Below are 57,378 nucleotides of genomic sequence, written 5' to 3'. Positions count from 1 at the left end.
TTAAGCTTAGGATATTTATGCACTGAGGTGATTTTTGGGCTAAGGACGAGTGATGAAATCCCGACCTTATCTTTTTTAATGGGTCCAGCCCTTAGAATATTTTATGCTGATGCCTTATACTATATGCAACAATCAAGAGTTTTTTTTTAATGTTTTATGACATGACATTAAATTTCATTGAATATGTGATCAAGCAAATTATTTATTTTTTTTTAAATTTTATGAGTTGAATTTGAAATTTGAATTCTGAAATTTAAAATTTAAAATTTAAAATTTTAGGTTTTTCCTCTTTTTTTTCTTTTCAATTTTTAATTTGCAACAAGGGTTAATGAGATATAATAACAATAAAATTTTGATTCTAAAAATTTAAACACAGAAAATTCAAAACAGAAATCAGCAGGGTTTTATATTAATCTAATGTCAATCAGATCGTTCAGATTATCGAATAATCTGTCTTGCACCAGCTGACCAAATTTGGGTCCAATCAGACGGCTAATATTTATGATATCAGAGGTTGATGCAGACTATGCTGGGAATAAAAAAAATAGTAGTAAAGATTAAATTTTTTTTTTTGAAAGAAAAATACTAACTACTAAGGTAAAAATTAAATCTAAAATTATACTAATAACTCAGCCGTTTTTCGGCAATAGCGCCAAAAAACTTGGTGCGTTTGAAAAATTGTTCTCCCAAGTGCAGGAGAATCGCACAAGTAGTATAACTCGGAAGTTCGAGGTCGATTCCTCATGGAACGATCTATGGATTATTAGTGTAATTTTTAAATATAATTTTTATTTGATTTTCAAAAATTAAAAGCAAAGAATAATAGATCAATAAATAAAGTTCAATGATATAGAGAAGGCTAGGGATCCGGAATTTTCCTTGACAATATTACTTTCAATAAATAAACTCGGCGATTCTTGATTAAGGATTAATATGATAGAGTAATTCTAATCATGGAGTATACAATCTGAGAGCATGAATTCAACATCCAAGTATTTATCGTGCCGGTTACGTCTACGACAAATCAAGCATCAAAACAATCCATGCATCAATATATATAAACCATACAAGATCTATCTCATAGATACTAATGCAAGAATCAAAAACATACCAATGGATATTAAACGATTAGAATACAAGTTTAGAGTATACTTGATGAAAGCAACATGACAAAGGTTCATCCATCACCCTTTGCCAAAAGAAATTAGCCTCCCATTACAAGCATTAACATCTCTCTCTTTTTTTTTCTTTTCTTTTTTTTCGGAAAACAGGGGATGCCCTGTTTCCTTCTTTCTCTTTTTCCTTCAACCCCGCAGCCGCCTCCTCTGTTCCCTTCCTTCAACCGCAGCAGCCCCCGCCTCCTCTGTTCTTCCTCTTCTTCTCCCCAAATGAGCCTCTACCCTCCTCCCAGCCGAGAGAGATCCTTATATAGTTCGTGAGAGCCCTATTGCTCGCCGGAAAATGGGCGCGGATGGCTGTGGAGGAGCTGATTGCGGATGCTGGAAACCCTGGGCGGTGATCGCGGGAGCTGGAGCTTGGACGATCGGGATAAATGGGGCTGAGAGGTAATCGCGGCTGGATCCGGTGCTGAGAATGGACGCGATGGAGGATCGCCACAGACGCTGGGATCATGAACATGGGAGAATCACGCTGAGAGCTGGACGCGTGAATGGAGGAGGCGGACGCTGGGGCTGCGCGTGAGGATCACTGGAGACGCTTCATGAGAGGCTCGCACGGGATCTGGAGGCTTGATACGGGTGCTCCGCGGATGCTTGGGAGGTGATCGCGGTCAAGACGGGATTGCTGGGAGAAGAGGACCGAACGCCGTGGATGAAGCGGACGCTGGGACTGGGAGGTTGAGAATGCGGTCAAGACGGGAAGGGAGCTGATCACTGGTGCGGATGGAATCAGGATGCTAGGATTGGGTGCGGGAGATCAGATCACAGATCCTGGCTCACGGATGGCTGGAAGCTTGAGTTGCATTGCGGAATTTGGGGAGTCGCTTGGGTGCGCGAAAGAAAAGTCATAGACTCTGTTCTGCAGTTGGGAGGATGCATCCTTTTTAGATAAATTTATATAAAATAATGTTAAAAATTATAATAAGTGCTAAGGATAAAATATTAATCATGCAAATGTTAACATCTATTATTTATCATTATTTTGCTAGCATTAGGCTAAGTTAATTGGTACTTAGATCGCACTTTTGTGCTCTCATCAATAAGCCCATAAATAACACAAATAAGCCCTAAAATGCAAATAAGCCCAAAAATAAAAATAAAATAAATATGCAAATAAAATGATGGCCTAGCTGATGTCCCCATCAACTCCTCCCGAGTGGAAAAATAATGGACCAAATCCGGGTCTGACTCAATCCGGGGGCTCAGGATCATCTGGATGAAGGGCTCTGATGTCCCCATCAATCGGGTTGACCCGTGACCTGATCTAAGCTGACCTGGTCCATTTAGACCCGATCCAACCCGATTTAAATGACTCATGGGGCCAGATCGTGTTCTAAAATTGGATTTGTTTTATTTTTTGGGTCAGGTCTAGTTTTACAAATTTCTGACCCGACTCGACCCAACCTATTTGATTTTTGAAGCAATGTTGGGTTTCTATCCTACGACTTGACAAGACCTGACCCAAACCCAATAGAATGTTGGATCCGCAAGGGTAGTTAAGGATCTCTAACTCTCTATTCCTCTAATTTCTTATGTTTGAGAACGAGGAGAATAAAAGAGTCTGTCTTTTGTGTACTGTCGAATGACATGAATTTTACATTATGGCTTACGTTGGTTGCATTAAATGGGAACATTGTTCTCCTAAGAAGGAAGTTCCAGCTAATAAAAGGCAAAATAGAGTATAATTTTTCCAAGTGAAAGATGAATCATATTTATGATAAATCCTTTGCAGCTGTTGAACTTTGTCATGTTTCATTATCAAAACTATATTCCTCATCTTGGCTCATGCATGCTTTTCTAATAGTATGTTTATAAAAAATAGTAATAGATACATTCTAACAAATTCAAGAGATATCACTACTGAATAAAAAGGATTAGCATAATGCAATTCTTTTTACACAAAAAAATATATTGCATGTATGAACAGAAATTTTTTTTTTTAAGCTAACAAGGTTGAGCCTATCATTATTAGGTTAGTTTGTAATGGCATCAATCCTGTATGCTTGGCACTTTCACTTGTGCGGTCCTGCATAACCTACTTTATATAGTTTTCACTCATTGCAAAAAAAACTAAATACAAAGAATGATGAGTATATGGATTCAAAGCGGACCTGACTTGGATCCGATCCGAATCCGAATTTTTTGGGTTGGGACCAGGTTATACATGGACCTGAATTGACCTGAATTATCCGTAGGGTCAAAAATTTTAGCCATGAATCCGACCCGATCTTCTATTAGGTTGGGTCTAGGTTTACCATTAGGACCCGAATAAAAAACTAGGTTGGGTTAGGATCACTTATGACCCAGTCCGACCAAACACATTTGCACTTTACTTAAAAGGAATATAGGTGATATTTATAAGAGCGTGAGATTATCTATCAAAGACGTATACGTGGGGTAGCTGGCCAGAGCCAACTAGTATTTTCTATAGTCTTCGACCTCGGTTGCAGTCTTTCTTGATTACTCGATAGGCTCCTTGATGAGACCCGTCACTGATATTAGGGGTGTCAATTCTGCTTATATTACTTATCATATTTGGCTGGATAAGAACTTTAGGATTTTTGAGGGATGGCGACAAAACCTCAGGCAGTGGTGGATAGGGTGCTTCTCCATGTATATGAGTTCTCTCAAGTGCGGACATTCGGAGGACCTAGGTTTGCGAGGGACATCTGGGCTTCCCATTCACTCTTGGAGCATCTCGAACGATATTCATCTCCTGGGAGGCCTCATCCCCTAGCGTTCTTAATGTGAACTTTGATAGTAGTGTATCTGATGATGAGAGAAGAGGAGGGGCTGGGTTTATGATCAGAGATGCCGATTTCATATTAGTTGCAGCTGGAGGTAGTCAACTCTATGATACTTATGTTCGTGGAGCCAAGCTCAGAACCACTTGGGAGAGTATTACTATGTGTAGCTCACCTTGGGGATGGATCGAGTTCAGTCGAAAGGAGATTCGACGATTATAATCGGGTGGATCCAGAACCATACCAGGGTTGGCGATGATCACTCGCTGTTACTGAGAAACTGCATGGCCTCCCAGATCATCTATGTTTATCGTGAGATGAATGAAGCTGCTAATTAGGTTGCTTCATATATTGCATAGAAGTTCGATGCCTGAATATATTATAGCTAGGAGTCTTTACAACCTTCTCTTTATTTTCTTTTATTTTTTTTTTGGATGCATCCACGTTATCACTGTTTGTTGTATCGAGATAAAAAAAATAATAATAAGGGCGGTGGGGGTGGGGCGGCGGGGAACCGGCGCATAGCGGTATAGGTGATATTTTTATTAGCGTGAAATCATCAATTGCATCAGGCAATGGATAATATATTAACGCCTCATCCCCTGCCATGACTTCCGCTTTGCGCCTCTCGCCCCTTCTCTCCTCTCTCTTCCTCCGTTTCTCTACCAAATTCCCTTCGATACCAGCAACGCCCATCTCGCTCCCGACCCCAATCGAGGTCTTTCTGTCTCTCATTTCTTTTCAATTCTTTGCAATCTCTCTATCTCCTACTCCGATCTAAGATATCGGCACTGGATATGCAGAGATTTAATCGTTTCCGGTCGTTTTCTCGTTCGATGGCCACCGCGTCGGAACCCAAGGAGTCCCCTTCGAACAACCCAGGCCTCCAATCGGAGCCGGAAGAGGCCACCAAGGGATACTTCTTGCAGCAAACCGTAAGCCCATTTCAGCTTCTGTGCAGATACTCGTCGTTCGAAATTTTCCTCTTTGGTGATAAGTCTTGTAAATTTTAATCGTTTTTGGATAGAATAAAGGACACGGTTGTTTCAAGGTTTCGGAATTTGGATTTTGGAATTTTATATGTTTATTTATTCAACCGTTCTTTCTAACGACAGTGTCATTTGGTGTTGATTTTGGTTTTGCAGATGTTTCGAGTTAAAGATCCAAAAGTTAGTCTTGACTTCTACTCTCGCGTGCTGGGAATGTCGTAAGTTCTTTTTATTTGTTCCGATTTTCTTATGGTCAATGATTTGAAATGTGATATGAAGAGAGCAAGAGTAGCGGGGGGGAGATTCTCGTATTTAGTTTTATGGGCAATCAGTGTATTGTTTGATGGCTTTAGTAACACTAGCCTGCTTACTGTTCTAACAAGCTGGACGGAATCCAGTCTTTCAGTTAAAAAAGCTCCTTGTCTAAAGACAAGAAGCCATGGACGACAGTAAGCCATATCAGCCTCCTGCAGCCTATGTTGGACCAGCGGTAGATTGGTCTATAGTGATTCTGAAGCTGTTGAAGAGTTGTTTTATTAGTATGTGAATGATTTACAGGGGTAATGGTTTTGGTTCATCCATTATTTGATGTATTAGCTGGTCGACCATGACTAGCACTGATGTTATGAACCACTTATAGTTGGAGGACCGCACGATGATATCCTTCCTGTCTGACTTTTGAAATGTGTTGAGTACAATTTGTTGCGACTCTTAGGGATGTCTAGATTGTCGATGTTTTGCAGATGTATATTTGTTGTGAGAAGGAAATGCTTTGTCATAACAAAGGAGGTGTACATACAGGGGCATAAAATGAAAATGCTGAGATGCTCATAATCATTGTGATGTTGTGAGAGTATTTAAATGACTGATAAAAGGCCCTACTTCCCTTTGAAACATTTAAATCATCTTTTGGGGCTTTAAATGGATAAGAGACAAAAGTGTGTTGAATCATGAGAGAGAGACACTAATGGTAAAATCAGCTAGATAGTTGGAATTTTTTAAGTGGTTAAATTGTTTTTAAAAAAGGTCATGATAAAAAGAAATGAAGAAAATCAAAATTATAAAATCATAGTTCACATTGGATGCATGAAAAATTTGATAAGCACAAACATGAGAAAAACCACTTCTCCATATGATGTAATGCATGAGCAGAACGATGCTAACACATTTTAGGTTGTAGAAGAGGATAAGTTCATTGATATTGCTAAGCTTAACTTATACTAAAATATTGAAATAAATTTACTGAAGTCCTAAATGGAGTTAATTAATCACAGATCATTGTTATTTCTTCCATCGTTACCTCCATTCTTTATATCTTTTTTTTATTTATTAGCATGTGTATCAGCGATTAATTGATTTACATATCCATCTAAATGCTGAGACAGATTACATCTTCTTTTTATTTTTTATTGATATTAGCATCACTCCTCAAAATAAGAAGAATATGAGATGATAGATTGTAGGGCTATGCCAGGATTTCCTTGGGGCTGCTTTCAGTCCATCTTGACTGAGACCAAAGCTAAATTATATTTGCATCTTGAGACTAGAGTTAGAACTGATCTGTTCACTGAATGTCTTGGCTTAGGTTAGGGTGAATGATGGATTTTGTTTGAGGCTTGTTCTATTGGATCTGAGCTTTGATTTACACCAAATTATCGATCATTAACTCATAGCTGAGTGAATCTGGTCAACATTACTGTCATCACCACTCCAAACCCAAACAACCTTCTAAAGGTGAAGTGCAGAAAAGTCTCACGCCAGGCAAAGAGTGCCGTTCAAAGCTGTTCTATATAATGCTGAAAGCCAGTGGGACTTGGATCCGATTGTTGGTGGCCACTCATTGCGGATTTTGATAGGTGGTGGTCCCACTATTCTTCTCAAAAGAATATGATGATGAATTTGGGATATGTTTCTTTTTTCTTTTTTGGCATCACAGTTCAGTACCATTTCTCAGTAGTTAAAAGCAATATGCATTTCACAACATCTAGGATTTCTAGTGCTGTTTTCTATTGTCATCTATGCTTTATTATTTTGTTACTACCATTAATTTATATGCAATAATAATCTAGAGACAAACATCAGGTTATTAAAGAGGTTGGATTTCCCAGAAATGAAGTTCAGCTTGTACTTTCTGGGTTATGAGGTAAAATTGTTTACTTATTATTTGCTGGAAAGAAATATATGATTGATAATCCACCAGATACTCACTTCCCTTCTCTGTGCAGAATCCTGCATCAGCCCCAGCTGATCCGATTGAACGAACTGTGTGGACATTTGGTCAGAAGGCTACACTTGAGCTTACACAGTGAGAAAGATATCTGCCTCTAATCCTCTGACATTTAGATTATCAGAAAAAAATGTCTGTTGTTTGCTTGCCTTCTTTATTGGATATTGTTCTTATGCATGCATATATCAAAATGCATCATCTTTCCTGCTAACCTCTTCTTTGTTGAATTTTTAGCAACTGGGGCACAGAGAATGATGCTGACTTTAAAGGTTATCATAATGGAAATTCAGAACCTCGTGGCTTTGGTATGCAATTTTAAGAACTGGATGTAAATTTTAAATGTGATGTCAATGCCTTGAAGCATGGGCACTAAACATGCTCCCTAGTTGCTGAAAATAAGTTGGATGGAAACTAAGATGCCTGATGCTATAAATTATGTTTGATTGTTATTTACATGTTTACAATTCTTTTGCTGCAAATAGGGCATATAGGCATCACAGTTGATGACACATACAAGGCATGCGAGCGATTTGAACGTCTAGGAGTGGAGTTTGTGAAGAAACCTGATGATGGTGAGTCTTTCTTTGCACAAAAAAATTAGAGGTTCTATTACTTTGCCTATTAATATTACAAGTTTATCTGCATAAATTGTGGATAGAAACATTCATTGAATTGCGGTGGCAGTAAATGAATTCATTACAGATATTCAATGACATGAGTGATAAGATTGGTTTCTGGAGCTGAGGGTTGGAGCATATGTATATTGATAAATAACTAACATCCAACATGATAGATCAAGAAAGAGAGAGTTGATTTTATTCTTTATTTACTAGTATTAATTAGAGGAACTGATTCTAATTATAATGTTGAGGCTTAGCAATTTGGATTTAATATCACAATTATCATGTGTCTGCTGATTAGGTTATTGCTTAGATTATTCTAGCTATCTTGGGTGGGTCTGATGCAGTTGGCATTATCTGATGACATCTGACAGGGACCATGACATTACTTGCCAGAGTAGCTCCTTTTTTTTTTCTTTTTTTTAAATCCAAAGACAGGAAGAGATTGGTCATTTGATCTTGAAAAGGTAGCCATTTCATGATCATCTTGCCATTTACTTGATGGGATGCTGGCTGAGATTTCTCTGGACTAAGCCTTCTGAGCCTTCTGATGGTTATTGTACCTTGAACTGGAAATCTAAACTAGTTTTCTTAGGGCTAAACCTTGCTCATTATAACCACAGCCCCCAATCCTGCATTCTAGTATTGTTGAGTAAACAAGTTGTCTCCTTTTTATTGGCTAGACATTAACTTAAGTGAGTGTTCTAGTCGTTTTGTGTTGCAAACCACAGAATTCTCGTATCATTTTGAGTTGTCCATCTAACCATAATTGTTGTAATAATCAGCAAATGTGTCCCAACTTCAGAGACTTGCGAATCTTCTGCTATTTATGAGAACCTGCCTTGTTCATGTCAGCCTTCCTAAAATCATATCTACCATCTGTGTTTTTCTAATCTTCTTCTCTGTTCTACTAATACCCCAAGAAAAATTCGTGCTCCTCTTGTTTTCATGCCCTGCTACCAATTTATTCAATTCTTGATCATGTTATCCCTAGTTATTTGCAATTCTTATGCCTTATCATATGATATAATTCTAATATGTATCCTTCTTATCTATGTGATGCTAATTGGATGTGCCTGGACAGTCATTTTGCCTAATATTGTATTTGAGAAAGCAGTATTTGCATTTTATGTATCTTACTATATTTTCCTTTAGTCTCTGGTGTATATATTTGTTGCATAATTTCCATGTGGTGCCCCTTAAAAGATTAGTACCTTTTGGACTGTAGCCTCATATTTATTTCTCAGATACATTCCGTATTCACCATTCTTTGTTTAACAGAGCTTTAGATCATTGCATCGTTATCTTTTATCCATACACCATTCTAGTTTCATCAATGAATAATTATTATCTAAATCACCTATCAAATGTTAGCTTTAAACTTGTATCTGCTACTGTTCATATTGAACCTCTGCATGCTTTAGTTTTATCTTTCATTTCATTACATGATTGAATAGGTGTCATAGCTATTTACATTCTCCCCCTTCAAAGCACTAATAATTTCATCTCACTCTAAACATGAGCTAATTCTTTCTTTTCCGTGGCAAAAAAAAAAAATTTATGTTAGTCAAGAATTGCTAGCATCGCTTTCTCAAGCACCAACTTATTTAATTACCAGTGTCAGCTACTGTTTCTTTGTTTCACTTAAGCTGTTCGTTCTGCGTACAATTATGTGTCAGCATGTTATCTTGTTCCTAGCATAACCATGTTACTAATCCGACTAATTGTATATAAGTTAGACTAAGTTAGAATACACACTTTATGTAAAATTTTGACAAAGAATATACTAATCTCAAAATCAACAATGGGTCATCTAAATTAAAGATCCAAATAGTTGAAGATGATCTATACTATAAAAAATATCTAGAAACTAAAATTCATATATTTTAATGGTTTCTAATCTATGCATCAAATAGGAACAAAAATAAATAGTATGAATTGTACTGGTGTTCTAAAATATATGAAAAGGCTCATAAAGTGAAATTCCGTTTCATTGATCATGATCTATACCTTTTAAAATACAGAGTTTTAAAATAACTAAATTTTGATGATTAGTTCATGGTAATACAAAGTATCATGCTGTTAAAACCATTCAATTTGCATCCACTTGATGCTTAGGTCAGAGACCACCGGAATACATAAATTTGGTTTCTAGGAATTTCTTGCAGTGTAGATCATCTTTAGGTGTTTGAATTTCAATTTTGATGGTTTATTATTGTTTTTTAATCGATAAATCTTTTTTTGAAGATTTAACAAAAACTGTCTAGTCCGACTCTATGTATGTGCTTATATACTCAATTTTCAACATTATTAGAAACTAATGGTATATGATCTATGCATTCATATGTTTCACATGCAGGAAAAATGAAAGGTATTGCCTTCATTAAAGACCCTGATGGTTACTGGGTTGAAATTTTTGACCTAAAAACAATTGGGAATGTGGCTGCTGCTGGGTCCTGAGAAAGAGCTTATGCAAGTAACCTTTACTTTTTATAATTCTTGGCATAGGACGATAATTAATAATAAATGAACAGTATCTTCTGATGTAAGCAGCAGCAAGTATCTTGACATATGCTATGAGCTACTGCTACGATTGGCACATTTATATCCATATTGCAATGTTACATGTTTGTGGTGCACCAAACAGACAAATCCATGATGTGAATGCCTATTCACAGTCCTAATAATCAGAGTTATCAAGTTAAGATTACTACTTTAGAAATAGATATATAGAGATAGAGTTGATGGAATAATTACTGCTGGCACTCAGTTGGGGTTAGGCTCTCGGAGATCTGTAGCAACAGTAAATCCCTTTGTTTTGTCCATTATTCCAATATGGCGTTCTCTGAAGTGGGTTGAGATCGGTCAACTGTTGGTGAAACTGCAAGAGGTCTGTTCAACAATCTTAGTTGGCCTTGCTCATCAGCCTTAGAGAATGTCAGAGGAAGATTTTTGTGATTTTTGAAATTTTAAAAAGAAATCATAATTCTGCTTTCTTTATGGTCATTTAGGTCATGAACGCTTGGACTTGGATATATTTACCTTTGCCTCTGACAATTTTCTCTTTATTTTCCTTTGTTCCTTCATGGGATAATGATGAGTTGCATGGCATTGCTATAAATGAAAAGCCTCATGCCATTAAATGTTTAGAGTGACAAATATTTGTGTTATCTTGCTATGACCTTAATGACAGACTGATAACATTCTGAATTAAAATCTGATAAGTCAGGCAAAGAATGATAAATTGCTGTTGTTTGGAACTAGAAGCGGCACCGGTAATCAATGGCAGAAATAGGAGCAGTAGCATGGTTTAGAAGTGGTCTGGTCCCAATTCCATCATATTGTGCTCCTTGCTTCTGAGTTCCTATACTCAATGCCATCATATTTGGTCCAACCCTAGGGCAAAAATTGTCAGATTTTATTTCATGGCTGATAAATTTCAACCAAAAGGAAAATGAGAATGCAGAAAGATCAGGGAAAATATTAGATATCATGTCACCATCAATAATGAATTTATTTGTTGTAATTTGACATATAACAACTACCTCGTACACTTTAACTCAGTACCTGTGAGTTTTCAGATAAACATTTAATAACGCTTTCATGTTAATTTTAAGCACAAAGTACGGGCATAAAGGTCCTGCAGTTCATCTGAAACAGAGTAAAAAAGGTGATAAAAATTTCAACTTGCTTTTTGTTTAACAAGGGCATAATTCCAAATTAATCTGAGTCAAATGTTTCATTCTAAACAGAGTTTAACATTAAACAAGAAACCAGAGAGAGAGAGAGAGAGAGAGAGAGAGAGAGAGAGAAGGAGAGAGATTGGACAAACAGACAGACTAGTAGAAACAAGAGCTGGCACGGTATACATATTCAAGCTTGAATAGAGGATATTGTAGTTACATATTACTTGATTAACACTCGTTCACAGACAGAGTCCATATCAAAGTTGTATCATGTCTTAAAGTTGATCAGTCATCAGACCATGTGATGGCATAGTCCCCTACTTGTGACTTAGGTACGTCCAATGCCTTCCACACTGCTGGAGAAGCATCAACAATATTGTTAGGACATGGTGGTTGGAAGTCGTGGTCGGCATCGCAGCCATTAACAGAATCACACTCATCAACCACTTTGGCTAGGACGGACTTCCCGTTAGCTTCGATTCTAATGTTTTTCAGGCAACGGCTTCCTCCATTGTACCAACCGGTGGATAACGCTACTACCATTTCATCATCGCTATGGTAGCTGTTATCGCACTCGGATGGGCCTCCACCATCGCCACCCTTGGCAAAACTGTTGATGGTCATGGTTGCGTGTGTGCTGCCTGTGATCGGAGGGGAGCAATGGTACTGAGGGTACATCTCTCCGGCCTTGCAGCAATCGGAGTCGTTCTCGGTGTTGCAGTGGCCGCTCTTGCCTCGCAAGTATCCGCTTGCATGGCAGGCTCCGATCGTTCGGTGCGAGGTTGCGAGACAAAAGCCTGGGACTGCTACTAGCAATAGCAACATGACAGTAGCCGGCAATCTCACTCTGGCCATCTTGATCTCTACTTGCTTCGAATACTTAGATTTTGCTTTGGTATGCTCCTGGAGTTCAGAATGGGTATGTATTTATAGTTTGGTTGTATGCTGAAGTTTTTGTATGGAATGAGAGCATACGTTTGTCATCAGCCGCTGGAAACTGTAACCACACGGCGGCCATTCATCCTGCTCGACTGCATCCTCACGGCACTTCTTTCTATTTGTTTTATTGGAGTGATGATAAAAACGCCACGCTTTTAAATATATTATTTTGGGCAGAAGCCAGCCTATTTGGGTAGTGAGTTAAGATTTGATCTGGTCCAACTTGAATAGGCTCTTTGTGAGAGCTAGATATTATTTGCAAATGATTTGTTACCCTCCCTTATGTAGGAGGTTTAATGTGTGAGTCCTCATGTTGCATCTTTGGGATTGTGGAAGACTAAGGACTCTGCCGAGCTAGGGACGCGAGCCATAGAGGAGCTTGAATGTGCGGCCGGAAGATAAAGATAATGCTACTCAACTTGGAATACTTGACATAAATTTTAGGCTAAATAAAAAAATACATTCCTGCATTTTATATGGAATTGTAAATATTCTTCTTTTATTTCCTAAAACTGCAATGTTTTCCTTCCTCCATATGGAAGGTTGTCATATTTTCTCTTCCTTAAAAAAAAAAAAAAGTCCATCTTAGACAACTACTCCATATCACCTCACAAGTAGACACCTCCACATTGGAAGCCAACTATGTACACTAGACAAAATAAACCAAAAACCTCGCCTCCGGCAAGGCGAGTCACAACTCGACTATTTCAGCAAGCAACTCCATGAGCGTTGTGGCCGGCCTTGGACCGGTCCCAATAAGTGACGCGAGGGTGGCCGAGGAGCTCCGCTATTGGCCACGGCTCTCGAGACTCCTTTTGGAGGTAGCACCAGATGAACCCTCGAAACTCCTCCCATGCCTTCCCCTCACCGACCATGAGCAATTGCTACCATCGAGCACTCTCCTCTATTTGAGAAGAAGAAAAGAGAGAGAGAGCGCCTCATGGTTATCTCTGTTATCTTGTTTTCTCTCTCCTCTCTTTCTCTTTGTTCTTATTTCTCTCTTTCTTCCTCTTTTCTCTCTCTATCTTGGTATTTTCTCTCTAGCTTGATCCAAAAAAAATTGGTTAAAGGGATGTAGAGGGTAGTCCTGGGTTACTACATGATGGCAAGCCTTTTAGTGGACCAGTAGAGGGCTCTGAGTTGTCAGATTCCTTAGATAATTTTTTTATGTTGATTTAGTTCTGTAGGAGAACAATCTTCTAGCCAAAAAAATGTTGAGCAGGGTTCTACACACCTCGGTTCGTAGACCATGGTGTGGGCAGATGATTAGTCTGTCTGTATTGTAGCAAAGAGGTAAGAATCTTTGTACACTCGCTTGTATGTTTATAGATATTTTGTGTGTGTGTGTATATATATATATATGATATGCTAATGATTAAGATAACAAAGATGCCAGAATTTTTTTATGATGGTTTCTAGATTAAATCATGTTTTGACCATGTATGCTTGTGATTGATAATATGATGGATGCATATATAAGTATAACTTATATTTATATAATTAGACTAATAGATCTGGTGCTCTAGACTAACCATGTACTATTGATTGCTTTGTCATTTTTGAAAAATATGACACTTATCGGTTGCCCCGTCACAGGCTGAAATTGTGATACTTATTGGTTGCTTTGTCACAAGCTGAAAATGTGGTGTTTATCGATTGTTTCGTCGCAAGCTGGAAATGTGATACTTATTGGTTGCCCCGTCACGGGCGGAAAAAGTGATCGTGGTTAGTCTAAAGCGGAAAGTAAAAGAATTAATGTGTGAATGTGAACTTGAACTTTAGGCTGATCTCATTATCGTTGATTGTCCTGTCATAGGCTGGAAAATGTGACTATCGATTGCTCCATCATGGGTGGAAAACATGACACCTATGGATTGCCCCATCACGGACGAAAAACGCAATCGAAATTTGGCCCAAAGTTGAAAAATAAATGATCCTCGATCCAGATCGGATTAAAAAGGAATAAAATGAAAAGATGCTTGAAAACACTAATGAAAATTTGCAAGACATACCGTATGATTTATCACTCTTGAGTAGTTGGATTTCTATTGATATTTGATGTACATATGTATACTATTTATTTTAGCATTTCTGTTAGTCGGTTTGTGATTTCATGATGCGTGTGATGATTTTTTGCTATTTTTAAACTTATATTATTGTGTTGGTGTGGATATATAGAGATTCTTACTGGGACATAAAGCTCACATCACCTCTTTTCTTTCCTTTGAGAGTTGCAAGACACATAATTTTGGATGGATTGGGCATGGAGTTCGAGCATAAAAGTTATGAGTTAGTTTATTTTCTGATATCGATAAACATTTAAAGATCTTGTAACTGAACCAGTTTGATTATTTAGATTTGACGAATTTATTTATTTGGATTAATTGATTAATTGTGGAGTCATTTGATTTTTGTTCATCTTAGGGCTTGCATGATGTCTAAGGCGTTGCTTTATGGCTCATGCAGCCAAAATGAGGAGGAAGACAAAGGCATCCCTAGACGAAGTTGAGGTCCAATGAGCAGAGAAGATGGCGACTTCTCTCTCTTCATCTTGCTTGGGTAGAAGGGATGGATTGATGAGCAAAATGGATGGAGAGGAAAGAAGATGGAGAGAACCTTGGGGACAACAGGATGATGGGTGGAGGTGAAAGAAGACGGAGAGGCAAATTTGGATGAGAGGATGGAGGAGTACTCCAGGAAGTTGGTGTGGGATAAAAATCGAAAGGAAATCGAAATTGGCATGAAAGGATAGGTCGCATATGAACTAACAAATATTTTCCATCTACTTTGCCCGTCATTAAGCTCATCGAATCTCAAAGGTGAGTAAGCTAATTAGATAGTGGAGCACGCAAACGAAGTCATGCGAAGGATACAACCTACATCCTACAACAAGTTGCATTTGTTTGATTGTAATATTAATAATTTTTTTTATGCTGCTTATCCTCACTTCCTCGGTTACTCCTCAAAGACCACTAAAGGTCTGTTCTTTGGCAGGTAAATATCATAAAGAAATGGGTTTTTTGCATGAATATCCTCCCAAATATCGAATTTTGCATAAATACCCTTCCAAAATTCATATTTGCAAGTATACCCTTGTAAAACACTTGGTTTGTCATTCTACCCTTTTTTTATTTTTGTTTTTGCATATATACCCATGCTATCTAACGACGTTAAAAAATTAAAGGTTTCAAATTAAAATGACTAAAATACCCTTAATGGGTAGACATGCAAATAGATCACGATTCCGATGGCAGAAAAAAAAGATAGGAATAATAGCATAATTTTAAAATTTTATTTTATTTTTAATTAATATAAATATGATTTTTCTTAACTCCGTTAGAACAAGCGTTATATTATGGGCATTTGTACAATAACAGAGTTTTACGAAGGTATACATGCAAATATAAATTTTGGAAGGGTATTCATACAAAAATCCTAAAAAAATTGATCAACTTTTTCATTGATCAACTTATCCATATTCTCATGCTTCCTTAGGTAGGTAAATTATTTTTTTAAGGGTAGCATTTACCTATAAAATGGGAATAAAGTCTTACCCATCCAAAAAGTGGGTAAGTCATTTTTTCCATCAGCTAAAAAAATATATTTTCTAATTTATTTCTAAAATACCCCTATTCTTATAATAATAATAATAATATAAATAAGATTATAATATATAATTATATTATGGATTATCACATATTACATTATAATATATCATAACATATTATCATAATATAATATATAATATTGCATATTATATTTTTAATATAATATAATATAATATAATATATCATAATATATAATCTATATTATATTACATTTATACTATGATATATTACATTATATACATATAATGTATTACATTATATTAGCATAATATAATATAATATAATATTTATATAATAAATGGTATTATGTGAAATATGGATTGATCTAAGTGACTTACCTAAAAAAGTAGTAACGCGAAAGAACACGGGTATTAGATTCTAGAGCCATATTTCAGTGCATAAAAGAATATGGGTAAATTATTTTCTATTTAAAGGTTGCTAAAAAATACTTATCCTGAAAAATATAGATTTTTGAATAAATTTTTTACCCTCCAAAGAATGGGCCCTAAAGCTGTTACAGTTCGTGCTCCCATGATTGCTGTGACAATATTTTGCTCCTTTCACCCTCTCTATTCCCTCTTCTCTAACCCTATTATTTACCAGATCTCCTTCATCCCTCCTCCGCTTCTTCAATCTAGTTCAACATCTTCTTCGACGCTAGTTCTCCTAAAACCATCCTTATCCTTGACCGCTCCTTGCAATGGGTGAAGCCAAGATCGCCAAGAATGACAAGAAGAGAAAAAAGAACAACCCTATGGCAACGACAACTATGTCTTCTTCTTCCTTCTCTTTTCTACATATTAAACTAACCCAAATCTCGACTTATTTGCTCTAATTGAACAATCTCATGTGTGAAAGACCTTCATTTCTACGAAAGATCTAACTCAATTGTTACCCTCTAGGTGCTGTCTTCTTCTTCCTTTTCTTCTCTGTATGTTAAACTAACCTAGATCTCGACCCTCTTGCCATGATTGAATAGTCTCGTGCCCTCTTGAAACATTTTCACATAAATGACCTAACCCGATCTCCTATCCTCTCGGTGTTATAGTTTTCTCTCTTCTTACGTCTCATATCTTCATAATTATTGTAGCCCAAATTATTGTAGCCTGAATGCGATAATTTTTTCCTTGCTTGATGTCCTAAAATCCAACTCATCATACCCAAGTTATTGGAGATTGGGCATGATAATATTTGTCTCTCCATCGTCTTTACAAAATTCCCAAACCGAGAACATATCAGGGTGCAGATTGAGGAACCACAAATACCAAACAAACGGTCCAGATTTCTCCATTTTTTTAAAACGCACTCTCCACCCTCTCTCTTGCCGCCCGAGTCGCCTTCCGCGGCCAGCAAGCGGGAACGCGTCTACTCTCAGAAATTTTCATCACCAGAATAAATAACTCGATCGAGTGGTGGGACGACGGCGCTGATCGTGCCGGCGCGACGCCCAGACCGGCATTGAAATGCCAATTAGATTCAGAGACAAAACGCTCCGTCGACCTTCGCAATACCATCTCAATCTCCCTTCCAGTCCCCAACTCAAGGAATTCGAGAAGGCGAGATCTCTCTCCGCCCCCTTCTAGGGTTCTGATCAATGGCCTCCACCAACCACCACCGGTCGTCGCTGCGTTCCGAGCGTCAGATCCCCACGGCCAGGGGCAGCGTTGCGAACGCCTCGATCCGCACCAAGCCCGCCTCGACCAAGCGTTCCGTCGCTGCCGGGAGCCTCCGAGCCTCCATCGATGATCAGAATGCTGGTTCTCTCTTGGAATCCCTCTCTTACTTTCAAATGCTTTCTGGACTTTAGTTTCTCTGTCTTATCGAGTTCTTTGGTTAACTTTGATGGTCCTATCCGCCTCATGCTTGTGGAAAAAGTTAACTTTTTTATGGTAGTAGGTATAACCTGCTATGAATCTTCGGCCAAGATGGAATCTTGGCTTCGCCGGTGATTGGGGAGGGACTCTGAGTACGTGATCGTTCATATATTTTTCTTCTTTGTATGCTTTGTAGTTCTAATTTGATGTTCTATGTGGGGGCCGGGTGCTATAAATTGTAATAAAGAACAGGAGCTTAGGAGCTATCTCTGGCCAATGGTGCGGGCAGAAGAAGGTTTAGATAGGCTGTAGAAGCAACAAGTGGGTCGATTTGTGGTGAGCTTTTCTGATTCCTAAGCAGCTTTATGACGTCTAAGGCTGTGAATCAGAAAAAACAGAAGTTCAGGAAAGAGGAAGAAGAGGAAGAAGGATAGAAAGGAAAAGAAACAGAAAAGAAGAGTGCTGAGAAATAAAGAGAAAAGGCAAAAATGTAGGGGTTTAAGAAGAGGAAGAGAAGGAAAAAGAATACGGATAAGAAGAATGTCAAGCATAAAGAAAGGTGCTTAATAGAACACGGTTAGAGAAGATTCATGAAGCAAGTGTTATTATGTGCTGTGAGATGCTAACAGCAATGCAATTGATGAAGAGATCTAATGTATTAACAACACTCAAGCTGCAAGTTATTGCTCAATCATGCAATAAAAAAGTCCAAGCATCAAGCAACCAAAACATAAGTAAGACTTTTGACACTGAGAATCCAGGAAAAGAAAACATCGAATGATTTGAACGAAGCAAATTTTTACTAAAGAGGATATACATTCACAGAAAGCACGGACCAGAGCCACAGCACTGTAGGCAGCAAGTAAATGGATGATGCATTAGGCAAAGAAATCCTAAAAATGGGGAGTTGAGTCGAGATGGAAGTATGGTATGTGTAGAGGTGCAAACAACCTGAGCCGACCAAGCACAAGGCTGCTCAGAATTGGCTAATTATATGAAAGGTTTGCTCGAACACGAGTCAACCTTGAGCCAATCTGGTCAATGTCTGTTCAAGCTTGTCTTTTGTTAATTGAGCAAGCTCGAATGAGCTTGTGAGCAGTCCAAGCTCAAACTTCTATTCATTTTGCAATGTTTAGGCATGGCTAGTTTATGAGTTAAGCTTTATATGATGTTTGAGCTTTGGCTTTTCCTATTGAATGAGCTTGATTGTACTGAGCCCGAGCTGTTCATTTGCAACCCTAGACATGTATAGACCAACTACAGAACAAACTCACGAGGGACATGAATCCAGCAAGACCATTTTCTCTGAAAAAGTAATGCTCAAATCTATTTATAGGAAAACAAAAGTTCCGAAAAGAGACACCCAGACCAAAGTGGGGAGCAAAATGAAAAGGATCTCGCAAACAGCTGATAAGGATTTTCAAGGGTCAAACAACTGAAAACAATAGCAAGTTAGGCGGTGCTAGATGGACAGCATCTAAAGAACTAGTAAGGAAATGTGGCTCTCTCAAAACTAATGCCCCCCTTACAGGCAAATGCAAATAAAAAGAACTTGAAAGATTGACTACATGAAAATGGTCTGTTGATGATACAACTTCCTTAAGTTACCACTCTACCGAGTGTATGACCTTATAGAAAAAGTTCTTTCATGAAAAGCAAGAAGAGATACTTAAAACTAGACTTGGCAACTAAAAAAAGTAGGATAGAATCAGAATATATATAGTTAAATCAGGTTAACAGAAGATTGGCCTTAGTATTCAAAAATGATATTCATTGTTCATGAAATATGAAATTAAAGATATAAAGAACCAAGATTACTTGAGGGAAATGCAAGGAATATGCTCAAGTGATGAAGTTGAAGGAATAGTGGAGGTAGATCATTCAATGTTTGTCATTGTGCTCGATTTGGAAACCTGTGGCTGCAGATAGGGCTCTGCCAAGGCCAAGTTATAGGAGGAAATTCATAGATTGATCTAATGCTACCTTGGGTCGGATATGGAGGCAGAGAACAAGGAAAGCCCCTTAAAGGTTGGGAGAGACTATTTTTGGTTGCACTCTTGTTTCTTACAAACATTTGCAAAAAGGCTTGCAATGTACCACATCAACAACTTGAAGTAGAAAACAAAAAATAAAGTATTATGGAAGGTAAATGCACCAAAAGAACACTTCAAGCTTATATCTAAATTTTATCAGATATGCTAGTCTATATTGCTGCATATTTTTTTTTCTATCATAACAATTCATTGATAAATTACAATATATTGTTGTGGTTGATTCAAAAATGATTTTTACCCTCTAAAATAGATATGATCTATGTTATTTTAGTTCCTAGTGTATTTTTTCTTTTTTCTGAGTGGATTGCTGATATAGTTAAGTATAAGGTGAGATTCTATTGCTTGATATGCTATTATTTACAGCATCTAGCTTAAGTACCTTATAAATATTTTGGAGGTTTACTTTTGATGTATGAAGCAGGCACAAAAGGGATGTTACCACTAGAGTTAGGTGCCAAATATTCTAGGTTGGTCATATAAGTCAAGAGTCTGTTCTATGACTATCTATCTTAACATAAAAGACATCATAGTGCACGAGACTCCCACTACTACAGGGTCTAGCAAGGGGTGGATGCATGCAGCCTTACCCCCACCTGTGAAGAAGCTATTCCATATTCCGAACCCGCGACACTCAGGTTACAATGGAACAAACATACCATTGTGCCAAGGCTCACCCTCTTCATCTATCCTAGTACATACATCTTAAATCATATTTGGACTGAAGTTCAATGAATTTGATCTTTTATGGTCCAGTTGATGGATGAGCTATATATATCTGAAAAAACTTGATTTTTTTTAAAAATAAGTCATTTAAGATATTGTACATCATGATTAACTAAGTGGATTCTCAATATAGATCTCCTCGCATACTTATGCACTATTATAGGAACTTGTTTATCTATATATACACACACACACTTCTAACTCTAGGATTCGCAGGGTATAACTGATAGTATTGTTCTTATGGCTAAGGGATGGTTAGGCCATCCAAGTAAACAGTCTATACTCTGTCATGATCTGCACATCTTAGAGCATGTGCTTGCATGCCTTCTGACTACAAAACTGTCTTGTTGGTCAATGTTTGTACTTTTAGCAATTTTTTGTTCCATAACTCCAAAAATAACTGCTTTTTAGGTTTTTGGCATTTCGGATGATTTATATTCTAATCACTAGTCTGAATCATCAATCTAGAAGCCCTCCATGAATTTTAAATGAGGGAATGATCATACTCATCAAACCTAGCAATGTAAAAGCAGTCAATTATATATGTCCATATGTACAGATATTTGAGTTTTATTGTTAGTTGACCATGAAAAATACTCATCCACCTAGTAAAATTACATTAGACAACTTTTTGCTCATACACACACAATCAATATCTATTAGCACCTTGCTTTTCCTGGTGACCTCTTTTTTATCCCTTAGTTCATCCAAAAAGCTGATGATCTGCTTTTCAAATCTCAGATAGTGGAAGAGTGCGGGTGGCTGTTAGACTTCGGCCTAAGAATGCTGAGGATTTTCCTTTTGATGCAGACTTCACTGATTGTGTCGAATTGCAGCCTGAGGTTTTCACTTTCCAGCCAATTATATTCTTGAATTTTTTGCTACTTTTATCTTTAAAAAAAATAAAGAAGTCAATGTCTTTGATTACAAATATTTATTCATTCATCTGATACAACTCAAATAACTGAGATTATTGTATTTTTTATATTAATTATTTGCATTGGTTACTTGCAGCTGAACAGGCTGAAGTTGAGAAAAAATAATTGGAGCTCTGAGTCCTATAAATTTGATGAGGTTTTCACGGAAAGTGCTTCTCAAAGGCGTGTTTATGAAGCTGTTGCAAAACCTGTAGTGGAAGTAAGTGATGAAATCTATCATAATACTTCTCTTTGCATCATACAACACATACACACACATAAAATAACAATAATTGATGCAGTGGATTTATTTGACACTAATACCTGATCATGAGATGTATTGTGGATTTTTCTGGGTTAATGAGAACCATCTGAACTTGCCATTCTATGATTTTTCACCCATTTCATTGACTCAGTACCCATGTTCTATAAATTTATTAAGTCAATCTAAGCTGCTTCTTCCTCCCTTCCCTCTCCTTCTTCTTCTCTCCCTCTCCCTCTCATCTTTCTTTATTTGTTAGGAGTTACATAAAGGAGTGAACATATGTATTTGATGTGGTTTTTCTTACATATGCACTAACATACGACCAAGTAAGTGCAGTCCACTATCTACAATTTTTTGGGCTGATTTGAAGCAATGATCCAAGAGTCCTCATCAAGCCCTAAAATCATGACATCGTGTGTCTCTTTCTTTCCTCTTTATATATTTCATACCTCTTAACCAAACTGATTATATGTTTTGCACACTTGAAGAGGAAGATGGACATTTTCTCTCCTTCTTTCTGTTACCTACTTGACCTCTCTTTTCCTCTTCCTCCCATTCATATCACCTCTTTCTACCTCATTCTTTTCCAGGTTTCTCCTTCAATCTCATTCTGTCTTGTCTGTGGATAAACCAGATATGAGGCTTCTCCAATGCTTGTGTGTCCTTTCTCCATCACTTGATATTGAGAAGTAAGAGTTCGTAGAGGCATCTGCATCATATCCTATGTAATGTAAATGTTGTGTCCTGTTTGATTTTTGTGGAACCTTTACCTCTTTGTTTGGTTTTCAGACATCTTGTGCCCCTTGATTAGCTCTGAACCACATTTCAACCTGTAACAACTTAGGACCTCGACCACAAAGCTACCTGGAAGGTATTATTTGGATTTTTTGGCCCTATATAAGTACCCAAGTTCTCCCCAATGCCCAACCAATGTGGGGGACAAAACATATGCTTTACACACTCTCTTGGTTTAAGACGTGTTATCCTTACCGGGCTAAGGATCCAATTTCTATCAAATCCAATCATAAACACTATGATCAGCCTGTGATCAACCTCAAAACATTTGTGTTGTAGTGTTTCCTCGTCCACATGGGCTGTGGGTTGGGTCCACTTTGATACCATTTTGTAGCAATCCAAGACCTTACTTAATAAGGCTAGTTAGAAGGTATTATTTAAATTTTTTGGTTTTGTATAAGTATCCAAGATTTTCTTAGCATACAATTGATGTGAGACTAAGCACACGCGATTGTGCACTGTGAGATCTTGGATACTTATGTAGGAACAAAAAACTAAATAATACCTTTCGGTTAGCTCTTATGGGGGAGGTCTTGGGTCATTACAGATAGTATCAGAATTCAGAACGGATCCAGTCTATGGCTCATGTGGATGAGGGGACATTGTAGAATAGGTCTGTTTGGAGCTAACCATAGGCTGATCGTAGTGTTTAATGATTGGATTTGTTCCCTTAGCCTGATGAGAAAACCAGGACTTAAATAAGAGGAGTATATGAGATCCTATGCAGATGTGTGTTTAGTCCCACATTGTTGTGCACTGGTGAGATCTTGGATATTTATATTAGATCAAAAATCTAATTAATACCTTTCGGCTAACTTTTTCTAGAGGACGTAGATCATTGCAAGTGGTATCAGAGCTAACTTGGCTAAGGTTTGCAATCTTGCCATCGACCCCCATATTGATACCATCTTGGTTTAGTGTTGGTACGTCCGGTACAGGGGTTGGTTTGGCATACCAATACTCGATGCTTTTTTGATACCGTCTACAAGTTCAATACCAATATGGTATGCATGCTTGATACACACTAATACAGACCGGGACAATGTATTATGGACCTATGGCCAATGTAGACTAGGGGATACTATAGCATAGGCTTATTTGGGGCTGAATATAGGCTGATCGTTGTCTTTATAATTGGATTTGGACCCTTAACCTAGAAACTAGGACTTAAATGGGGGGAATGTGAGGACCCATGCAGGCATGGTCTGCTGTGCCGGTACTGGGCCTCAGACCGGTTGCTCGGTGGCACGGGTCGGTACGGGGCGGCGCTGTGCCGTGCCGGGCTTGTACCGACATAGTAGAGGAGGTGGGAAAGAGGGCGAATGGGAGACACAAAAAGAGAGAAGGGAGAGAGAGGGAGTGAGAGAAAAAGAGGGTGGCGAAGGTTGGTGGAGGGCCGACGACCCGGGCAAGAGGCGAAGGAAGGCTTCGCAACCGAAAATCCTGTTTTGTTCGAAATAATGGTTTTAGCTTCTTCTTAATTTCGTGATTTTTAAGTGAAGTCGACAAGTGATTTGCCGACTTTACTTAAAAATTGTGAAAAAAAGGACCCTTGTTTAGGGGACCCGGCCTGTTTTCTGGCCGTGGAGTTCGGAGGAGCGTCCTCCGTGCAGCTCGCCAGCCTTCGCCGGCTGGCCTCCACCTCCCTCTCTCTTCCTTCCTCTCCCTCTTTCTCCCTTCCTCGCTTGCTCTCTTTTTCTCTCTTTCCTTCTCCTCTCCCTCCGGCAACAAGTTTCGTTTTTGTTGCCGGTACCGTTCCGGTCAGCCGTCAGATAGCTTGGTACGACCGGAACTGCCTGTTCGGGATGATTCCGTTGACCTTGCATGCAGGTGTGTATTTAGTCCCATATTGATTATACACTAGCTAGAACTTTGGTACATATACAAGTCCAAGGAATCCCAATAATACCTTCTGGCTAGTCTTTTTGGGTGAAATCCTAGGTTGCTAAACAACCTATTAAGGTGGTGCATAATTCTTGACCAAGGCATCTACTTGCAAGAGAGGTTATCACCATAAAGGCCCAATTTTGGATAGATTGATATTCTTTAATGGTTGAAATTCATAGAATTGTGCTTGTTTGAGCTCTGCTCTCAGCTTGTTCTCACTTTGGGCTTTGAAAATGCAATTAAAGCTTAATCAATGAGGGAATAATGTCCTAAAGTTCCTGTAGGAGTTCAAATAATCTATATAAAGATGGAAGAAGACAATTTGTTTAGGAAGGTGAATTCATCTCTTTGATGCTATTATAAGCTAAAGAGGCAAATTGAAACATGATCCCTATATCTGTTTATGAAATTATACACAAATGAATATAAAAATGTATGTATGTATGGAAATACATGAAAAAATTGAGTCTCTATTCATATGATGGGGTTTTTCATTTTTTATCAATATTGTTTCTTGTTATTGCCTGAGCCTCTTAACAATTACAATTATGTTACTAATGCAAATGCTAAACTTTTTTGCATATGGAATCAATTTCAACAGTGCTAGTTATAATAATTGTAGTCATAATAATAATAATAAGCTAACAACTTGCTTCCATATATGTGGAATCAATTTCATATATATAGTTACAGATTTGTATCCAGAAATAGTTTTATTGAGTAGTTGGATGCACATTAATATTATACTCATGGTTCGCCATCTTGATACCGAACTCTGTACTGGTGCCACACTAGCATAGTGTCAGTACGGTACGGTACAAAGTTTTTTAGCGTACCGAATGTCGGAATGCCACTGGTACCGAACTGATACGGCATGGTACGTTCTGTACCGTCCGGTTCGGGCCGGTACGGCATACTATGATTACACTAATAATTTTTTGTAAGATCGTGAAGTAATGTTTTAGAATATTAATTGGAAATGTGGCATTGCAATAGCAAGTTTTTGAAAGCTATTGAGGAAAGAAATAGAATCCATCCGATCTAGATCATTGAATGACTCATTTACCACTTTGAAAAGCACCCATTTGAACTTTATTTTACTTTATTTTGGTGGACTTTGTGTAAAGGAACTTAAAGAACATTTAGGCAATATGAATGACATTCAGATGGTATAGGTTTGTAACACTGATAGTTCCATAAACATTGTTTCCATAGTTGAAAATCCTGCTCGAATATTTCAAACTATAGTTCCTAAGTTAATTGGGAAGATTGGGTTTCATTGCATGCAGTTTTGGAAATAATGATGTTTTCGGTTCCCTTTTCGATGGTCATACTTTAAGACAATGGTTCGTTAGAGGTGTGCATTATTTACTTACATAAGAAGTTACTGTGCACTAAATAAGTTATTTTCATATTGATACCTTTGTGAATGGCCTTGTTGAATACTTGTTTTATTGTGATATATTTTCTGCAGAGCATATTAGATGGGTACAATGGGACAGTGATGGTTTACGGTCAAACAGGAACCGGAAAAACTTACACAGTTGGTCGGCTTGGGAAAGATGACCCATCAGAACGTGGTATTATGGTCAGAGCATTGGAGGACACTATTGCCAATACCAATTCTAACCTTGATTTTGTGGCAGTTTCCTACTTGCAGGTTTGCGGATTTAATCACTCTAGTTTTAGATTTTGCAGTTTTCTTCCTTTCCCTGAGTCCTTGTGACGCACTATAGGGTATAGTGCAGCACATCGCATTTTTCCATGGGCCTAAATCCATTAGTACAAACCATAATCATGGTTAAAGTTTAAGGATCACATTATATTTTTTCTGTTCAAAAGCTGCTGTAACATATTTTGCTGTTTTCTGTTAGGTTATTGGCGTGCATTAGCGCCGGTCTCCTGCCCTTCTTTTTTTGGTTCACGTCTGTACGCGGACGCGCGTGGATAAAAGGCTGGCCACAGAGTGGCACTAAATGCCACTCTATGGCATTTATGACCCGCGGGGGGCAGCGCACACTGCCACTCTATGGCATTTATGACCCGCGGGGGGCAGCGCGCCTGTGCGCTGCCCCGCGCGGATGAGCGGATGAACTGGCCCGCGCTTGCTTTTAAACGAATCCTATTTAAAATAAAACTCTATAATAACCCTATACAGGCGCGCTGCCCCGCGCGGATGAACTGGCTAGACGAATCCTATTTAAAATAAAACTCTATAATAACCCTATTAATTACCAAACCCAACATAAGCTAAAGTAGGACTCTTTTAGATGAATCTTATTTAAAATAAAACTCTATAACCCACTCTTGAAATTATGTAAATAAAAGTTCTGAGAGTACAAGAAAATCTGAACTGAACTTTTTTTTTTCACTCATCATCACCTTCAATGTTTGAAAAATAAGGAGGATAAGAGAATAACTTATACCTTTCCTCTTGGTTATCAGTGAAACCATATGCTGCTTAAACTCTTCTTTTAAACAAATAATATTGGAAAAAAGACTAACAACTCACAAGATCTTTACACAAGGTCATGATTCAATGGGATTTATACCATCTTGATCCAAATAAAACTTTAGCATCATGACCTCAGTTAGGTCGAAGCTCTAACCCATACCCATACCCAACCCATTCAATGTTTGGGTGAAAATTTTAATGCATACCCAAGCAAAACTAAATGACCCTTGGCCAGTACAATGTAGCATTGGCACGACCAAGACTTAAGAAGTCCTATGATTGACCATAATAAGTGAATTTATGTGAGCTGTTTTGAAGAAAAGAAAATAAAAATACAGGCCATGATTTGATCCCTTTTCCTTCGAATTCAATGTGTTTTTGCCTTTTCCTCTCATCTCTTCTTTAATTTCCTTCACCTTATTCCTGTGTATTTTTTATATTTCCATGATGTATTCAGATTGCTGCTTCTTTTAGTTTTAATTTTAGTCATGGAAATTATAAGTAATTGATTCAAGGAATTAGTTTCCTTTTCCTTTATATCATTTAATCCTTCTAATAATCACTTGATGATCTTCTGAAGGAATATTTTAGTTATGTAGTTTATATTGATACTGCAATAGAACTCAGTGCTAAAAACCTGATTTTTCTGTTACAACTTACAAGTCCACTATTGACAGTTACTTGTTGTCCAGGTAACCTTATATCTCTTTTCTTAGGACCAATACCTCCAATACCTCTTATCAAAATTGCAAATCATATTTTTTATTCCCTATAATTTTTTGTAATTTTCAAATGATGCATACTGTATGTTGTTTCATGTAATAGAAAAACAAATTGTTCTCCTCAGCCAAATCTAAATTCCCTAACTCTTATGCGGGGTCAGCTTACAAAATTATAGGGCTTGACAAAATATTTCTAAACTTTACATATTCATTTTCAAAATGTTCATCCATGTTAGCTTGGACTTCCTCTAGGCACTTTGTTGCAAATTCAAGTACCACTTCTTGTCAGTCAGCATGAGATTGTAACAAGATGAAATGTGTGTAAGGAGATGACATATGCACAAATAAACAATTTTAAGAGCCACAGACCTTTGGGAGGCAATAACTGACCTGAACCGTCTCTATTTGGGATGGTTTGGGTTGAACATTTTTGACCTGGATTTTAATCTGGTCAGGATGGGTCGGAGCTTTGACCTGACTCAAGTCATGAGAGTAGAGTTCTATTTGGGTTGAGATAATTTATGTCAGTTGAGTCATGACCTTGGTAAGGATCTATTGTGGTTGGTCTTCTCTCTAATATTCATTGAATTTATCTTGGAAACGAGACACTAGGAATTGTAAGGATTGCGCTAGTCGGGTTAGGTTTGCAACTTAACAATGTTAGAGGTCAAACAGGTCAAGTCAGTACAAGGATTGACCCATGGGTGGGTAATGGGTCAAAGGTCTCGGCCCAATGTAAGGTTGAGTTAGGTATGACTCAAGGCTTCCTATATTGTCATCCTAACTTGACTCAGCCACAACCTAACCAGACCTAACACATTACCGCTCTTATATAGACCGATACATCTTTGAGGTATGAGTTCGATGTAGTCTCCTTGATGAAAAGGTTGCCAAATTACATTCGAGGCACACAAAATAGGTCAAACAGTATATTATTACTTTGACATGATATGTGCAATAACTAAGACCTTGAAGGCTCGAACACCGCTCTCTTTTTGAAGATTTAATGAAAGAAGATGGGAGTAGATCTAGCATATAAAGAATAATAGACCATGTAGGATCATATATCCAGTACTTGACGGTAACACAAATATACCTTGCATACTCATTAGTATGCACCAAGGAATGCCGAACCGGATCGTACCGCTCGATTCAGGCCAAACTAAGTTGACCCGCTGACCGGGTCGGTTCGGGCATATACAATGGTTCCGGACCCGTAGAGATCGGGTCGGTTCGGGCATATAAAATGGTTCCAGCCCCTCTACGGGGCCGGAACCGGCCGATACAAGAGCGAACCGGATGGAATTGGACCGGTTCGGCTAGGACTCGGTGCGAACCGATCAATTCGCACTGAGTTCGGTTAGATTTGCCACAGCGCATTGCGCTGTTGCATTTTTGGCCACAGCGCGTGCTGTGGCATTTTTTGCGACTGGTTCGGTACCGGTTCGGTTTGGTCCTAACCGGACCGGGCGCCGACTGGTACGGCACCTGGTACCGGTTCGACAATCCTTGGTATGCACTAATGATATACTGTATGCTTGTTGGAGTTGCACAAAGCATGTTTAATTTTTAAATTATACACATACCTGCGTATTCTTGTATCATTTCTTGAGTAGAAATGATTGGGGCTGTTGGCCAACTTGAACCATGTAGAACAAAATATTGCTCCATGAATAACTGGATATGATACTTCTATGGTTTCCTTTGAACTTCTTGATGCTTATATTAAAATTTCCAATTTGTCCTCTTTAGTTTTTTTCTTTTTGTTTTTGATTTATCCAGGTCTTGTAAACTACGATTCTGAAAAATAATACTTGTAGGAGATGATTTAATAGAAGTTTGAAGGCCTCTAATGGTTTAACTGCCACATCCGAAATAATTTCTTTACAACTGATGGAGTGTAGAAGATGAATATCATTTTATTTCTTTTACTTGAGCTTACTAGATTATCCTTATGCCATTAATTGCCTTATTCCTGTTCCATTAATCACATATTTGTTAACAATAAATGGTTTATTCTTGTTCATCATTATTTTAGTTGTATCTAGAATCAATACAAGATCTGCTGGCACCTGAAAAGACCAATATTCCAATTGTTGAGGATCCGAAAACCGGTGAGGTGTCCTTGCCTGGGGCTACTCTAGTTGAAATACAAGATCTTGACCATTTTCTGGAGCTGCTGCAAATTGGTGAAGCAAACCGCCATGCTGCAAATACTAAACTAAATACTGAATCATCTCGAAGTCATGCTATTCTTGTGGTGGGTGCACCCTAAGTTTTTGATTGTTTTGATTTTGCTTTATTGAATTATGGTTATTCTCTCATGACATGTTTAGAAAATCTACATTATTGATTACTTCATTATATCTTGACATGTATATAGGTTCATGTCCGAAGATCTAAGAGGAAAGAGGACAATGATGCCTCCTCTCTGGCTAGCAGTTCGAATGGTGATTTACCATCTTTCCACATGCCAATTGTTCAAAAAAGCAAGTTGCTTATTGTTGATCTTGCAGGATCTGAAAGAATAGACAAATCTGGTATGCTTCTACTGTCATTCCATTATATCCCAGTAAATTATCATCTATTACATTTTATACTGCCAAATTACAAGACAACTTCTATCTATTGAATTTGAAAGTTAATTACTGTTTCATTCTCACACTACTACTCTATATAAAACCTAGATTATTTAGGAAATTCGTTGTTACATAAACCAGAACCTTAACCTTACCGACAATCTCTGTTACATCTAAGGAGTTTTCCTCATGGATTTTTAGGCATTAGTCATTAAGTTTGAGAATGTTTATTGACCAGCTCTTAACATGAATTCAACCAGCTTAATTAGTTTGGACTTTGGAAACCTAACCAAGGCAACTTGGCTAAAAGAAGGGCATCTTTGAAAATAGAAGTTGGAAGGTACATGGTCTAAGTTTCTCTCTTATAAATGGAAAAGATATATTATGTAGGTTATTAGCCCATATTTCAAATGCTTACTATTTTTTGTTTTGCACAATTTTTTAAAAGGTGTTATGCATATCCTTTTGCAGAGAATGATGCAAAATTCGAGGAATAAAATGTGCCTGATGTATTATGCGTCATGTTGATGATTTTTTGTGTCACGCTAGGATCAACTATTTTGTGTTCACACATGCTCTTATTTTGAACAACTTGATGCAAATGCAAGCAGCTGCCAATATATATTATATGCATGTATGTATAGTTGTATACATATATTCGTTCATAGGTATTTTACTATTTCTAGATCATATCCAACAGTTAATGTTTTCATTTTGTAACTCTATCCTTGAATTTGGATCTGTGCAAACTACTAGTTTTTTATGGTCTATCTATTATAACTCTACCGATTTTATACATGAATACCTACATATTTACATACATGCATGCATATACAGTTATTAAGATATGGTAAAACATATTGCATAAAAAAATATTGATGATTACATTTTTTTCAAGTGTAGAGGCTTGAATTTGGGTTGGTGGCTTGGGAAAACCTAGAAAACTTAAGGAAACATGAAAAGGGTTGCAAGGAAAAATTTCAAAACCTTGACTTAGAATTATACATTGATTAGAAACTCCAAGGACCTCATATATTCAACTTGAAATAGATGGGTTAAGTTGCTGATTGGAAGATTTATGAAGTACAGTAGTACACAGTTTCCTACATGTATCAAGTAAAAATATTGGTATGAAGATCCATAATATGTTGTTGATAAGATAATAATGCTTCTTTTTGAATTTAATTCTTTAGATTTGTTGAAATTTATTGGTTTGATAATTGTAAATACTGGAATCCACGGTCCTTTTACAGGTTACTCTATCATTGCATTTTCTCAACAATAGTGATAAAAATTTGCAGGCAGTGAAGGTCACATGCTTGAAGAGGCTAAGTTTATTAATCTATCACTCACTTCTCTTGGAAAGTGTATTAATGCGTTAGCTGAGAACAGTCCTCATATACCAATAAGAGACTCCAAACTCACAAGGCTGCTTCGTGATTCATTTGGAGGTGTTCTTCTTGACCTTGTTCTGTCATTTCCAGATTGTCTTGATGCTTTGCTTGTCACTATATTGTAATATTTTATAGGGCTTTTAGTTGAGTTGAGTTGTGCTATAGATATTTTGCCTTTAGATTTGATCTATTAAATTGCTACTTGTACTTGTCTAGTTGGACTTGTCTAGCATTGTGTTTGCAGCTTTCTAGTGAAAATATATGAAGCATGGACATGGATATAAAAATGGTACAAACACATCGTTATTACAAATTTTTAAAAATTATGATATGATATGGTATGCATAAAAGGCCTGGTATACATCGAGATGGACCAGTACCACGTAACATAATATATTCTTTAGGTATGCATAAAAGGAAACCATAAAATATAGTGAATTTTCCTAGAAACATAGTCCATGTTCCATACAACAACATCAAAGTTCACAAACTTCATCAAATAGTTATCATTCAACAGCGAGGACCATGGTCCGTACTCTATATAATGGCATCAACATCACAACATCTAAAGTTACCGTCCATTGTATCCATTATCAAAATGTCAACGTTCATCAAAAAGAAAAGCCTTCCTCTCATTCTTGGAGCATCAGATAAGTAACTCGAGCTATCCTTGGGAGTATCCAGCCTCTTTTATATTCCAAAGAGCCTCTCTTTTATATTCCAAAAAAGAGGATACTTAAAATAAGTATCCAACAATTGTCCTGGTTATATTTAACAAGTTTCAGCATCCTCTACATTGTAGATAAAAAGCATGTATGCAATTTGAATTATGCATTTATGTTAGGCTAAAAAATTAGCTGTCCATCTATTACTCATTGAGTTAAACTATTTTATGTTAGCTCTTGTTTACATAGTTGAAAATGGAATATGTGACACTGATTGAATAGAGATTTATTAAAATATTAACTGTTACATCAGTGTTTACATTTTTGTTTGCTTTCCAATCATGCTAATGGATCTTTTTAAGGATTTCTTATTTATCTCTTTGTGTTCAGGCACTGCAAGGACATCTCTTATTGTAACAATTGGTCCATCTGCACGACATTATTCTGAAACGGCAAGCACAATCATGTTCGGGCAGAGGGTTAGTACTATTCAAAAGTTCGATGGCAATTTTCTTCCTGAACATGTTTAAGTTCGGATAATTAGATGAGAAGTTGCTCCTGTATTCTTCCCTTTCTAGGGCTTGTTTGGATACTCCTGCAGGAATATCCTGCAGGAATTGGGCCTGCTCGCCCGCCCAACCCACATCTTCTATGGGCCTCTCGAAGTCCCAATCTAAATCCCAGCCTGTGGGCCTACAGGAAGCAAAAAAAGGCCTATGAAGGTCTTTTTTTCTCTTCTCACTGGATTTGGGCTGGGAGGTGTTGGGTTAATATGAGCCATGCTTAAATGAACGGCCCAATCCATGAATCTAGCAGGAAATCCAGCTCAATCTTGCTGGATTACCCAAATAGGCCCTCAGAGTTACTAATTTTCTTTTCACTTCTGAAGAGTTTCTATTTCAAAAATCCATTTTACTTGTTTTGTGTCAAGTTTCATTCTTCAAGTAATGTGGAAGGGAAGTCATGTTAGTACTTGCCATAACAAGTTGGATCTTTTCTGGACCAAGAAATTAAGGTACCGGACCATGTTGCCTTGCACAAACTTTGCCAAGCCTGGGCTTGCACCCAAGCGTGGGCTGGTACCACAGTACCAGGCATGCCTGCTTATATCAGTTCATGCTGTACTACGGCTCAACATTTTTGATATCTGGTTGTTTGATATTTTTAGGATTTTATTTTTAATTTTTTGGTATGGCGGTGCTGCACCACTGGTGCATGTACTTATTTATATCAGCCATTGTCCAGGTTGCCCTGTTCCAGAAGCATTTTAAATCCTTTCTTTGGTCCATCTTTTTATTTATATTTTTGATTTAGACTGTAGAGTGTAGAGAAAATGATAGAAGCCTCCAAATAAGTTGGCCAAGTTAAAGAGATGTTTCATTTGTTAGATTGGTTGATGGTAATCTTCACTTTTTGAGGAAAAAGTAAATTCCAATTTTAAGAACTCATCTTGATTCACAAAAATTGGTTTATTGACATACTGTTCCAAAATCGTATTACCATTTTGATTTAATTTGGTTGAAAGCGTCTGGAGGCCAATCCTCTTTGTCCCTGATAAAACATTCTTTCTTGCAATCAGAACTTCACTCTTTCTTGTATTCGGAACTTCGCTGACATAATAATGTTAAGCTTTTAGTCTGTTCTCTTGTGTTTCAGTTTATTGTCCTATTTCTCTTAGTTAGCACCCAGTCTTTGATCTCCCTTGTTTGGGATTATGATGGAATAGAAGAATTTTTCCCTTTTTTTACAAGAGTCAACCAGCTGTTTTTGAGCTGCATTCCTTCAGTTGGATAGCAAGTTTGTATCCCATGTTTCATGGTGTAGTGTGTGTTTTTGTTTTTAATTTGCATTATCTTTTGCTGAAATTTCATAAGTATGTATAGGATTAGTTCATTTATCAATTATTTTTCTTGCTGGACTATCTTTTGAGGTTTTAATAATTCCAGGCAATGAAAATAGTAAACGCAATCAAGTTAAAGGAGGAAGTTGATTATGAGAGTCTATGTAGGAGGCTTGAGTACCAAATAGACTATCTTACATCAGATATGGACAGACAACAAAAACTTAGAGATACTGAGAAAGAGCAAATGGAGAAAAAATTGAAAGTGTATGAAGCATCCTTAGCTGATGCAGAAAAGGAATTGGTTGTGAAGTCTGAGGTAACCTCTATCTTTTCTACTATAATTTGCAGACAAGTCCCTACTGCTTTTTACCAGGTTTTGGTTTTGTACAATAAATCCAGTGTTTTTAAGTTTTTCTTTTATCTTGCTCCTTGTCACTCTTGTTCTATTCCGCTAAATTTTACTCTGTGTTCTTTCATGCTTATGCTGTTGCTTTCTGTCTATCCCCCATATTGTAAAGGGTCGTCGAACTAAATTAGTTATAACAGCTTGTTTTCGTAATTACATCTCGAAATCCAGGATCCAACTTTTCATGCTGTTGTTGAGATTTTGTTTTTTGTCAATTTCTGTTCTTTGTTTTTGATTTTTTTTAAAAATTAGTTCTGCTTTGCTTTTTTCTTATTTTTTTGGGCAGCATTTTGAGAAAGAAAATATCCATCTAGAGTTAAAGATCAAAAGTTTGTTGGAGGAACTAAACACTCAGAAGGGCGAAAACAATCATTTGTTTGAAGAGGTTGTTCATCTAGAAACATGCTTGAAGCAGAGCAAGGTACTTTTGATTTCTTTTCATGTATTGATTTTTTTTTTTAATTTCTTAATTTTATAGATAATGTTTATTTCTTGTAGATTTGTTTAAGTTTGGATACAATATGAATGTTGAGGTCAAAGCAACATGTGAGTTGACTGAAATTATATACATTCGGGTATTTTTGACATCTTTTAATGTAGATAATTTATGTATGCAGTGATTTTTTTTCACAAAATCATAGCATAAATTTGCTAAATAATTGACAAAATTTGTAGATATATGTTTATGAAGTTGTATGCTGGATTAAGGTCAACATAGGAACAATAGTTGTTTAAGATATGTCCACGTAAGAGTGACTTTAAATGATAGGATAATTGTAGCTATTACATAGTTGATTTTGTAATTATTTTTTGATAAAGGAGAGGATTGCTACCAAGCCGCTGCAAGATCCTTTCTATGCAAATCATAGGTAGAAAATAGGCGAGGACTTTTGGAAACTAGTTGGATGGGAAGGCCTTTATAAGTAATCACTTCCTGTGAATACCCAGCTAGCAACATTGCTACCCTCTTTATATGTATGCTGGCATATAACCTGCATGTCAAATTTGAAAAATAAAACACATATTGAAGTATCAAATAAGTTGTCCATGTGATTGTCTGCATTTCATGATGAGGGCGAGGCAACCACTTTTATGATTAGTCTCCAGATACTTATCTTGTTGGATATAAGGTGGCCTGTCTAATCACCCAAGTCTTTGTATATGTGGCCAAGATCATCTAGAAAGTATCTAGTTTTCTGTTTGTCTAATTGCTCAGGTTTTTTTGCACATAGAAGGTCAAGATTGTTTAGATGGCATGGGAACAAGAGAGGAGGTGGTCTCCCATGAAGATAAACTTGTAACCCAAATATTCGACTTGGAACCTTAATCGAATGGGTAATGGAAGAACATTGTTAAAAACAGAAATGGATTTCGAGCACTTTATCTCATCGTCATAGCTACCCTTTAACAGTACATTACTACATTTCAATATGCGTGTTAGCCTATCTAACATGGACCTGAGTTTGTCTGTTGAATGTTAGGTGCGCACATAAGCGATAGATTCACCCAATGTTTGCATAACAGATGTCTTTATTTTACATACCCAAGCTTGATAGCAAATACTCATATTTAAGTGTCATATGTCTGGAGTTGAATCAAAATGGTCTGAGTAACATAAGCTCTTAGCCTTAGGGACAAAGGCATCCACTTCTTTGGTCTTCTCAGTAAAAATATTGGCACATTATATGCTCAAAAAAATTTTACTAGACTGTGACCCGAAAAAGAATTTTAATAGGACTTACAACTGCTAATAGAAATAAGTCTGGGTACTTGGAGTTAGGAACAAATGTGAACATATCCACTTCCTTAATTTTCTCTCACTAAAAATTGTGCTGCATTATATGCTCAAAGAATAAGTTACAACCGGCAACAAGAATAAGCCTAAGGTTCTTGGAGATGGGGACAATTGCTTTGCAAGTCAATCCAGTAACAACCCAGCTCTCATGAATATCAAAGCTTTTTCCCCTTTTTTGGTTGGTCAGCCCATAGGAATATAGGATAGTAGCTATTGTCAACTTTAGAGCACGTAATCCAACTTTCCCTCATGTTTCCATTGAGAATGACAATTATCTTAAAGAGCACAAAATGAACCAAAGCTTTGAAAGTTTGATTTCGGCTGGAACAAATGAGTTACAATTTTGTTAATCTTGGTGGTTTTGACTCCTATTACAATTAATTAGATTGGAAATTTAAGAAGTCAGTTGAAATCAATGAACCACCATAATTAGAGTTAAAAATTTGTTTAAATCAAGAAAATGAGTTAGATACATCTGCAAGTCCATCATCTCGTTTTTGACCTTGGGATGGGTTGTTTTGATGACTTTGCATTGAGATTTGACAGTTGAGACAATAAGGAAAAAAGAAAAACTGTAAGAAAGGATCTCTTATTGTGCCCATGACATTTTGGGATGGTAAACTTTTTTTGCTGCTCTATGCCCATTTTATGCACGTAATATGCAATCGGGACTCTAAGATATGCTACTTTATTCCTTTTTTTTTGTTTTAAACATTTACCAAACTATACTGCATTGTATTAATGAATAGAAATATTCTAAACATAGCCTAGAAATATAAGATCACAAATCTTCGTACATCCATGTTCACTGCTAACAAACATGTGTTGCCACGCCTTGAGATTCCAAATTTTGAGTTGCAAGGTTTGAACATTTTAGTTGATTAAATATGAGTACAAAAGTAAAACCAGTTCTGAACCGTCTTTAAACAGACCATATGATTGCACACGACAAATCTTAGATAAGATCTAGTTGCGGAACTTGATCGTAGCCTATTATACATGTTACTATATTATCAAAGATATAAACAAATAAATGCAAACTACAGTATTGCAGGTCTTGCTTGAATCTTTCACTAGATCCAAAAGGTAACTTCATGGTACTGAGTCCTTCCTTTTCTCCCTAAACGGTTCATCCCAATGTCACCAATCACTCCAGAATGGCTATATAATTGTTGGAGTGAGCAACTACTTTATAAGTATCTTTATCTCGGTATAAAGAATTTAACTTTTTATCAGAATGTAAATTATAGATCAGAACATATTGTAAAATCCCTAATAAAGTTTGAATAACACATTTTAATAATGAAATATTAAAATTAGAGTTTTCCCAAAAAGTTCCTGTGCAACAATCAAAACAGACATTTAATATCCTTGAGACCACATATATCCTCATTGCTAATGCTCATGAGGTCAGATATATCCTATATATTAAATGGAACTGTATGATTTAGATTCGTGATAAAAACTACATGGATATATAAAATCATACGTACACATTAAAAACATAGTTTTGGTACACATAATGTTGTGCAACGGTAAGCACATATATTGATAGCACCGTGGGAAGCTTGCATACTGCAGATTACCTTGGTTTTCAACTTTTATTTGACTTGCCATGTATTTTTTATTTTTATAATAATTGTGTCCAATCTGTTTATTGGGCCTTAAAATCCTTGTAAGAGAAAAAGAATATTAATGTTGCACTGCTTTAGAGCATCTTGAATAGTATGTAGGTTTATTCAGTGTCAAGACAGCACCCATCTTGCCTCCTTTCTCCTCTGTGGCTCCTCCCTCGCCTACAATGACTCAACTCACCCCCCTTTCCTCTTCTTCTCTGTCTCCATTTGCCCCCTCCCATCTCCTTTGCCAGCAATGAAGCTGCTTCTCTCCAACCCTATCCAAATCAGATAACCTCTGGAAGTCAAGCAAGACAGGGTGATTCCCCTGGTCCATGCTAGAGAGAGAAAATGATTGGAGAGGAAGGACTTGGTTAAGTTAGGGCTCTAGTGAGAGGATGGGGGGAAGGGTGGAGGAGGGGATTAGGGCTGGAGTCAGCTTAGGTAGTAAGGAGAGAGCAGGTGGAAGTTTAGATGGTTAACTTTAATATCTTTTTAATTTAGAATGAATGTTTAGAATTTATTTTATTCATTTAATTAATCATGGATGACTTGAAATAGTCTGAACTTGAGCAGGTTGGGTTCAGTTTTCCGTTATCCTGCCTGATGAATTTTGTGTCATGTATGGGTTAGGCAGGTTTTGACCCAATCCAAATTTGACCTAACGCACCACACGTAAATTGCAACCCCTATTCCCAAGTAGTCGTGCATTATATCACACCCCATAAAAAAATGATGCCTATAGTATGACATTATTCATGCACTGGCATGTTGTGTTTGATGGAAATTAGGATGGTATATAATGCTTGCATTGATGCTTCTCTACCTGTGTGTTTGTTCCCATAACTACGCTGCACATCAAAGTTCTATTCTGGCCACTCCTTGAATGAATTAGGTGAACAAAAGATTTAGAAAGTAGGTAAAAGATGCTACTTTCTCTTGTTCCCTGTTTTCTGCAGTGTTACACTGTGCACATCATGTTTATTTGTTGGGATTATCCATTTTTATGGCATTTCTTTCTTTTTTCAACATATAGCTCTAAATACTAAATGAGTAAAATATATGTGCATTTGTAAATACTTTGCTGCTTGTAGCTAGTAGAGTTGTACATCTAATGCTAGTTTTTGTTGTTAGTAGCAGCACCAGCTTGAAAGTTCTACATATCAGAAGGTACTTGCAGACACTACTCAGATGTATGAGAAGAAAATAGCAGAACTACTTAAGCATCTAGAAGATAAAAACTCCCATTGTGCAACTTTAGAAGCCCAGATGGCTGAAATGCAGCAGCAACTGGATGATAATCAGAAATTACTGCAGGTAAAATTAGAAACAATAAACAAGGTCACTTCAGTCAAGTTTTTCCTGGTTTTACTCATTTTACTATCTAAATTTTTTGGATATTAGGATTTTGAGCCCTTATTATTGTGGGGAAACTTTTGACTCATCTTTCTTTGTATGTTTTAGAGTTTTATTAGGATATAGAGTACTCCTATTTTGACTCAACAAGTCATTGCAGTTTCTCACTCTGCTGCAAAAAACCTTGGGACAGAGAACTAATATTTGCATATGTGGTAGGGATTTTACTAATTTTCTGATCAATAGTCTGTAATCTGTTAAGTTTTTCCATATGCATCTGTAAGCTGCTCCCCCCCTTTCTTTAACATCTCATTTTATGGCTTCATTTGGCATTCGTGACATGCTTCTTGTTGGACTTTGTGTCATCAGTCATAACTGTACCTATGTGTAAAATTGTTATTTTTTTATTTTTTTGTTGGTTAATGATTGTGTTTGAGTTTGTTTATCTTCATTGTGTTCTACAAATTTTGCTTGAAACATGTATGTGATTGTCTACCAACATGTTGATTCATAGGCTTATGGTTGATGATCATTTCTATCTTGATTCATGAGGAGGACCAATTTGTGGTTTTTATGAGGATCGATGTGTCTAGCAATAAACTCGAATGAAGGGAGTACAAGTTATGTTCAATCAACATGTTTTACATGCATATTATGTATATAGTGTAGAACTTAGGTAATTTTGACATTCTTGTATATCTGTTATTAACCATCTATTAACCAATAATCTATACATGAACGATTTTTATCTCATGATAATTTGATTTGGTGGATGCAACCTCCAATAGGAACCAATAACAATGATTTATATTCTGATTCCAACTAAATATTATAATGCTTGTTGGTTATGAGTATCAAAAATCTTTTGAATATTCATCCTGCTTCCAAATAAAAAACTAAGTATTCTCTTGATGTAGTTAGTAGTAATTGATTATATTTTTTGTATTCTAAAATTAAGTAATGTCTTGTCCAGTCTCGTACAATAATGTGTAAATATTTGTATGACAAAATTGGGAGACCTGTATTTTCCATCAAATCGACACTAATCATCTCATCTAGCTTCTTGAAACTGGGGTTAGAACGAAAGCAAGTAAAACTCTTTTAATGAAAAGTTTGAAAATACAATCCGATCTTAGAAGATTATTGAATATTGTAGAGAAAATTGAGAATTTTTTGGATTATATATAAGACAAAATTGAAACTTTTGATAGCTTATAACACAGAACCTTATAATTATTTGAATGTCTGCTGCCCCCACTTTAAAACATGAACTAAATGAAATTGTTTTCCACAGTTCACTTGCTGAGAGACTACAACCATTGTGTAAACTTATAGTCCATGCTTTAAAAGAACTTTGAGGCTTAAAAAGCTTCTACTCAACTACCCAAGTTTAGTCATAAGAAAAATCCCTAAGGCATCTACTTTGAGGTCATGTTAAATCATATACTTGAATAAAATGTGAAGCACATAGGACACTGATTTCTTTGCTACCAAGAAGGTGAAGAGGAAGGAATAATTATGCTAGGCATAAGATGCTCTCCGTAGGTGTGTATTAAACAAATGATTTATGAAATGCTATCTAGCTTGGTTTTGGCTATCACTTCATGAAAACTCAACCAGAAATAAAATTAGTCTCATATATATGATCCAAACCAGACCCAGCCTGCGTCTCAGTTTAGCTTTCCAACTATCTGTTGACTATTAATCGGGTAGAGTCAAAATGTGTTGTCCAAATGTCTGAATATCTCTAACTATCCTAGTAGTGGGCGACAGGGGTCTACAATGCTATCCAAACTAGGATAAATTGATGTCCAGAGCTCATGCACTTCCTTCCAAGGTCAGCAAAATCAGTACCAGAAACCATATTGGTGTGTTACTGGTTCAGTATAGTGTGGTATGTACCTTATATTGAGACATGCCTCCAATACGTTTTCTCACTCCTAGCCATATTATCACCCTAACCGAGTGGTATGTGGCGGTTCCACTCATTTTGGATCAGTACAGAGGCTCATATGCTGTCTAAAACTTGTTTCCATACCTTTACTGTACATCAGTACAGGTCAGTATGGCAGATCTTGCTTCCTTCCTTTGAATGCCTTTTCTCTTGCATACTTTGGCCATGGTTTGTCATTGTTTTCATCTTCCATGCTCATCATCTATTTTCAGTTTCCTTATTGCAAATGATTCCTTAAATAATGTACTTGAAAAAATGTTCACATTAAAGAAAATGTGATTGATGAGCTCCAACAGGAGATGTCAAAGCTGAACAAAGAGGCTGCAAGTAAAGTTCAGTCCCTAGAAGCAGAAAACAATGAAATCTTGCTGGGAAAGGTACAATCAGCATAACATTATTGTATATTCATAATTGAAAGATCTTCTGCATGAGCTTCTATTTCATATTTGCCAAAAATCATTTCTCCTTAATATCTTGAATCATTGAACTTTTGTTCTTTTATGCAGGAATCGTTAAATAAAGAGCTTAAATCTCTGCAAGAAAAACTGTTATATGAAGAAATGCAAAGACAGACTCTTGAAGTTGACATTGTCAAATTGAAAAATGTCTTGAATAACCACAGTACTGAACTTGAGGTAACTGGTATTGCTTGGTGTAACGATTAATATTCATCATTTAAGTTGTTCATGAAATGAGCTGTGCTATAATCTTTGGCTGCCTTGACAGTATAAAACGTCGCATCAGATGGACAGTGCAATTAGATCTACATCAGGATTAGGTGGTGCATTAAACATCCCCAAGCCAAACAAGTCAAGGGAGACGATGTCTACTCAAAGGGATACTATTTCCAAGATCTTTGAAGAAGGCATGATTTTATGCATTAAGCTTAATGTGCCTTAGTCAATGTCTTTTTGTCAGTGTCTTGATGTGTTCTGTTCTTCTGACTCATCTGATCGTTGGCATTACACATACAGTTGGCCTTTCAAATATAATAGGTTTGTTAAAATCTGGGGACTTAGATGTGCAAATCCATGCAGTGAAGATGGTTGCTAATCTTGCTGCTGAAGGTACGAAAAATATCCAATTTCTTTCCCACTATTTTCTTATGCATCTGATCAATTTTATGTCTATGATCCAAACTGCTGTTTTGCATTTCCAGATTTCTCCTGGAGATGATCTATATCCACTTGAATGATCAAATGAATGTAACGTCATCATTTATTGGTCTATATGTGCTTGCTTGAGTGTTACTAATCTCTCCGCAAACACTATCCATACTTTGCAGAATTCTGGTTTCTTTCAACCTATAGTAAATACGTCTGATTATAATGAATATTTTGAGCTCATGTGGCAACAAGTTCTGCATAAGAAATAGCATATGTTTGGTCATTAGATACGTACTATCAGCTGTAACTTGACCTTTGGAGAAAACAAAATCAGAATTATTTGCATCTAAGGCTTGCTCATGGATACTTTTCTTAATTTAAGAGATCCACAAATACCCGTTTCTCTTGAATATAGTTCAATTTATTATATCTGGACTTTATTTCGTAAAGATATCCTTGTTTTTGGAGATTTCATACCTAACTATTTTCCACAAAGTGGTGACGAAACGTATAACTTGTACAAATCTTTCCATTTTCGATCCGATAGAGGAATGTGTTTTCAGATATCCAACTTCTCTCTTGCACAGTGCTGCAGTTATTTTATTTTGTTTTGGAGTATTCCCTGGCTGATGTATGTGAAGTACATGTCGTATTTAAAAAGATCTGCAAAGGCCCATCATTTGCACAAAGCTTCAATAGTTCTGATTTTTATATCCATTTCTTAACATGCTGCAGTAACTAGTCTGTAAGTGAACAAAAACTTTGTTCTCTTTCCTTATAAGAGCACATTAAGTGGATTTTAAGTGTCAGTTAGTACAAGACAAGTGAAGTGTAAGTTAATAAATTTCATTCCAAGGCTTAAATATGTTTTACCTGCACTACATTGTATGAGGCATCATGTTTGCATATTTATGTTTTGTGTATCGTGTAATTGGTCTTCAGAAAGTAGTTGGGCAGGCCTGCATAGGCAATGGGAACCAATATGATTCCCGATGACTTTATCCACTGTAATGCTAATGTAATAATGTACATGGTAGTTCATCTTTCTTGTTCGCTCTGTTGTCTGTCTTAAAGTAGCTCTAAGGTTTGGGTTTTGGATAACTGCGTTGTCTGGTGAATCATTATCCATGGTGTTTAGTCCTACTGACCGGTATTCACTATATCTCTGCTATCAACTATTGAAGCTTTTTTCAGAGCAGAATTGACCTTTTAAACTGGAGTAACAGTACTGCTATTTACGTTACCTCTAAACAGGAAGGATGCTAGGGAGATCTACTGCTCTTCTTGCAGATGTCATCTTCATGTGGTTGATTGGATATTTCAATGATGACCACCTTAGATGCTTCTCTATGTGGCAGCATATAAAATGATATTTTACACCCTTTTCAGTTGCAGTTTCCCTTTAACTTTGCAGATATAAACCAGGAAAAGATTGTTGAGGAAGGAGGGTTGGACGCTCTACTTACGCTTTTAGAATCATCAGAGAATACATCCATCCATCGAGTTACTGCTGGTGCTATAGCTAATTTGGCAATGAATGGTAATAGAATTTATATCCGAAGATGGCATGATTATATTATGTTTGAGTAGTTAGTTTGTGGTTTTAAGAATGTAAGTTATATTATTTCATGGCATTTAGAAAATAGAATTCGTTTAGGTAACTTATTACATAGTGATAGAGAAAATTTAACATTCAATGCTTGCAGAATTTTGCAACAAATATAAATGAAGTAACCCCAAATGAGGATGGTTTATGAGTCCTCTTTTCTGTTCAGGTGTCCTATCCAGGGCTATGTTTTTCAACAATGCTAGCTTTTGAATCATCTATATGCTCTTAAACTATTAGAAATACAACTATGACATATTCAACATGAAGATCACCACATATTACTATCTTAACCTAAATGTTGGAACAAGAATCTTTTTATCTAATTGTCATTGAAGATGCATCTTAACACTCTGCCAACGTGGTCTTTGTCAAGGAATACTTGTAGAGGCCATAAAGTTTATTCAACCATACAATGCTCAATCTTTTAATTTATAGTCATAAGTTAATGCTTTATGCTTCATTTATTGACTCTTAATTATATCGGCTTTGCATGCCATGGAGCCATTCAGTGTGTAGTTTATTCGACAAGTAGGGAAGCCTGGTTTAAAATAACATTGTGCAAGACCTTTAGCAAAATATAGTTAACTAGTAGGGTTGAATCCATCAGATGATGAGAAAACAAAATATCTGATACCTAGTTATTGACAAAAAATTGATCCATAAATAATGAATACCATTTCTTAACCTAGGTCAGCCTTGCATATGGAGCCAATTTCCTTTCATAGATCAATTGACGCGGAAGAATACTTTGACATAATCTTGTGCTAGAAAGGACGATTGCTAAGGAAAAAATCGAAGAAGATTCTAATACCATATAGCATGGGTATTTTGATCTTTTACTAGTGGATCCTCTATCTTAATATTACTTGAATATGTTCCTTGCACACTCATTGCAACATGTGTCTCTGGTGCTGATAGATGCCCTGTGTGCTGCTCATGATCTATAAATATGTAATTGTTAAAGCATCTTAAAATGAATTGGAATAGTGGAAATGACATATATAGCTGTAGCATTGATTAAAAAAAATTAGTTTATCCACCACAAATTGATCAGATTAATTATTTTTTTTGCTTGATAAGAATTAAATGTATCATTAATTTAGTTATCCATTTCCTTGATTTTGAAGAGATATAATAACTTGGCATTTGCCTAGTCTTGGACTTAGTTAACTATCTTGCCCAAATTTTGGAATGAATAAGCACTCTTGAACTTATCTCTATTTTTTTTAATCTTTGTATATGGATCACAAATTAGAATTTTCAAACAAAAAAAAAGATTTGGGATAAATTAAATGCAGTCGAACTCAAGAGTGATTGATGCTTTGTATATTAGGACAAAATAGATTCAAGACCAATGTGCTTTATATGACTTGGGTAAATATTTTAAGATTTTGGCATGGAATGATAAACTTGTTCCCTTCTACGGCATTAGTAGAAAATTGGTACTTCATTCCCCTTAATCATTGTTTTTGTTTTAGATAGTTAAAAATCACATGTAATTTCAACAATCTATACAAAAATTATTTTGATGAAACTCATGAAGCTTGAAACACAACTTGGGTTATCAATTTGATGGTTTGACAATGCCTGGGCAATAAACAGATATCTAGAACTAATTAATTGTTTATGTCGTTTGTTGATAATGTTCAGTGACATAATGACTAAACCACTCTTAATAATGTTAATCAACCTCTAGAACTTTTTTGCATTAGTATTTTGGAACCAAAACTCTTAGTTACACTCGAAAACATGTGATTCATTACAACAAGCTCATTATGCTCTGTGAGGTTATTGGCACATCAAGACAACATTATCAGACTAGTTAAGTCTTCAAAAGTGTACCCCAAGTTCAAGCACTTCAAAATAAGGCTGCAGAGAAACTAAGCTGTCCATAAACAGGTTGGGCTTGGTCAATAATAAGCTCAGTCAGCTAGGAAATGAGCTGTGCTAGAACATTTTTGAAAGATGGGCTCCTAAAAGTCCGAGCTTGGGACACCACAGATTTGCAAATTGAAAAGAAGCATGGTGTGGCTTGTTAAAAAAAAAATGCTCACTTGGGTTTAGCTTGCATGACAAACAAGCTGAGTTTGGAGACAAAATATCATGCTTGGCTTGATCTTGGCATGAACTAGGCCCGAGCAGCCTACTTCTCAGCTTGCTTAATTTCTTTGCACCCCTAACTTCAAGTGAAGGGCACTATGCTTGATTTTTCCCTTGCCACGGTCTCTATGAACATATCTGCCTATTTTCTTAATTGAAATGGCAATCAATTTTTATATGTTTTCTAGTTCCATGAAAGATTGAATGCTTAACAATGCATACCGTTGATTGATTTTTATAAAACAATTTGATAGGACTTTTCAGTAGTAATGTAACCTTTACTAGAAATGGATTTAGCCAAGGTCTGCCGAACTGGTATCGGGGCTTGTATCGGCCAACAATTGGTTCGGGATAGTATGGGGTTTCATATCGTGTTGTTTCGAGATGTACCAAATTAGGGAGAGGGAGGAGAGAAAGAGGGGGGGAGAGAGGGAGGGAGGGGAGAAGAGAGAGAGGGGGAGGCTTACCGGTGACTCTTCTTCTGATGGCTCTTCTAGATCTCCACCATGTTGTCCTCCCTCTGCTGCCGACGTTCATCCGTGTCCACGACCACCTTGTACGTGTTTCAGCGGACCTCTGCCTGCTCACTCGCCCTTAGCGGCATGGCACCCAACATTCGAAAATGAAGAGAGACCAAGAGGAGAAGACCACTGGACAATGAAGTAGAGCGTCGAGGGCTAAACACTAACCCTAATCCTAGCAGAGTGAGAGGGGAGGTGTACTAGTGATGGCTGATGTCGAAGAGGGGAGAGCAAGTAGCATCCGGTGGCGAAGCGATCGAGAGAGCCTCAAAGGTTCTCAAGTCATCGAATGGGAGGGTGGAATTTTATAAATAAATTGATGAGTGGCTGAACCATCCTGCGCTGGCATCGATACGGTTTGGTACAGGTTGAATTACCTGATTTGGGTCAGTTTTGCGATCACTGGGCCTTTAGCCATACTATGTACTCAACGTATGTCATTGATCGGTATTCTTTTTCATGACTAGATCTTGCCCTCATTGTTTGCTTCATGCTTTTCCATGCTAGTAGATTATGCTAATTACTTTACAATAACAAACTATACATCTATGATGCGAAGATCTTATCCTACCATGTTGTACATTTATGCCCAATAGCGCAACCATGATTTAAGATTATCATGGACTATGCAGTTCCAGACACCATAGAAGCTGGGTATATCGGACAGGCCTTAAGGGAGTGCAATTTCTACTCTACATGGTTAAAGACATTCTTTTCTTTGATTGATGTTTTCAATTCTCGATGCTAGATCTTGTACCAGTACCTTGCCAGTATGTCAATGTAGTACGGTATGCCCCTGTATTGACATATGGTACTTCAAGTCAACATAGCACCTAAACCATGTGTCAATGCGATATTATACTGAGCCCTTATATTGTTAAAGTTAACATTTTTATCACAAATCTTCAAGGAATGCAACACAAAAGGATTTAAGAATTAAAGTAGTAGAACATGGACAAGGCAAAGGTACGGAAGGGACATTATAAACAATTACAAACAATCGCTAACCCTAACTTAAACATTCAGACCGATATCCAACCTTTTTGGGATCTTTATGGATCCTCAGTTGTTAAAAAATTCCCATCTACAACCACCTCCAAGTTATTTCAAGCTTAAATAAACTGGAGGAGGGTTAGATCTACATTTGCATTTATGTTAGAGGAAAATTATGTCAAAGGCTTCGAGACTGCAAGTTCCAAACATAGCTAAGTAACTCATTGCTTTTCTTTTTCCCTCTTCTTTTGTAAGCCTCTAGTAGTTGGCTCTTCTTGTTGTCCATTACACAGTGGAGTGGTGACTTCAGTTGTAAGAGAAAATAAACTTGGGAATATCTCAATGGAATGGAGAATACATGACAAGAAATTATCTTTTTCAGTTTTCAAGAGTGGATGGAAATAAATGAAAGTACAATAAATGGCTGAAATCTAACGGAAAAGAGAAGGAAAGAACAAAGGAAGGATGTATGGGAGGCACCATGCAAAATCATTTCATTTTTCAATATGCCCCTATGTATTAAAATAAAAACCAGAAAACCTAATATTGGTTATGATATATTATGGGGTTATTCAGTTGCATTTCTTAAGAAAACCTTATATTGTTGACAGCCATTGGTAATATCTGCATGCAGTCCTGGAAATCATCTAATGTTCAATGATATCATGATTTTGACGGCCATTAGGATCACTTTCCTGGAGCGTTGTTAATCATCATGTATTCAATGGAACCAATATGAGGGGAAATCCAAGACAAATATGGAGTCATATATGATCCCTCTTAAAAACATCCATGTTGTTATATCTCTATCATTTTTATCAAACTAACATTGACACATTTGTCTATTTCATCTTGTCTGATATGCGTAGGGTTGAACCAAGATTTAATAATGAGCAAAGGAGGTGCTCGATTATTAGCAAATATAGCATCTGGGACAGATGACCCTCAAACTCTTCGGATGGTAGCTGGAGCAATTGCTAATTTATGTGGAAATGGTAATTCATGATTGTCAGACTTTTCCATATTTATTATCTATTACAAGAGACGAACTTTTGTTATGTTTCTGAGCTTTTTCAATCATTCCATGATTTTTTCTAAAAAAAGCTAGCATGTAATGAGCACCAGATTTCTTTCTGTTGAAATTTGGTTGGAGTTCCAGATACAGTCTCATTTGGTGGATACTCTCTTTTCCTTGCAATATCTTCTTCTAAATGCATAGGCAATGAAACATATCGAATGTTCATTAATTGATATATGAAAGACTCGAATATAGCCATCATACTGCATTACTTTTAGATTAAGTCAAGTGTTATGTGATAGAAAGCGGTATACAAGCATTGATATTGCATAAGGGCAGATTAGTTATGTTTCTCTTTTGAGTTTGTCTTTAGGGTCCTCTCCTTTCAATTGTGGTGGAAACAAAAATAATCTATTCTTTGAAGGCTGTGTTCAAGTGTCTCTAGGATTTATACCAAGTAAATTGGTTAGTATCATGGTTGGATTTTTCATCAACATTCTTATTTTTGAATAAAATCACAAGCAAAAATGTTTGAAGGACATAATTATTTCTTACATTTATTTCAGCATTGTCATATCCAATTTTATGGGGTCTTCGTTGTACGTATCTGATGCACCCAAATACTGAATTATCTGCACATGATGGTGTTTTAATGGGGATAGGAAAATTGGTCATTTTACATCATTTAAGGTCTTTTCTTTAGTTAAGTAGCTTATACTTGCTTGTCTAAAATTATAACCTAAACTATTTTATGCTCTTTTTTTTTTTTTTTGAGTTCACGTGTTTCCGGTATGTATAAGTGGGGATTAGGATGTACCTAGGGACTTCACAAAGAGAAGATAAATAATCTTCAGATGACCTTTATCAATTTTGAGTATGCATCTGGTATTGTTCAGCAGAATGTACTTTGGTGGTTATTAAGAAATAAACTATATGTAAGGGATACACTGAAATTAATAAGAATATGTATCAAGGGGCAGTACGAAGCGTCAGAAGCAGTAATAGTGCCATGTGACTTTCTAGTTGCAATTACCCTGTAGTAAGGGCTGGACTAAGCTCATTATTTCTTTATACTTCTCGTAAATAAATCTGCTATTTATATCAAGGAAGAGGTCCTATGCTTTATGCTATTTGCAGACTAAAATATATTAATCATTAAACATAGATAGGGGTTGAATGCTAAACTAGATTTGATGAAGCATTTTAAATCTGAAGAATAAAAAATACGTAATGGGTGGAATTTTAGTGAAATGGAATTATTATGAACCCCCAAAATCGGTAGCTAAATGATATTACAATGTGGTTAACTTGACATCTTGGATCAATCATACAAAATGATGTAAATAGGTGAAAATGAATTTTGTTGAATAAACTAGGTCCATAAAGTGGAGAGGTGCTTTTTTCTAAAAAGGAAAAAAAGAAAAAAGTGGATAGATGCTTTTGGGGCTTAATATAATTGACACATGGCGACATAAGTAAACTTCTATGTCATGGCAATAATGAAGATGTGAATGTTTTTGTGGTTGTGAGCTTGAAAGCAGAAAGGGATTGGCTGTAGTGAAGAACAACGGCACAAGCATTTACTATATTATTCCATCAAAGGGGAAAGACTCTTCGGTTGAATGGGTAAGAACACCAGCTCATCCACTCATTTAGACTGGGTAGAGTCTCATGTTCCACAAAAAGAGATTCTAAATAGGCCTCCCGTCTTTTGTTGTGTTTGATCGCAGCTTGCAAGGTTAACTAATTTCTTGGCCCTGAGATCAGCAGCTAGACATCAGGTCAAAGATGCCAATCAGGCTAGACAAGTTCATACTCTGACAATCCCTTCTTCCTCTAGAGTTCAGATGAGATTCTTACTTGAGAATTTCAAGAAACAATAACTTGCTGATGTTCCTGAAGTTAGACACCCTCTTTCTTTCTCTCTTTCTTTCTTTCTTTATTTCTTCTTCTTCTTCCCTTAAAAATCAGAGGCCTATAATTGCTATGCATGAGAAGGCCAAGTCAACGGTCCGGCTTCTAAATTTGAATGATTCATCATGCAATTCAAACTACCATACACATAAAAAATATGTTAGTGCAGGTTGCAAAGATCCTTTACTCTTCTATCACTACTCCATGATTCATGACCAACAATAGACAGAAACTTGGACATTCATTCAGTTTACTTAGATTTGAAGAAATGTATGATGCACAAATTAACAAGCTCCATGTATAGTCTACACGAGGGTAAGCCTTGGCATTACGGTAAGATTACTCTATTCTGACCTGGGTGCCATAGGTTCGAAACATGAAAATAACCTTTCCACATGCGGGGTAAAGGTTGTATACATCTGACTCTCTCCATCCTGCAGTAGCGGGAGCCTCATGTACTATCTCTGGCCACCCTTTTTTCATGTATAGTCTATGCCTTTATTGCTTTGCCTCTATTTGAACAATCATCAGCTTTGAAAAAAGTCGAAAAAGATCAGATTATTCTTTCTGTAATTTTCTGTTAAACTGGCTAAATTTCTGTGAGAGTTATAAGTCCTTTGTTTGCAACAGGTAGGGTAATAGTTTAATATCTGATATTATTTTAAAGCCAATGAACTACGTATCTTGTTATAATTTGTAACAAGCATATCCCTGTATGGCATCATTAAAATTTTTTATTACTTGCAATAAGATTCAAAATATAGTGTTGATTCAGGATAGCCTCTGCTAGAGTTACACATCCTTCAAAATGGTTTGCAATGGTCATTTCGTTTCGTTTTAGAAATGCAACAGGCAATTTGAGAAAGAGCTCTCAAATCTTATGCCATCGTTTGGCTGAAAGTTCTCCAATGTGCTGTCTTGATAGTACTTCCTATGCTCAATGATCAAATGTTACAACGTCCCCCCCAACACCCCCCCCCCCCCCTCCATGCACTTGTGCATGATCATTTGTGCTAGTATATGCATGATACAAAGAGTATTAAAATGTTCTTCATGAATATTGATTTGATTCTGTATGTTTGTTCCTATTGCATCATTGTAATATAACATTGAATTCTTATCTTACAGAAAAGTTACAAGTGATGTTGAAAGAGGATGGCGGAATAAAAGCACTTTTGGGAATGGTCAGATCTGGAAATAATGATGTGATAGCACAAATTGCTAGAGGAATGGCGAACTTTGCAAAATGTGAATCACGAGGAATCAAGCAAGGTTCTTTTCCTATGATTTTGTCTTGCCTATAGTGTGCAATTATTGCTTTCTGGTGAGCTTAAGTTATTTTGTTAAGATATAGTATGGTCAGTACTTGCATTTTCTGAAATGTTGGGTCAACTGATTGTATAAATCACCTGGCAGGCAATGATGATCCGGAAGATGAGATCTCGTAAAGTGTGCTTGAATAATATTTGTTAGTGATACCGGATTAATCTTTGAAGTGTCTACTAAAGTACTTATAGTCAGTTCAATCAGAGAGTGGCAGGATATTAGCTTCATGAAGTTCAATGAATCCACAATTTAGTTATTCACTAACATTCCAGTTCATAAGTCTTGTTGATACAAAAATGGTCACATTCAGGCTACTGGTGTATTTATGGTAGAAGAGCCAACTATGTTATGGCAGCATTAGTAATTACTTTCTTCAAATGTGCTGTTTATGTTATGACCTTGACTATGCAAAGAGGTTTCCAGTGTTGTACAAAAGAAGGTGCGGACAGGCATAAAATATCAATCTATACAATTCATTTGGGCAAGCTTTATGGTTCTTAACCTCTATTCTTAAATGTGATATTGATGTGTATGATGCTTCACTAGTAGAAAGTTGTTACTGTGATATAATTTATAAAGATATTAATGTATGCTTTCATATATTTGAACTGTAGGATACAAACGAGGGAGGTCTCTTCTTATTGATGATGGTGCACTTAATTGGATGGTTTCCAAGTTAACAACATTTTCAGCTCCAATAAGGCGCCACATTGAACTTGCTCTCTGTCATCTGGCTCAAAATGGTATATCTATTTGAGCTTCATGATGCATATAAATATATATATATATATATATTGCATTAAGATCTGATTTATATTCTCTTCCATGATATGCATGTAATTTGGTACTATATCATTGCTTGAATAAGTACAAGAATCCTATCCATCCTAGTGCAATCAACAATGTGCAAGAACAAAGGTTCAGCCTTAGGATTTCATAGAAACCACCTTGTAAATTTGTAACAATGACTAACCCTTATATGAACCTGCTGTAATAATTTCTAAATCAACTAGGACACTTATAAAACACTTGCCAACTAAAACATAGTACTCTTCATTCAAATAAAAACTACTAAACCTTTGGTAATTTGATTTGTTTGAAATTCAACTCTAATATCATGCTGAAATTTCAAGACAACTTTTGACTATCATAGCAACCAAATTTGCTAAAACTCAGCATAGAGAACTTGTAGAATTCTAAGTGGGCTTGGAAATTCCTATAGGCATCCTTGTTTGCATCATTTCCATATTCCCTTTCTTTTTTCTGGTAAGATCAGTTTTGTTAAGCAAACAATAAATGCATCACGAACCTGAAGTCACCTTTATTGTATAAAACCATGTTTCTTTTTATCACATGGTCCCCTAGGCTAATAAGAATTGCCATTTGTAAGAACCCCCAAAAAATCCCCTTTAGAGGCTCTGGTGCTTTACCCATTAGATGCATAGCTTGCCTGCCTCATTGTTTGATATGCTTGAATTAAATTTTCTTTAGATTTGATTGCAGCTACCAAATATAAGAAAGAAGTGCTTGGACGACCTCAGAAGGTTCTGCATCTATATTAATCTATTGGACAATTATTTTGAGTCATTTTCAATTAGAAAATTCTGTCACATCTATCTGACTCAGTTTTTACAGGGTAAAATGAAGCCCATGGTTTTACTTGAATAATTTATTATAGGCAGTTTTGCTAGTTGAAAAGGAAGGCAGCTAAAGGGTCCATTTATTATCCCAAGATTCGGTGAAAATAGAGTATAGTGTTCCTAGGATTGGCACCGGCTTTAGATCTTCAATCCATATAGCTCACAAAAGTAACAATTGCCTTGTACAAAACAAATTAATTCATGTAATCCTCGATATATGCATATCTCTTCCCAGTCTTCCATTTTGTACGGAATTTTGGCAAATCATATATCAAATGATAATTGTCTGAATGTACATAATATGTTAAAAACATTGATTAGTTTCAAGAAGAAACAAATATATGGTCTCTTTTTTTGCTTCGTCTTCTGTAATATATCATAATAATTTTTACTCGAGCTGGATTGTGATGCAAGATGATTAGTAGTTTGCAAAATTTATGGAAGGAGAAGCTCCTAATGTTTGTGAAATAATTGGCATGCATCTTGTTGTTATTTTTCAATTTACCATCCTGCCAAGTTCCTAAAATCAAAGCAGATTTAGCATTTTTTTGATTTTAAGTTGAATCTTTTTCCCCCTGATCTTCTTAACATCAATATTTGAATCTAAACTAAGCTAGCATCTTCATTTGTATTTCACCACAAAGATGGGAAAGATTTAAAGCTTGTCTAGTTTCTGCAGAGGATAATGCCAGGGAGTTTGTATCCAGTGGAGGTGTCAAAGAACTAGTTCGTATATCACAGGAGTCCTCAAGAGAAGATATGCGCAACCTTGCAAGGAAGGCCTTGAATTCAAATCCGGCATTTTTGGCAGTGACAAGAAGTGTATGAAAGAGTTTAGGATTTGTAAAATGCCATCTCTTGATCATGGGAACATTGGTTTCCCATTTGTAACTTATATTTGGAGGTTAATGGAAAAAACTGGCTATTGCATATTACCATTGTTATAACTTAAGCTAGACTAACATTTGTAACTAATTAAGCATTGTACTGATTTGCAGCACAAAAGAATCAGATTTTGGAGGCAAATGCAAACAAAGTCATATTGTAAATTGCGGTTAACCAGATGTATAATGAGTACGGTGGAATCCCATCTGTAACCTATATTTGGACCATGATAGGAGAAATCCATGTACAGAAAAATGAAAACGAATTGGAGTATATAATTTTGTAATTCTGGTATCATTTCATAGTCTGTAGCACACAAATTTGCATATTTGAGATTAGACAGAGGACTTTATTTTTTCTTTTAACTGTAAATGGAAAGGATAAAGCTTATCATATATATCTAGTATAATATGGACTTGAATCTCATCGAATGTTATAACAGCGTTGGTAATGGGTATCTACTTTTAAGCGAACATTTGCTTTCCCATATTACGAAGACTGAAAGCAAACCTGTATAAACCCCCTTGAAATAAAATATATGACAAGTTCTTTGAGATTTTGTAACCTTGCCATGGTTAATGGGTGTAAGTGCTTAAACTGAGTATTGCCTCAGGGATCACGTCTCTTTGCCTAAGAAGCAGAAGTTGAGTCTTGGTGCATATCCATGTAAATCTGGACCTGGGTAATTACAATATGGGTGCATCCCTCTCTTTCTCTTGGAAAAACAAGCACAGTTTCTATAAGTTATATGCACTTGAGACATGAAACCATGAAGGGCCAAATTAATCATGACTGGAGAACTTTATCAAACTGTTTCTTCTTGAGTGAAATTTTGTCAAGCTATTTCACCAATACATGGATTAGTTTTAGAAGTTGATTGATGTTTCACTATCACTAAATCAGAGAATGTTGGCATGAGATGCATGAGATATTTTGTACAGTCAATACATGCAAATCATTTCATTTCCTACCTCTACATACAAGAGCCATATAGTTATTATCCCATAGTTTGATGTCCATCTGCATTCAGAAATTGTTCCGTTTGTAGGCACTCACAGAGCTATCAGGGACATATAAGATAAAGATATGAACTTTGAAAGTTATCCACACTCAATTTCTTGTCAAAATTCTTCTCTCATATTTTATGCCAATATTTTTCTCCCAAATTTTATGTCAATATTTATTTTCAGTCGTCAGCATCATGTAGTTTTTGAGTTTAATAGCATGGAACACACCACATGGATGTTTACTTTCAACTTGGTTGAGACAACATGAGATGCCTTTGAGGTTCTTAAGGCCTTGGACTTTCTTATGCTTGCACCTGGGGAAGAGGTAGAATATAGTTGTGTTGTATCCATGGGGATGGAGCACAAGGAAGCTTTTCTTGTTCTGCACATCTAGTGTGGTACAAGTTTATACAAGGGTCGAATTGACTAGACTAGAGTCTAGAACCCCAACCCGACCTGATCCTATTTGGGCCTAGTTTGTGGCAAAAATTGTTTTGACCCAAATTTGAGTTATAAGGGTAAAGTTCTATTTGGCACAAAATAATTTAGGTCACATCAAATTATAACTTTTGGTAAGTTTTTTTTTGTCAATAGATATTTATCTTAATACTAGTTATCTCAATTATTTTAGAAATTAACCATCAAAAATTATGAAAACTGGATTTAATATTAGATTAGGTCTATTAGTATTAAAGTAAAATAAGTGATCCAAAATGACCCATGGTATGGGTCAAAAAGTCTAGACCTAATATCGGGTTGGGTGGTATATGGAGGAAAATTTTGTATATTTTTATCCTAGCTTAGCTAATCCAAACCTAACTTGATCGACACATTTATCGCATTGAGGAACACTAAATATAACACTTTAAAATATAATTACTTATATTAACCAGAAAATTAACACCATGGTATCCATCCGCCCTCAAAACAATCAATTTCATGGAGCACTGTTCTAGCTTACAGCATAAAAGAATAAGAATGATATGCCAAAGTTGTTTCCAAAAGATTCTTCTGCTACCTAACTGATCGCATTAAATAAAAGATTTTAAATTTTAAAAAAAATTACTGTTGGAAGCCTGGTTTTTCAGGTTAGATACCGTACAATTTGCACCAACACCAAGACTACGTAAGCAATATCGTCATATGTTCTGCACTAAAACCATTTGTGTACACGGCATCCATCCGACCGAAAAAATATTTGGACTCAGTTAGTGATGAACGTAAATTAATCTCTGGTCCCCGTGGCTTCTTTGTCTTGTTATATTTGTCTGGTTATTGTTTATTGGACTTAGGAAGATTATTTTATGTTTGAATCCAAAATAATACTACTCTCCAATAATCAATTGCTCAAAAGGTGTCACTTGGAGAGACTTTCTTATTTCTTAGTCAAAAAGGAGCGCTTTCTTCTTCTTTTTAGGAGGACACAAAGCCCGCCAATTTCCTTCTAGTTTTCACAATCAATCTGCCAACCTTTGAAATATAGTCCATGCACCAAGTCGTTTCTTTTGCATTGAACCAATGCAAGTGACGACATGGATATCTTATTTAAATGAGTGCTTTTTCTTAAGTGGCTTAGGGAAACTATCCTTATAATTGAGCTCACATCATCTTTGTTCTACCGAAGATTCCATGCGTAACATCTAGCCTGTATGCGAACTGGATCCAGTCTATTTGACCGGCTCAAAACAACCAGTAGGCTAAAAATGAAAAAGAAAAAGAATAGAGCTCTGTTCGGCTTGGAGGAGAAGACGGACTCCTCCATTCTGATTTATATCAGGGGCTAGAAAAATTAGCCTAAGCCGGCGAGATCTATTTTGTTTCTGTGATTTTTCAATGAGGGTTCTTGGCAAGTCATCGTCGATTCCATCCCTTGCTATACTGTTTTCCCCATATTCTTAAATTTATTTCATCATTTATTTATGATAACATATTGAGATACCTTGCATGTTTGTGGAAAAGTTTTCTACAAGTATGCAGTGGCTGATGCGACCACCAACTTGCGATCTTAGGATCGTGATACTATGTCAA

At 36.5% G+C, this 57,378-nt stretch overlaps 3 protein-coding genes across 8 annotated transcripts; 2 read left to right on the top strand and 1 right to left on the bottom strand.

Moving 5' to 3' along the window:
- Window positions 1–4,430: 4,430 nt before the first annotated feature.
- On the top strand, window positions 4,431–10,388 carry LOC103695977 (lactoylglutathione lyase family protein / glyoxalase I family protein). Its single transcript, XM_008777440.5, has 8 exons — window positions 4,431–4,640; window positions 4,726–4,857; window positions 5,068–5,129; window positions 6,994–7,054; window positions 7,137–7,216; window positions 7,373–7,443; window positions 7,621–7,710; window positions 10,118–10,388. The coding sequence occupies exons 1-8, from the start codon at window positions 4,530–4,532 to the stop codon at window positions 10,216–10,218; spliced, it is 708 nt and encodes a 235-aa protein (XP_008775662.1). The 5' UTR covers window positions 4,431–4,529; the 3' UTR covers window positions 10,219–10,388.
- Window positions 10,389–11,729: 1,341 nt separating this feature from the next.
- Window positions 11,730–12,436, bottom strand: LOC113461154 (putative ripening-related protein 1). The gene has a single exon (XM_039126985.3). It carries the CDS (start codon window positions 12,297–12,299, stop codon window positions 11,730–11,732), a length of 570 nt encoding a protein of 189 aa, XP_038982913.3. The 5' UTR covers window positions 12,300–12,436.
- Window positions 12,437–17,321: 4,885 nt separating this feature from the next.
- Window positions 17,322–54,393, top strand: MRH2 (Armadillo/beta-catenin repeat family protein / kinesin motor family protein). 6 transcript variants are annotated; one of them, XR_003383237.4, is made up of 21 exons: window positions 17,359–17,748; window positions 21,324–21,424; window positions 21,597–21,719; window positions 25,921–26,106; window positions 29,662–29,883; window positions 30,007–30,163; window positions 31,504–31,653; window positions 32,652–32,740; window positions 34,208–34,420; window positions 34,797–34,931; window positions 39,059–39,238; window positions 41,528–41,608; window positions 41,738–41,866; window positions 41,958–42,096; window positions 42,206–42,298; window positions 43,752–43,877; window positions 48,430–48,555; window positions 51,621–51,816; window positions 51,909–52,257; window positions 52,433–52,561; window positions 54,138–54,393. XR_003383237.4 is itself a non-coding variant. In XM_008777438.6 (20 exons), exons 1-20 carry the CDS (start codon window positions 17,586–17,588, stop codon window positions 54,284–54,286), a joined length of 2,835 nt encoding a protein of 944 aa, XP_008775660.3. In that variant the 5' UTR covers window positions 17,322–17,585; the 3' UTR covers window positions 54,287–54,393. The 6 variants fall into 6 exon arrangements, 5 of the variants coding, with proteins under 5 accessions (XP_008775660.3, XP_088579593.2, XP_088579595.2 ...); XM_008777438.6 differs by lacking the exon at window positions 51,909–52,257 and having other exon boundaries at window positions 17,322–17,748; window positions 51,621–51,764; XM_088723467.2 differs by lacking the exon at window positions 51,909–52,257 and having other exon boundaries at window positions 51,621–51,764; window positions 54,129–54,393.
- The last annotated feature ends 2,985 nt before the right edge of the window (window positions 54,394–57,378 follow it).

The sequence above is a fragment of the Phoenix dactylifera genome, chromosome 6 (assembly GCF_051530095.1).
Source record: "Phoenix dactylifera cultivar Ajwa chromosome 6, Ajwa_hap1_PhDact_Kaust_v1.1, whole genome shotgun sequence".
In the NCBI taxonomy this organism is placed as follows: Eukaryota; Viridiplantae; Streptophyta; class Magnoliopsida; order Arecales; family Arecaceae; genus Phoenix; species Phoenix dactylifera.
Note: the sequence above shows the minus strand (reverse complement) of the source record. Positions and strands in the feature narration are given on the sequence as shown.

What these genes read in the sequence shown, in the direction of transcription:
- LOC103695977 (XM_008777440.5), top strand. Translation starts at nt 4,530, where the DNA reads ATGACTTCCGCTTTGCGCCTCTCGCCCCTTCTCTCCTCTCTCTTCCTC. An exon ending in TCTCGCGTGCTGGGAATGTC is followed by an intron (nt 5,130 to 6,993) that starts GTAAGTTCTTTT and finishes GACAAACATCAG; the next exon opens with GTTATTAAAGAGGTTGGATT. An exon ending in GCTACACTTGAGCTTACACA is followed by an intron (nt 7,217 to 7,372) that starts GTGAGAAAGATA and finishes TTGAATTTTTAG; the next exon opens with CAACTGGGGCACAGAGAATG.
- LOC113461154 (XM_039126985.3), bottom strand. Translation starts at nt 12,299, where the DNA reads ATGGCCAGAGTGAGATTGCCGGCTACTGTCATGTTGCTATTGCTAGTA.
- MRH2 (XM_088723467.2), top strand. Translation starts at nt 17,586, where the DNA reads ATGGCCTCCACCAACCACCACCGGTCGTCGCTGCGTTCCGAGCGTCAG. An exon ending in GTGTCGAATTGCAGCCTGAG is followed by an intron (nt 21,425 to 21,596) that starts GTTTTCACTTTC and finishes GGTTACTTGCAG; the next exon opens with CTGAACAGGCTGAAGTTGAG. An exon ending in GAAGTCATGCTATTCTTGTG is followed by an intron (nt 29,884 to 30,006) that starts GTGGGTGCACCC and finishes ACATGTATATAG; the next exon opens with GTTCATGTCCGAAGATCTAA.